Raw genomic sequence first — 72,089 nt, 5'->3', positions numbered from 1 at the left:
CTGTAATTCAGGTATGGGAAAAGCTCCTTCTGAACTCCTTCAAAACTAATGTATTACCCTTCTTCAAACCCACCTCAAAAATCTCCTTTGCAATGATGGGTACAGGAAATTCAGCTAATGCAACAGATGGAAGTACAAGAGCTACTTTCAGCAGTTGATCTCCTAGCTAAATAAGCTGAATTTTGTTCTCCAGCCATTGAGCCAAGTCTTCAGCTAGTATAAATTTGCATAACTTTGTGGAAGTCAACGGAAAGGCTCTGATTACTATCCCATGCATAAGAATTACCAAAATGCAAAGTATTCTGCAAGATTGTTCATAAATCAAAACATGACTGCATGCCCTGCATCTCAACTTCCCAGTCAATGCCCCTGCCATCTTCCCCTGGCCACACAAACATGCTTGGCCCTCAGAATCTCCTACCAAAGAGCTAATAATCCTGCAATTGTCAAAATGTTTTGGGGAGGGAAGTCTTTCAGCTGATTTCCTAATTATTTCTGCAAGCAAGACTGCGTTCTGAAGAATCCCTCATGAGTTAAAACAAAGCTTGGAGGAAGAGGAACTGAAAAGAAAAGCAGATTCTGAGAAATGCAAAAGCATCACAGGCTGAAACTTACGACAAACTGTCTGTGAAACAACAATGCCAACCGTCTTAGGGAATGAGAGCTAAAAACAGCCAAATGTTCCTCAGTACAAGAATGCTAGGACAAAACCAACATTTCTACCTTTAACCAGTCAAAAAGATTCCCAAGAAGCAGAATGTGGAGCCTGATAAAAAGAAATCCTATTTCTTTTCCTTATTAATCCATTTTTTTAAAATATATCTAGTCAGCTTTGTAATTTTGAGGCTTTTAGCTAATAGTTTGGAGACTTTTAATGCTTTTGCTGCTTCAGAAAAACAAAACAAAAGTGTAAACTAAGATTCTCATGTAAGTTTATGATTCCAAGAGCTAAGATTTCAAAAAAAATACCAGTTACCAGGAAATTCAAATTGAAGTCAGAGCCTGCATTGCCTCAACATCAAGGCAAAGAATTGAGGCCAGAAGCTATGTATCTTGTCTTTTTAAGTGGAAACCCAGAGGACCAGAATCTGTCTTTCTCTCTTATATCCTCAATTATTTGACAAAGAAACTCCTGTCTTCAGCTGGGCTAAATGAAAATGCATAGGCTGCTTTGCTAACCCTCCCATGTCACAGCTTGCTGGCCCTACAAATTACCTCCTACAGCTACAGGGGGAGAACTAAGCTCTGCAGAGCTCTTCTCTGAAAATAACTCTATCTGACACAGTCTCACATCACCCTGTCCTCATTCCTGCAGCAGCAGAAGCTCTTCTCCTCCATTCTGCCAGGCTGCTTGCTCTTTAGGAGGCTGCACCCTTGACAACTCCCCCAACCATCTTTTCAGCAGACACAGAAGAAAGACGTTCCCTCTGTACCCCTGCCCATTACTACTGTTCTGGTGTCGGAATGAACACGTAATGAGAAGTTAGCACTGATAAAAAGACCAGACAAGGCTCTTATAAAGAATTCTTGCCTGACCTCAAGTGGGTGAGGCTTACAAAGATTAATCCACTGCTGCTGACAGAGATTCCTACCTAGTAACGCCATCAGAATTTGGGCAGGAGAGTGTCAGTTAGGCAGGAGTTAACATGGAATCATGCTACCCTTTAAACTCTGTGGCCTTAATCTGAATCAGTCCAGACCCTATTAACTTGCCAATTTTCAGTAAGCATGCATGGGTGCTGGGGAGATTTGTTGAAGTTTTTCCACTTTAGTCCAGAAAAAACAGTAAACAAACACATTCTTAATACTAGAGTGGGAAAAAAATGCATGTCTGCTCCATATCCTTCTCTGGTCATTTTCACCAATAAAATTTATCTTTATTCTTGGCAGGCAAGCTATTTTTATGTTTTGAAGTCTGTCTGTATTTGAAAGGGAAGAATTTTTTTTGACAACATACAAGAGAAGTAAACAGACTGACAGAGAAAACACATGGGTCACTAGGACCTACACTGACATAAGCCTTCAAAGGAACCTTATCTTAGGGTTGTTTTATTCTTTATACAGGAAATTTAGTTCTATTTTTCAAAAAGTGTCTTCAGGCAACTACAGAAATCCCATTCTTTTAATGTAATTTTACTAATTTTAATCACAAGCAGCTTGTAATCACTGAAATACCTTCTGACTAAAACTATTAAAGCATTTGACAGTGATGCATGCAAAAAAGCATCCTGTGATTAGGTTGTATCATTAGTGGAAGATGTTACTCCTCATATGATGATTAAATCTTCTTGACAGTTGGTATTACACATTTACCATGGCTGTTCGATCATGCACTCACACACATGACAGCAAATCTGCACTCATTTGGATGAGGTTAGTGGTAGTCAGCACAGAAATGCTCTAAACAATACAGCAAGCAGCCTTGTATCTGTGCAAGTGGAGGAGGTACAGAGAAAAATAACCTGTCTTGAAACTCATTAAAAGAGCCAAAAGTCTTGCTGCCATGGCCATTTCTCTCAGTGTAAGCACCAGCTTAAAGAGTTTCTGCCCCTAACAGCTTATTCCCAGCTCATCCCTGGCCTACAGTTGTACCAATACAGCTTGTCTGGGAAGCCGTGGTAGGAACGCCACTTTGACATGGAGAAAAACTGACAGGAAAACTTCTTGGTCAATCTCCCAATCCATCTCACCCTTTTGTCTCACGAACAGTTGTACTGCCACAACTGAAGAGAAACAACTAGCCTGAAGCCACTTAAGCTGGCAGAGCCACTGAGAGGTCCAGAACTACATGCCTTTTGACACCAGTGTATACATCTAGACTAATTTAAGGCAGCCATGAAAGCACATTCTTACTTAAAGCAATGACATGGCTGTGGGCAGAATTTGTTCTGAGCATGTTCTCTTTGATATCCAATGTTGCCGCTTGTCTGCGGCAAGCTCCATTCGATTGCTGGCTGGCCTGAGGCTATCCGCACCCCAGGGCCATTGAGCACTGACACCAATGTGAGGATGCAACAAATGGCATTTATTTAACTGCGCAACAGCCTTATATAGTCGTCTTGTCCCGTACAAACTCGCACGATACTTGCACATCCTGCTCCTTTCGCCACGCCTACCTTCCGTTACAGCCCTAGATTTTCCGGTCGCCGTACCCTAATCTACCTCCAATCCAATAAGCTGCAAACTACCTTTTACATGTCCCTAATGTCTGGCCAGCATCCTGGTACAGCTGGCTATGCTACACATCTCTGCCAGTACAGCCAAATTACCAAGGCTGGGTGGTGGTGACATCCCCACTCAGCCAGAAAGAAACCTTTATTTAGGCACAGTTACACTGGCAGAAGAGGATTTAGCAGCACAGACTGCACTGATAGAGGATGGAGTGAATGGAATTGGTTCACAGCACAGATTTGCTTTCCTCTGGGAGTAACAGTCTTGTCAAAGCACTTTGGTTAAATTCTCACTGTGTACATGGCACTAACTCCATGAGGAGCAGGATCTTCCCCTCAAAACCATAAGCTGTGGCACAAGGAACTGATAAGATCATTCCCACTGGGTAGCAACTGTGTTTTGAGAAGACTTTCATATCATCCATTTATTTTGAGGAAGTAACACACAGCCAAAAAGTAAAAATCTCTACAGGCAACTCTACTGCACATGCTGCAATTCTGGAGGATGCAAAGCTGTTATCAACAGGGAGATCACAGATATATTCTGTTTATTTGCACTCAGGAGAAACCTTCAGGTGTGTGTATCACCTCAGAAAATTTTTGTTTTCATAAGTAATACCTTAGAAGAAACATGCAACTGACAATGAACTAAAGGCAAATTTTGGTTGTAGGGGGTCTGATATGAAGTGAAAAGTAACATGACCACAGCAAGCATCCCTTAATTAAAGGTATATCAAGATTCTGAGAAGACTGCTATATGCGGGTCAGTCTCATCAAACCCTTTGTCATCCTAAAGCCATTAATTCAATTTCATTTGGTTTCAGCCAAGAGATAGCATTGAGCTAAAAACATTTATTGAATTCAGACATTTATATTGAGAACATTAAAGTGCAGGGTGACAATATTTACTCACCCAGAAGGTCCTCCCTCCTTTTCACTCTGTATCTGGTACTCCTCTGTCCTTTTTTTTTTTCAAAAGGAAAAACAGGTAGCCCGAGCAGGATAAACCAGCTCATGAAAGGATCAGATCAGCACCAGAGCCAAAGCAATGGAATCAGGAAGGGAAGGAGCACAGTGGAGATGAGTGGTTAGATTGACTCAACTTTTATCACTGCTCAGAGAGAAGGAATACCGTGTTCAACACTTAAGATGCTCACTCACTTCTCAAGGGCCTTTTTGTCACTGAGCTGCAGCATTAAGCATCCAAGTGCCTCTAAAAATTCCATTAAAAAAAAAAAAATCTTTATTCCATTCTGATTCAACCTGACTTGCAGTTGTTGTTCTGCCTTTTCTCTGTGCACATAAATAAAACAAGCCAACATTTTATCCTCCAAGTCATTCAATATGCAAGCTTCAATCCAGCCAAGATACCCTTCTAACCCAAGAGTACAGTTTCTGTTTGCAATGAGGTCTCTTGGGTGTTTTGTGTATTCCTGGAGTGTTTTGATGGGTGGAGGTCAGAATGTCCAGCACCTAGCAGGACTGATCCTGACACAATCGTTCCTGGGCAATGGCTAATTTTGCCTGGTCAGATGCCTGCATCTCAGTAAAGACCACCAAGCTTCATCAAGATGACTCACAGAAAAGAAGACCTATCCCATTCATTTCAGTCCAGTGGTAGTATCCAACACTCAAAGCCAAATAGTATTGAACACGAAATATTCAAAATATAGAATCAAAGTGCATTTTAGGTTGCAGAAACTTTCCCCTACAGTCAGAAAACAGCATAGCACCAGAGAACAGAGGGAAGGAAAAAACCAGAAACTGCTTCATGTTCTTGTGGAACAAGATTTTGGTTTGCCCTTTGCTTCTCTTTGCTCAAGGGGTGATAGCAGATGGTACCATAATGATATCTCCCTACTATTTCCAAGCACAGAAATGCTGGTTAAATTGTCAAGTTAAATATCCAGGAGGTAGACAGGGAACTTAACCAAACAGGTGTTTTCTGTTACACACTGTGGTTCTGTTGTAACCCTGAAATTCAGTCCAGATTCAATGAAGTCACCTCAAAACCTGAGCCCAATTCCACATGAATTTTTACTGAGTTTCAGATGAACCTTAGATTAATCTTTTTGGCTAGAAACCATGGGAAATGTGTTAACTTCACATGATCAAACCACAAAAAGGAGGAAAATGAGCAGTCTAATCTGAGCTTTGTTTTGAAAGTTTTGGTTTCATTCAAACGCAAAGCAAAGCCCAGATACTGGGAGTTCACATGATGCAAAAACAGAAATCAAACTTACACAGTCCCTGAGAAATGAAACAGTAGTATTTTACACAGTGCTCCTACTTCCTTTTACATGTTCCTAAGTAGAAATTGTAGTCTTGTGTACTCTGTTTTCTATGCTGCTTTTTCCAACTCAGATCTACGTCAAAATCTACCCCTCTGCTAAGAGATGATGGTGAACAAGCATTGGTTTGGGTTTGTATATTTTTTGCTTGTGTGTTTTTTTTTGTTTTGTTTTGTTTTTTAATGTGAAAAAGAGAACACTACAAGAGTTTGTTTTGCAATTGAGTGCTTGTTTTTGATGAGTTTAAGTTAAAAATTGAACACAGGGACTCACCAAACCAATCTTAGCATAACCAAAGACAGAAAACAGTTGCCTGGTTCATACCGCTTGTATGCATTTAGTCTTATAGCTGATATAAATATTGATACAAACATGAAGATCAGTTCAATAGATATGGCACACTGTTTGTATATTCCTGAGAGTAGGTGTGTGGGGTAAAACAGTGGAGACAGAATTGGGTCAGAAAGTTCTTAATACGTACAGAAAGTGTATCACATTCCTGTGAAATATCTAGATTTCCCAGGAGGTGTCACAGTCACCAGCTGCCAGAAGTGAACAAGGTCTGCAGAAAAAGGACTGAATGTGAATGGAATCTCTGGAAAATTTCTGAAAGACAAAAGGACTACAAAGCAAATATGCTGCACCCGGAAACAGTCTTCTCTGAGAAATCCAACTAGACTACAGCTAGGCCATCATCTTCCAGGGATGTGGGACCAGAAAGCATCTGCAACACAACAGCCAAATATAGGAGGAACACTTTTTAGGTGTTCGCCTGATATAAGCAGATAAAACTTGCTTTTTATATTTCTTTGCTTTTTTTTTCAGTGGGCTTTGTACACTTTAATTAAATACTTTTAATTTGTATTTGATCTAGTTTGAATTAAGATCATTGCAAGGTCACTGGTAACATCAAAACATTACTCGAAGGTAAGGCCTTGAACGACATCTGTGAGCTAGGCTGGCTGAAAGCTCCTGAAATAATGCACTTCAGAACAGCCAAGGAATAACAGGACGTGGCATCATGCCAACTGAACAGCCCTGGTGGGTAGCTAGCATTGCTGGAGTTGGACTAAGAAAAAGTGCTTCCATAGAGGCCAGAGACATGTAACCAAGTCTTTGGGGATATGCTGAAATCCTGAGGCCCAAAGTAATTTTTGACAGTACACAATCTACTATATGGAGAGTGCCTCAGGAGCTAAACATCTCCTTGGCTGATATTCCACTACAAGCTGGGTTGTCCCTGCCTGTTTCCAGCATTTCAAATGTTTCCTCAACATCATGTGTTGTCCCTATCTATAGCAGAGATCATCTTAAAATTTAATGCCAAGCATGCCGCGGGACTCTTACAAGTTTCTACAGAGATGCAGGCTGAGACCCAGAGGTCTCCTGGGACCTGTTTCTATAATGGAACAAACCAGCACTCAAAATCTCATCTTCTCCTCAAACACAACCACTCTACTTCATGCATCTTCTCAGTAATTTGAACGTGATGAGTGCAGTGTGCTCTGAAATCCTTTTACAATGGGGTTTAGTGAAAAAGCACATTTCAAATGGACATCCATTAGGAGTTATGCCTGATGTCTCCTTTTGCAATATATTTACTTGGCTCTGTAAATATCCAGTGCCCAAAAGTAACCCTCGGCTAATAATAAAACTGACTGATATAGTCAGTACACTAAAGTTTACTGACAAGAGGCTGGAACATTCTAATGCTGTGGAAAAACAGAAACCACACACCAGCTATGCCAGTACTTCCTGCCTGAGAGCTGCTTGCTGCCACACAGTATCTTTCACTCAGCAGTTGCTGTGGGGTTATTATAAATACAGTTTGTCAGAAAGATCCCGTGCTCCTTTTATCCCTTAAGGAATTATTTAGAGACCCGTTACGCTTCAGATCTCCAAGTCAAAATCTGCAGAGACCTTTCAGACAGAATGACATGCTAGAAGTCAATTTAAATGGTGTTACCAAAATCTGAGCAGTTAAAAGCCTGTCCTGACACTGAATAATTTTTAAAGCACTCAGGAGACTTTGTAGCTCTTTCTGACTGTGTCATTAAATACCATAATTTCTGAACTAGCAAAGAATTCAAGAAGCTCTGTCTTTCAGAGTTTTAGTTTTGGTCAATTTGCTGTTTATTTACTGTGAATGAGCTCTCCTTACTAGGAAGTTCCCAGCCAGGTTAATAAACTCACAATAAGAACTGCCAGGTTATAAAGGGTGAAATCATCCCCCCAACAGCTCCTGGAGGATCTGGCCGCAAATTAGTGTAATAAAAGACTGCACTGTGCCATGGGAGGGCTGGAGACAAGCTAGGTTGTGTGGGACACTTCCAAGGCTAGAAGGACCCTGCCAGGCCACCTAGGCACATCCCCAGGGCGGTTCAGGAGGGGATGCATTCTCCAGGCCAGTGAAGCACCACTTCTGAGGCCAGCGCTACAGCCTACAGCAGAAAGGTTCGTTAATGTGAGGGGAGCACCTAGGGGTCATTATGGCCCAGGTGCTTGGCAGATATACAACAGAAAAATGAAGCAAAGGGATGAAAAAAAACCAGCAGCAGGTGAGTGGCATCAAACCAGGCATGGTTTTGCCTAAGCCAGTCATGTACGTGGTCTGCTGGTACATGGCCCTATTCACAAAAAAACTCTTCACACCAAACTGAGGCTTTGGAGTTGGCACTTGTTGTCAGTGGTAAGAGGTGCTGGTATCTATGAAAATCAGACTTTCTCAGTTCTGGGGGAACTATGGTTAAAGAACAGCTTGCTATTTGCCAGTAAGTCTACCATAGTGATAAGATCCTACTTTGCACCACAAGCAACTAATTTTAAAATGCTAAGCAAGAAAGTACAAGTGATAAAAAGAATTGTGTTTTCAAATGGGAGTTTCTAAAGAAACTAGAGGCTCTGTCTCAGCTCTCTAATAGAGCAGGCTGGAACTTTGCCACTCACTTCAATAGAAGCCAAACTGGGTTCTTTGGAAATTCCCTGAAAACCACAGTAATAAGCTTGTAAAAATTATGGGAGGGGGATTTCCACAGAGGAAATGAGAGTAGTACCCTTTCTCCAGAAAGGCCTACAAATAGAAAAAGAAAAAAAGAAAATCCCAGAAACTTCATTCTGCTCCAATAGACATGCTGTAAATATACTATAGCTCACAAGCTTAATCACCTGAGTAGCTGTGCCCCCCCAACCCAGAGAACAAAACCACCTAACCAAACCTAACCCTTCTGGGCTGGGAAGCTTCATATTCCTGGTGTCAGGGGAATTTTGACACGATCCTAACTTTACCTAACGACACACACACACAGAGGAACCAAGAATCTGTGTAGGCAATTCAAAAGCTTGTCTAACCAGCTGAGCTAGCAGCAGTCCAAATTAACTTTTTTCTTTTACTCCTACACTATGGCTGTGTTTTGATATTTTCCAGTGCTCCAAAGGACAAGGTTTGCTCATTATCAATGATCAGTAATGTTAAAGACACCTTTCCCAGTAGCACCAAACTGGTCAGAGTGCAAGGTCTGCCAACTGTGCCAGTTCTTCAGGTAATTGCCAAATCCCATCTATAGACAATCCTGGTGCAAGGAAGTCCAGGCTTTTATGCCCTTTCAAAGGAACTGACATGGCTTTTTGCAGGTGGCTGCTCAGGACCTCTTGTGTCTATTTCTCAAGCAGCTCCATTTCTGCTGGGTACCACCCACTTCATGGTATATATGATACCATTAACGCAAGCAGTATTGTTTGGGATATGTTTTGATTTGAGAGAGTGCAAAAGCATTTCTCTGTGTTTCTATATCAGTGGGAAGGGAAACAATGGCTTATTTTCACCTAGAACAAAAAGTTTCAGAAGCCAGGTAAAGAGAGCTGGAAGAGTGCTTCTGTTCCAGCTTACTGCTGTGAAGTCTCACAAGAGTAACATGAAGTCTTTCAGCCCATAAATATCCCACTCAATCTGAATTAGCTGGAAAAGACTATGAGAAGTGCACTCACTGGTTTTATACATCTTAGCAGAGAACAAGAAGATGAAGACAGAGAGATACTCAAGGACAGCACCACCAACAGCCACGTTTGCCATCAGGAAAACTGAAGTTTTTCTATTCTCTCTCACTGGGAATTTAAAGCAAGTTTATCGTAAGTGGAGTCAAATGCAATCTGTGTGCAAACCATGCAGTAGCTGCACCTCAGCTGTTAGCTTGCTTGCAGTAAATTCAAAATAAAGAAATTGGTGCTCAAAATTAAACTAGTGCTAACAGTCACATTTGGGATGCATCCTGAGAACTTTGTATCATATTTTCCACATTTTGTTTTTCAGTTTGGTTTTTTTTTTTTTGAGGCAGCTAATCTTATGATATCCTGTCATGTTCTTCCCCCATCCTAGAGTGACAGAGCTTCCTGCTGGTGGGGTGAAATGAAGCAACCTTTCTGAAGGATCTGATAGTTTTGGGGGATTTTTTTTTTTGCCTAAGGTGGATCTGAGAGGATCCTAGGAAGGATGGCCCTGCACTCACCAATCTGCATATGAAATGAGAGCACCTGCAGTCAATTCTCAGCAAATTTAACCCCACTAACATAGCTCCTGCTCAACAAAACAGGAAGAATAACACACAGATTTCCCATAGTTTGTCTCATCTTATCTACCAAAAATACTATTTTGCTGAAGCACATCTTCTCCTCTGTCCTTGAAGAGGTTTGACCACGGTGGGGGCACCTGGGACCAGGTGCTCCACAACAGAAATTCTAAACTATGCCACCTCCCCCTCCAAGTCTGAAGGATGCAAAAGTGAAGAAAGAGAAAAAGCATCTCTAGAAAAGTCTAAGGCTACTACTGAGGATAATGACAGATGCAGAGCCACACAAAACTGAGAAAAGGAAATGGAATCTCTGAAAATTACTAATAAATACGTTTCCTTTTGAGATGAATCAGCCATGGGAAGCAATGGATATCACAAGAAAATGGGGCTGGATAACCTACGGGTAAGAAGAGAACCACCCTGTATCTGTGGCAATGGGCAGACAGCGCTGTTCCTTTTCAGCCCTAGGGTGGCATAATTCCGCTTCACAATTCTTCCCCATTATGCCTCCATTTTCCTATGGATGGAGGCAAATTCCTTCTCACTCTGTTTAGTTGTCTAAGTGACCTTCTGCTGCATGCAGATGGAGAAACAAAGGAAAAATAGTTCTCCATGTGCTTTTTTTTTGTGCTGAATGGCCTTTCTGTTCACCAGTTCATCTCAACAATCATATGAGGCACACGGGAGTTTGTCTGATCATCTTCCTTCTTTAAGCATGCTTGGTCAAAGCTTGCCGCTTCAGTTCTAGCCTGTGAGAACTTCCCATAATACTCTTTAAATTAACAGTTCTTTCAGGCTGTAGCTCTCAAGCGAGTCAGTACATCTGCATCCGTGACAGCCAACTACTGCTCCTGGGCCACTTCAGTCACATTTCTTTTGCATCCCAGTTGATACTCAGGGTCGTATGATGTGGTAGCTTTGACACTGCAATGATATTTCACTTCATCTGTCTCTCAGGGCTAGGCTGTTCTTGGCTGAGCAGCACAGACAGAGGAGCCTGCTTGCCTCCCTCTGCTTGGTCCTGCTGTGACCATCCACAGCAGGGAGCAGTGAGCACTTCCCTACACCTTACTGCAAGTAGTGAAGTTGGGTGCCCCTCTAACTACTTGCTGCCCAGTGTATCTGACTGGAAGCTAGCCAAGGAGCCAATGATTGTGCAATGATGGGGAAGTTACTTCTACATGAGGACAAATGGTATGCAGAGGAGAAACGGTGGTTGGGACTCAAGTTCACTTTTGCCCTGCTGCTGTTGCAGTAGTGTAACAACACACTTTGTGCCTTTCTAGCTTAGGTAGGACCGAATACCCACCACTCTATCCAGTTTATCATTAGGCTATGCTAGTGCCCCCCTATATTACAGATTACTATGTCCTCCTTTAAGGATCTACACTATTAAACACTCAGGACCAAGACAGAGTTTTCTCATGCCCTTAAAATCAAAAGCTGTGTTATTTACTCTAATGGTCATATACAAACTAGCCAGTTACGTTCATTCATTTTGGCCATGGATAATTTCTCGTAAACTATTCTATTGTGACTAATTCTGCCTAAAAATCTATTTGCTTGCGTGACTTAAACCCCCCCTTCGCAGGTTTGATTCAAGACTTTTTGCTTTCTGAAAATGTCTAGCCTGCAGAGAACAGGTTGCTAAGTATCCCTGGCTTTTCAGGTCAGCTTTCTTATGCGGAAGAGCAGCAACAGCATCATTACAAATCTGATGGATAAAATACAGCCTGTCAAGCTGAATGAAATCCATCTTTCTTCTTCGTTTCCATTTAGACTCCTCTCGAAGCCCACCATTCAGTATCCCTGACATGAACAGCTGAAGTTCCTCATCTGTATTGCATAAATCGTGCCCTCTTTTACCACGTCCTTCTCTATCACAACAAGCTGTGACGAATCTGTTACCACGCGAGCTCCTTTACACTCTCTAACTCCACTTACAGAATCCCAGAGCTTGTTCCATTTTTCAGGCTCTGCAGAGCCATCAGATTGAGGGACTTGCCTCCCAGCAATACGCTTTTGTGGCAAGCAATCCACACCCACAGAAGGTTACTTTATGCTCTGTAGCAGAGAATAAATTCCCTCCTGCTTGTCACAATTTTTCAAGTTGTCACTAAAATAAAGTGGCCCCACGAGCATCAGTAAGAACTGTATTACCGATAACTGTAGGAAAAGTTTTTAAGAACAACAGCTGAAACAGCATGACATTTAGTCTCCCTTCCTCCCACTGCGGGCCTGCAACTTGAGTAAGGATTCCCTTCAAAGTCTTAATTCGCTCTCTTCCCACATCTGGAAGCACAACTCTCCCATAAAACCATCACCTCTACTAAAGCTGTCCACAACCCAGAGGGATGCTCGGGGTATGCTATTTTGTAGAACTAAGCTATTTCATATCCTAAATGACAGACAATATGCACCCTTTGTATAGATTTAACAGTACAAGCGTAACCATATACAAAAATAAAGCAGTACTGCCTGACAGCTCAAAACCAGTTAAACCACAGAGCTTTTTCACTTGGATTTCAGGAGAAGAAACTTGTGGCATTATAAGATACATTTATATCTTTGTGCCTAAAGCCATTCTCAAAAAGCTAATGGAAACAGCAGCAGGGATGGGGAAATCAGAAATAATTATAGCCCTGGAGAAGTTATGGGGAAAGTAAATCTGCTTACAGTTTCAAAAGTAGGCATCCCGCTGTCTAGAAAGATTGCTGCTTATCTGCTAAGGGGCATTAACACAGATTTCTTGGTTATATCTGATGGGAATAGCTAGATTAGTAAACAATAGCATTTTATCTTTTGGTTAAGGCATCACAAGCTTTAGGAAAGATCACATAGGATGAAGAATGAATGATTTCCTCTCCATTACATTCTTGATCTGATGAGTCTCCCACTCACTCCACCTGAGCATAAGATGCTATAACAGCATCTTTCAAATCCATTCCTCTGCTCTGCAGCCATTCCTGAACATCACAGACACAACCACAGACAAGCTGCACTGAGCTAACAGGACTGTGCCCTTTATAACTTGTGTTACACAAGCTCACCCTTACCAGCCCTCCAGGCAGTGAGACTAACCAGCAGGGAAAACAGGATTTCACCTTGACCATTTATTTTCGTTTACCACTGATGACTCAAATCTTTATGAATTATCTCTTTCCAACAGGACACACATTCCTGTTAAGAAGGTGTCCTGATTTCATTGGGATTTGGTTTCAGTTTGTGGCCAGCCATGATGATCCAAGGCCCTTAAGCAGTTAAATCCAGAGCAGCTGACCCGGGCTGGCCCACAGGTGTATTCTATATCATTAACATCGAGTTCACTATAAAAGAGAGGGCTTGCTGAGAAGAGGTGGGGTTCTTCCTGCTTTTGTTGCCTCTTCTCATTGTGATTCCTGGAGCAACTTGCCAGTGCTCTGTGGATAAGTATACTTTTGTCTGTTTTGTGTTGACATTTATACTGATTTCTTAATTTCATTAAATCTGTTCAACTTCAATCTACAGGTCTCCCTCCTTTTCCCAATTCCCTTCCTCATTTGGGGAAGGGACACTGGGTAATGGAAAAAATGCTTATTGTTTAGCCCTGGGTGTAGGCTAAACATGGACAGTTGGGAACTTAACTGATGTTCTGAAGGAGAGAGGAAGCAGCTCCTGTTAAATACCTTTCCTTTTTATTACCATGGGATTAACAGTCACATGCCCAGCTGTGTGCATGCCCAGTGCCTGCTTCCCATTTTCTCTCCAGTGTTTTCTTGCTGGCTTTTTCTATTTGCATTCCAAGAGCTTTCTTCAGTGTTGGGGGAGTGGGTTTTCCTGCCAAGAACTTTGACAGGGAGAAAGCAAAACAGGCAGCTGTAGCGACAAAAGCATGGGCCAGTGTCTTCTCCAAACCATGACATTGGGTTATTCAGTACAGAGAGAAACTTCACAAGGTTGGATGTTGCTTAATTTTTTTCATATGAAGCATGTGAAACTGCTACATAAACTGGTCCAAAATAATCTGTTATGTAAATAGATGCATTTTACTAAGTTAAAATAGCAGAGAGCTATGCTGTGTAGAGCTAAATACACACGCTACCTTTCAGTTAATATGTCTTTATGTAATTAAGAAAAGCAGTGTACGGAGAGTGAAAAACCCATTCAGAAGAATCAAATGTTCCCAAAAAAGCTTCTTCAGCTTCCTCCAAGAGAAAACAACAGCTTTCCAGGGAAAAGCTTTTTCAACCAAAACTGATACACAAAGCACAATCTTATGAAACACAATACCTTACAAGTACGTTAAATGGTTTCTCTGGAGAAGAGGGACTAAATAGGTGATGAATTCTGACCACCCTGTCCAGAACAGAAGTATGTTGAGGTACAAATTCAACAGTGGCAGATGCAGGTGCAGCTCCAGCAGTTCACAGCAATGGCTGACACAGCTTATGCCAGCAGTGAAGCTCATCTGCAATCAACTTGAGTCAGGCAGTTACATGCTTTCTGCTGCACTGGACAATGCAGGGTCTGCACATTCTGGTTGCCACATTTATTACCATGGTCTAGGAACAAAGCTTATCTCAATACAGACACCTGTGGACGAAGGAGGATGAAAATCTAGGTAGGGTTTTCAGAGGCAGCAATGCTATGTGGATTTCTGAAAAGCTATGGAACTACTTGGCTTGGAAAAGCTAAGTCCTTTCTCTTTCTTCCACCTGTCTGCACTGGAATTCTTTCTAATCCAGAGTCGCAGGAGGATGAGATTTTAGTGTTTTTAACGCATTTAGAAAGCAGAATTTTACCCCTCCCTCCTCTGAACTTGATTATCTGAAGGCAAAAAGCCAAAACTGCTCATCTTAAGACTCCAGCTCCTCTTCTCTGGAGATCAGTCTAGAAAGCTGCTCAACGCTTCTGTTCTCACTTGTCCTGGTTTGGACTAGGACAGACTTTTCAGTTAAGTTTCTTTTAAGTGACTGCTTTCTGAAGTTGACTACATGTGCTTGTTCCCATGGAAACTAGGGTCCCTGTTGGGTCTCTTTGTTCCACAAAGGAAAAGCTGTAAAAGTGTCTCACCTGCGGGGAGGAGCAGACAGAACGGGTGACCCAAACCTGACCAACGGGGTATTCCGTCCCACCCACATCATACTCAGTTTAAAGTTGAGAGACCACGAGGGTTGCGCTCTCTTCCCCCATGGCCGACATCTGGGGAGGACTCTGCCCGCGCTCCTGCCGTCGCTCCTGAACCCGGTTCCCGCCTGCTGCCGCATCTGGTTCCGGACTGCCCGGTGCCTGCCCTGCAGCGTCAGCGGTGATGTGATAGTCATTAGGGGGAGCTCAGTAGTGGTTTTGTATATAGTTTCATTGTTTATCATACTCTTTTTTTCATTGTTATTGTTTATTAAAACTGTTCTAACTTTCCAACCCATAAGTCTCTCTCCCTTTTCTCTTTTCCTTTTCCCCTCTGGGGAAGGAAAGGGTTAATAGAGCTCGTCTGTTGTCCGCTTAACGGCCCACCCAGCCTTAAACCTTAAACAGCAGACACCACCGAAGAACAAGGGGATTGGCCCCTGCACACTAGTCAGCCACAACCTATGGAGTACAGCTGGTCCTTTGCACAAACGTCTTTCTTCCAAGTACAAAACCTCAGTCACACTTACCCACCTTCATAATCTTTTCTATAATCAGCTAATAGGTGAGAACACAAAAAGGCTAAGGCACACATCATCAGTGCTGTATGAGCAATAACAGTCCACTTGTGTCCCACATCAGAGAAATCAAAAGCATTAATCATTTAACATAAAAGCTGAGTTTTAATTTGCTTGATAATGAAAAAGCAAACAATCTTTACAGCCCCTGACAAACAAGCAGATTCTGAAATGGGCTCCTCGTACCAAAGACTTCACGTGCCTCACAGTGTTCATCAGTGGGCAGCAGATACTGGCACAGACGCAGTCACGCACAGATCCTCACTGCCCACGGTCAGACCCAAGTCCTGAAGGGCTACACTGAGACACCAGAGACAAAGGGAAAGTAAAGGAGGGCCTGACAACTGAGGATGGCACTTTAGTCCTTGACGCTCAACAAAAAGCAGTACACTGAAATATCATGAGCAGTGTATGCACTCTGTTCTGAAAATAGCTCTCTGGAAACAATAGCACGCACCATGGAAAGAGTAGGTGAGATGATTTACACAAAGCTCTGCCAGTGCCTCTCAAGCCCAACCTACAGTACTTCGGGGATTGGCTTTAACAAGCACACAAACACACAAGTCAGTGCTGTGCTGAGCCCCACCTTGCTTTTAATTTCTTAGAAGATGTGAGAAGGCCTTGGAGCTCCAGGCAGGAGAAGCTAAAAATATGTTTGACCACTAACTTTACTACCACCACTGCTTGCACAGTAGCCTCATCTTTTACATCAATTTATGTAGCTTAAATGTATGTGGGTTGCTTCCACTTTCATTTTGACTCAATCACTATAGACTGCTAGAGCTGGTTCGACATAATTGTAAAATGCATTCTGAAAATCTCTTATCTGAATCTTTTTGTACTAAGATAGCATAATATCTCTTTTCTTCCACTCCAAATGGCAGAAGAGAATAGTAGTAAAGAACAAAATCTGATAACTAAAATCACATGAAAGTAGTACAGAATAACTTCTCAAATTCCACTACCACATGCAGTACTCCTCCTATCCTCTTTTCTTCTCAGAATGATCTGGTTCATTAGACACAGAGTATGGAATTCTATGTGTCCTGCACATTCACAGCAATCCTGGCAAAGGTTCTCTTGAGTTACTAATATTCTTGTGCTCTTTAGCTTTTGACAGTCATTATGCGGTACCTTCTAAGAGATGGCCAGAAAGCATTGCTTAATCTTAATCTCATCCTGTTTGCGGTGTTTCAAGGTGAGAGCTCAACACCAGAAATAGTGAAAAGAGCATGAGATTTTTATCTTGGCCATTTTGTTCCAGGTCTGTCCTTTTGGCGTTATGAAGGACCTTGAGGTTTAAAAGCAGAGTACTGAAGAAAGGATCTTCCAAGAGAGATTTTTCTCACCTTAGCCTCAAGTATAGCTGTTTACACCTGAGCAAGGAGACTGAAATGGTGTACAAATAGACATACTTTGCATGCCACCATCCCAGGCAAAGCAAGAAGAGAATCAGGTGTGAGAATCAGAAAGCACTCTGAAAAACTAATTGCCAGCACCACATCTATCAGACTTCAGTTTCTTTTGAACTGACCTGCAGACAGACCATGTTTGTTTCTGACAACACACACAGTTGTCTTAAGCCTCAGAAGAGCCACATTTTAAGCTTATGTTTGGCCCCAAAAATGGCATGTTGAATTCACAAAAAAGGCATTTTCCATCCAAGCACTATGTAACTTGACTGATAATATATTACCAGCATCCTAAAGTAATAACTCTTTGAGAAAACTGCTCCTTAACTAGTCACTACAAATATTTATTTCCTATGGGAAATAAAGGGTTTCCTGAGTTGTATGCCCTGTATATGTCAATTTTAGTCAAATTTACATGCCAAGACCATAAAATAGGCTTTTAAAAGTTAAAGAAAGGGTTCTGCTCAGAAATCTATGTTTCATATAATCTTCTGTTCTCAACAGTTGGGTTTGAGGTCTACAAAGCAATCTTGGAGGACTGAGTCACGAATGAAGTAGAGGGCTTTTAGATACACGACTTCCTCACTGACTGTCATGCTTTTGTGCCTTGCTGAGCATGGTACCTTGTTTCAGAGTTTCAAAACTGAAGAAAAAAAATCAAGAAGTAAGAGCTTCTGAAATGAGATAAGAACAACTCAGTTCACGAGACAGAACTGGTGATTCCTAAGGCTGCATGTCGCTGCTGAAACAAAGTAGGATTCCTCTCACCTAAATATAAGCATGTTCAATACTGGTGCTCGTCTTTGAGACTCCCCAATCGTGCATGGAGAGGCATGCACTTCTCAGGTGTGAGTCACTGCCTTTGAAGGCAGACTTGTAAAATAGATCAGACAAATGGCATCTTAAAAGTGACCCTCCACCAAACACAGGGGTGGTCTAGACACTAGCTAAAGTACAAATTGCTCCATTATAGCCACAAAATATAGGTAAAGGGAATGAAATCTGATTTCCTACCAAGTTGCACCAGCATACATCAAGAGAAATTGCTGTGAAGTGGCTCATTAATAGAAGAGTGCATTCAAATCTCTGGCACGGCTTTGAGAAGTTCATCTCTGATAATCATGCAATTTAGATCAAGAAGGAGAAAAATGGTTTCCTATCCAGTTCCACAAAGCTGTATTTCAGAAACCAATTCATTTTATAAAGGAAAATTTCAATTACTTTAGTTTTAAGTTAAAACTGAACTGGAGTTTTTCAAACATGCTTGCCTTTTCTTTTCAAAATTCTATCTTTAATTTATTCTGTGCCAGGCCCTTGCATTCTCTTTCTTCCTCCTTGTTTATTTGGCTATTTCTCCTCAAATACTTGCACCTTCCCTTGCATGAGTTGCAGCACTGGAACAGTAGTTTCCAAAAAGCTTATCCTAGTCTCTATCACCTTGCCTTTCTCCATCCTGTACTTCAGAGAGCAGACCTAAATCTCACCTGCTTGGGATTTCCTACTGTCTGAGTTAACCCACTGAGGAAGCATGTGGAGCAACACTCATGCAGAATACATACAGTGAGCTGACACAAAACCCTTTGATCATTGCATCCTAACAGAGACTTAAGTAAGCAGTGGGATCCCGTCTGCATGTTTTATATGCTCTGAGAGATGCTGGCACTAGTCCCCACTGAACACATGGGGAAATTATGTTTGTACCTGAGCCAGGGAAAAGGCACAAATCTGCACTATTATTGACCAAGCAACAGCACTGCTGTAGGAGAAGTGGTCATTATTTTTAATCAGCAATTACAAAGTAGATCTTAAATATATGTGGAGTAAGTGTTCACTATCTGCACAGCCTCTTTGCGTGCAAAGGTGTTGTTTGCACGCTGCCTTTTTCACCCAGTTCACATGCAAATGGAATTTGCAAATCAAACAGCTTCAACAGGTATGCTTGAGACCAACATCCACAAGTGCAACTTTTCCTGAAAATGCTGATCAAACTCAGAAGTACAATTCTGGTAGCAAATCAAGTGTCTGGAAAGTATTGCTTTACTTCTTCCTGGTGGGAAGAAATGTGTTTTTTGTTGACCTTGCCTCCAAATTCCAAAAAACCCATTTTAATGAAATCTAACAGAAAGGCATGGAAAGAGAATAATTTCTCACAGAGTCCTCTTGTCGTAATGCAGCTGAACCTGTGGCAGAGAAGAGTAAACACAGAGGTTTCAGGATAACTTTGATCCATAACAATTGTGTCTCACGTTCCCTCCTAGTAACCAGATGTATATCCTACCACAGAAGGGGACAACTATAGCAGGGAGCACTACATATACAACAGCTCTTCTTCATATGATTTCAGTGATAGCATCCATCATTATTAAATGAGTAACTAAAGTCAGGCAGTAATGCTGCATCCAGCATACTCTAAGAAAAACAAGTTTCAAGAGTCTGTTGACTTCTAACCCTATAATGTTGGAATAGGCTTATTCCTAATCATCATCAGGAGATGAGAGATATATTTAGAATCCTCTTGTAAACAAAACCACAGATGAGGAGAGTTATTGCCTTGCAGAAAAGGCTGCTAGCACATTTTGTGCCCTTGGAAGGGCTCAGTTTATGATTTATATCAACTCCAGATGATCTGCTTTTCAACACTTCTCTAAGCAGATACTGCAAAGTGCAGGCAGTCACTGCAGAGAGCACAAAAACAATGTCAAGGCAGCTTTGCCATTACAGATGCAAAATGTCAACAACACTGACAGGAAAGGGCCTGATATTTTTCTCTCCCATGGACATGTGCATGCACCTACACAGACACTCCTCCTATGAAATCCAGGCTCATGCAGTGCACCTGACAGTGAGTCAAAAAAGCAAGAAGGCTCTTCAACAGGAACTAAGAAGTGATCATTAGCTCCAGCCTTTACGAGGTGTACTGTAAACAACAATTCCTGCTGCTGCAACAAACATCGTCCCTGCAGAAGACAAATGCCCTATTTTTTTGGTTTTGATAACTTTAGTGAAAATATAAATAAAACCCCAGCCATGATTAACAAATAGCTCTTCACATGTTGATCATACAGGTCAACAGGTCTGGAGGAAAACATAGAAACCTTGAGAGGGATGCAGAAAAAGTGTAAGCTGTTTTGGATTTGAGCCTTTCCAGGGATTTCAGGATTTTCAGAATCAATATTTAAATCCTTGGTCAGAATATATACTCAAAATGAGTAATCATGACAGCTTAAAAAATACCTTTAAAACAGATGGATTCTCCATTTGGGTCAACTGTGGGCTGCCAAGTCCCCTTCCTCAAGCTTGATATGCAGCTGCTACATGTCCCCCATATGAGAGGGCACAGAGGGCTGCAGAGCCACGACAAGCAGCGTCTGCCACAACAGGGCTGCGTCAGGCTGAGAAAGTCCTCTGGCCATTTTGGAGTGTTTTACAGTTGATTGTAAAAGCAGTTGGTATTTTAGAATTAAGATACTGAAGATGAAATAAATGGGGACCTTTACATTGGCTTATTTTTGTTCAAATGAAGAAGATGGAAGAAGTGTTACCAGTTCTGGGCTTTTCACTGATACAGAAATTAATCCTTTAGAGCTCTGATCCAGCAAATCAATTAATCTACAAACAGCCCCAGCAAAGTATGCTGCTTCAGATCTAAATAGTAGATATAAAGCTGGTTAGAGAGCTATCGGTAAGATTAAAATGGGCTCACAGCTCCAAAACCTCTAGGACCTTGGAACATCACAGTACTGACCTGATGCTGAAAAGCTCCATCTTTCCCACAAATCTCCTGAGCCCATCCCTAAAAGACAATAACAACCCAAAACACCGTGCTTTGGTTTGAGGAACTGATTGTGCTAGCTTATTTCTTTCAATTTGTTTCCTAGAAGCAGACAAACCCTCCTTGCATGAGGGCCTAAAATAAACCTGGGAAGCAAGTGTTTAATTCACCTTTAAAAGAGAAAAGGTACCTCTTGTTTTGTCCATCCCATCACAGAAGAAACAGAATATCAGCTGTATTAGGTACTTTATTCCTTGGGGGCTTGCGTATATTCTCCACAGTTTGTTCCTTGCAACTAGGGTAAATATTGAAAAAGCAGAACCTTGGGCATGGGTTTGGGAGGAGAAGGATAAACAAACTCCTCCTGTGATATTCATTAAACAACATCTTTTTATAGGATGATGCATTGCAGCATGTTTGTTTTAAACTAAGTACACTTGAAGTCCTTGGGTAAATTAAGACTAAATAAAGCATCCATTTAAGAATGTTTGTTTATTTATTCCAAACTGTTTACATTCAGGAAAAATGAACTTTCTTCTATCAATTGGTTAACAAGAGTCTTAGAGGGTCACATTGGGCACACAAACAAAAATTCAAAGCTGCTCCTTAGAATAGGAAAGCTTCATTCTTGCCCAAAGCTTTCTGAGCATTTTAGTAAGCAGCAACAAGAAATCACTATAACTAATAGACATAACAAGCCTGCAAATAGTCTTGAAAGACAAGACTAAAGGTATTCATGTGAGGAAACAATACAACAGGAGCAATTGTACCACCTTATCAGAAATCTAAAGAAAACACATATGACTTGAGCTCTTTCTGGAAAGATGCCACAAAGCCACTCTGGTGTGGATTAAAAACCATGAAGCACTATCACGAAACTAATTGTTTCTGATTTGAATGTGTTAAATAGTAACTAAATGTAACTAAAAATGTTCTGCTTGTTTCCCCTCAATATGTTGAGCAGAGTTAGCTCTCATTAGACAATCTGGAAAACCATACAAGCTTAGGATCACTGTGAAGTCAATCCTTTTTTTTGGCACTGTACTCCAGCTTTTAGCACCTAAGTTTAACTATTTTAACTAATGCTTAGCTGAAATTTGTATGTGCTGTTATCAGCAGAGGAATGTAATATTTCCATACTGCAAGCATCTTGTTGCTTGAAACATGCTCTCAATACACTTCATGAAGTGAAATACAGAGTAGATGACAAGACACTAACTTTGGACCCATATCACTACTCGAGACCAGATTACATTTCCAACTGCATTTCGTGGGGGGATATAATTTTAACTCCATAGTGAGACTCCCACTGAATGAAGTAATTGTCCCTTCAAATTAGAGGGTAGAAGACGATCCTTAGAGAGAGCATTCTCTGCAGAAACTAAAAGCACCATGCTGAAGGTACAGGTAAGAATGGGGCTATTATCTTACAGAATAAACATAGTGCTTAAAGCAAAGGGCATCTAAACACAGGTAAACATACAGGGCATGTTCAAAGGGAGACCCAGAGAACTTGAGGGCAGGAGCGCGGGGAAGGCAGCATGCTCAGACCTGAGCAGGTGGTTTGCTAACATCCAAGGTGAGTGACCCTGCTACCACAAAGCAGCCTTGGGAGGGGCCATCTTCACTGCTTTGAGGAATGCTCTTAAGCCTCAAGGCAAAATATGACCCATTTTGAGATAAAAGAATTCAAGACATTATGAGACAGGATAGTTTGCTCAGGCTGATTTCACACATCCCTAGCCTATTTATCTCACAGCAGACATTCTTTGAAAAAACCCAGTCGTCCATCACTGACTTCTACCCATGAACTGTTCCATGAAGTTCCAGAGTGCTAAGAAGGTGCATTGGGCCAGATGCATCACTGTGTCATCTTCCCATGTCTCGCAGCCTCCCATAAGCATTGGTACTGACCACTGCCAGAACGCACAGAAGGGGACTGGCACACCTTGAGTCTCACTCAGTACGGCTACTCTTGTCCACACAGGGTGCACTGCACTTGTACTACAGGGACACTCACATGCACTTGTGATTTTGAAATCATTTTATTTATGAAAAATCAAAGTAAAGTCTATAGGCTATGATGGCTAATGAAAAGCCATGTGCCAGATGTTATAAGGAATATGGCAAGTTCTCTCAAGGGAAGAGAACATACTTGCCAGAAGCTGGTCACCAAGCAGAATATGCTTTTATATGGTTAAGACTATAACTTGGCCAGTCAAAGCAGAAATTCATGTTAGGCTTTGAAGTCAGTAGCAGTCAAAATATTCATGAGTCAAAAGGGCTCTGCCTTCAGAGCTAAACTTGTTTGCTGACATCCGAGCTAAGCAAAATAAGGACAACAAAAATCAACGACTAAACAAAACTCAACTAGGTTTGAATTCCCAACTCTGAACCGCAGTCAAGACCATAAGATTTCCTCAGACTTGCTACTTACACACTGAAACAGTAAGGTCCTGTGGTGAGGGATGTTGACTTCCCTTGGGATGATTCTACTGCCCCATAAATTATTGTGAAGCTCAAGGGCAGCCTTGGCTGCAGTGATCATGAAATGGTGGTGTTCAAGATCCTTAGGGCAGCACGGAGGGCGCACAGCAAGTTCACTACGCTGGTTTTCAGGAGAGCAGACTTTGGCCTCTTCAGTGACCTGCTTGGTAGAGTACCATGGGATAAAGCCCTGGAGGGAAGAGGGGCCCGAGAAAGCTGGTTAATATTCAAGGATCACCTTCTGCAAGCTCAGGAGTGACGCATCCCAACAAAGAGGAAGACAGGCAAAAAACGCTAGGAGGCCTGCATAGATGAACAAGGAGCTTCTGGACAAACTCAAACACAAAAAGGAAGCCTAGAGAGGGTGGAAGCAAGGACAGGTAGCCTGGGAGGAATACAGAGAAATTGTCCGAGCAGCCAGGGATCAGGTTAGGAAAGCTAAAGCCCTGATGATAGAATTAAATCTGGCCAGGAATGTCAAGGGCAACAAGAAAAGCTTCAATAGGTATGTTGGTGATAAAAGGAAGACTAGGGAAAATGTGGGCACTCTCTGGAAGGTAATGGGAGACCTAGTTACCCGGGATATGGAGAAGGCTGAGGTACTCAGTGACATTTTGACCTCAGTCTTCACCAGCAAGTGCTCAAGCCATATCACCAAGTTGCAGAAGGCAAAGGCAGAGACTGGGAGGATGAGGAACTGCCCACTGTAGGAGAAGATCAGGTTCAAGACCATGAAGGTTCGAGACCAAACCCGAAGGTGCAGAAGTCCATGGGACCTGATGAAGTGCATCCATGGGTCCTGAGGGAACTGGCAGATGAAGTTGCTAAGCCACTATCCATCTTTTTTGAGAAGTTGAGGCAGTCTGGTGAAGTTCCCACTGACTGGAAAAGAGGAAACATAACCCCCATTTTCAAGAAGGGAAAAAAGGAAGACCCAGGAAACTACAGGCCAGTCAGTCTCACCTCTGTGCCTGGCAAGATCATGGAGCAGAACCTCCTAGAAACTATGCTAAGGCACATGGAAAACAAGGAGGTGATTGGTGACAGCCAACATGGCTTCACTAATGGCAAATCATGCCTGACAAACCTGGTGGCCTTCTACGATGGGTTTACAGCATTGGTGAATAGGGGAAGAGCAACTGATGCCACCTACCTGGACTTTTGACACTGTCCCGCACAACATCTTTGTCTCTAAACCAGAGAGACATGGACTTGACAGATGGACCAGTTGGTGGATAAAGAATTGGCTGGATGGTCGCACTCAAAGAGTTATGGTCAACAGCTCGATGTCCAAGTAGAGATCAGTGACGAGTGGCATTCCTCAGGGGTCGGTATTGGGACCGGCACTGTTTAACATCTTTGTCGGCGACATGGACAGTGGGATTGAGTGCACCCTCAGCAAGTTTGTCGACGACACCAAGCTGTGCGGTGTGGTCAACACGCTGGAGGGAAGGGAGGCCATCCAGAGAGACCTTGACAGGCTTGAGAACTGGGCATGTGCAAACCGCATGAAGTTCAACAAGGCCAAGTGCAAGGTCCTGCATGTGGGTCGGGGCAATCCCAAGCACAAACAGAGGCTGGGTGGAGAATTGATTGAGAGCAGCCCTGAGGAGAAGGACTTGGGGGCGATGGTTGACGAGAAGCCCAACATGAGCCAGCAATGTGCACTTGCAGCCCAGAAGGCCAACTGTATCCTGGGCTGCATCAAAAGCAGCGTGGCCAGCAGGTAGAGGGAGGTGATTCTGCCTCTCTACTCCTCTCTCGTGAGATCCCACCTGGAGTACTGCATTCAGCTCTGGGGCCCCCAACATAAGAAGGAGAAGGACCTGTTGGAGCGAGTCCAGAGGAGGGCCACGAAGATGATGAGAGGGCTGGAGCACCTCTCCTATGAAGACAGGCTGAGAGAGTTGGACCTCTTCAGCCTGGAGAAGAGAAGGCTCTGGGGAGACCTCATAGCAGCCTTCCAGTACCTGAAAGGGGCCTACAGGAAAGCGGGAGAGGGGCTTTTTACAAGGACAAGTAGTGACAGGAGGAGGGGGAATGGTTTTAAACTGAGAGAGGGTAGATTTCAATTAGATCTTAGGAAAAAATTCTTTCCTGTGAGGGTGGCGAGACACCGGAACAGGTTGCCCAGAGAAGTTGTGGCTGCCCCCTCCCTGGCCGTGTTTAAGGTCAGGTTGGATGGGTCTTTAAGAAACCTGGTCTAGAGGAAAGGTGTCTCTGCCCATGGCAGTTGGATTGGATCTAGGTGATCTTTCAGGTCCTTTCCAACCCAAACCATTCAATGATTCTATGAAATAACAGCTTGAACCAGGATCAAGCATAAACCAGCTGATGCAGTGTCTCAAAGCTTTAACTGATTATGCTGGAGGTCTAGGTCCTACACTAATTTCAAAAGCCTCTTGAGGGAATCCAAACATAACTTCTGTGAATTACCCAAATATTTGCAAAGACATACTCTCTCGAATCTCAGGCTGTTTACATATTTTGAAAAACAGAAGATCAAGTGCAAACTGCGAACACTAGTCTGAGCCTGGATACAATTCTATCATTTTTATTTGGATTTATCTTTTTTTTTTTTAACTACAAGGCCTGAAATACTTGGTGAAAAACAGTTTCGTGTGAATCTATTGCGTCTCAAACTGATGGCTCATTTTCTTAGTGTAGCAACATGCTGCATTACTACCAAAACCTGTGAGACCAAGCCAGTCTACACTGCAAATCAGCTGTTCTGCAACCACAACTAAGCATGCCTCCATATTCTCTAGGTTAGCACCATCTTCTGTCATGTTTCACAGGGAAGAGCTGTCTAACCTACAGAAGCAGAATTTTTTTTCTCTGTGTCATAGAGTTGCTGAAAAATACACCAAGTCAGTCACGGAGAGCAGAGAATTCAGGCAGTTTCTCCTTGCTGCCACAGAGCAACCTTACTACAGGGACACTGAACCAGAGACCCCTGGTACTCTGTAAGCACAGTGGTGAGGTGCAGGGACTGATACTGCTTGGAACTAACAAACAGCAGGGGCTTAACAGCTATAAATCATGAAAGGGAGAACAGGGCCTCTGAGCTATGCCAACATATGCAAATGCTGGAAGAAGCTAACCACGGGTAAGAGAGGACCTTCATTTCTCTACCAGCCCTGGAGAGGAAAAGAGCCAAGCACCAACAGGGGCTGGAACAGAAAGGCAGGGTTGGCAGGGTGACTGGGGAGCTGTTGTAAAATCTTCTAGGGAGGGACAGACTCAGAAAGAAATAAGCCCGGCATGATAAGAACTCCTTATGCCTATGATGCCACTACAGGACAAGAAATACTACAAGGAAAGGCAAAAGGGGCAGAGAGGACCACAGACACTCCCTATAGCTGACTGTATGTGCCAGTGTTTGTGCTGACGGGCCATGAAGAAATGCTCCCATCTTGTCCTCTCTAGTTGAGTTAGAAACTCTACAGGCCAGGCAGAGAGAAGGGAGAGGAAAAGGGGGAAAAGATGGAGAGTAGCACTACACTGAATCACTCAGCTGTCAACAGACATGCTATTCGTTCTGCTCTGACATGGAGTGATCAGCTTTTTTGGATAGGGACACTTATACTATACGGTTGCTCATATGACCTCTCGAACCCTGTGCAAGCTGTAAGAATATACTCATGCATGATAATCCCAGTCTAGCTATTTCTCTGCAGAACACACTACCTTCTTGCTTAAAACCATCATCTTTAACACAATCTTTTTTTTTATTCTGGTCAGTTAAAACCCTTCAAGTGGCACAGTAGTCCCCTATAAATACACTTCTCTAACTCCCTGTATAGGTTTTTCTGTTGTTTCATAGCTGCTTGAATGTTTCTTGTGATGGATTTAGCAATTCCTTTGGTTTCCTGTAGCCCTTGCAGAAAAAACCCCAACAACTAAACTCCCTTAGAACAGTAGAGTTCAAAAGAAATTAGTAATATCCCTGTGATCAGTAGTGTTTGGGACTGTTAGAAGTAAATTACATCCAGCTCACCCAGAAAATTTCTTAAGAAAACCTACTGAGTTCTGAAGCTCTTAAGTACGCGTTATACTACAACACAAAAAACCCCTTTGGTCTCTCCACTTCCTTCTCTTGCTGTCATTGCTTCAGCTTCCTCTTTCTTTTTTATTTTCATGATCTTATTAAACCAGACTCAGTTTTTTTCATCACTGTAAAGGACTGATTTTACTTTAAGTCTGTTTTATGGTGCAGATGCTACTGTATTTGGGCAGGCAATGAGCTAACATGTTCGTTGCATTGCAGCTGGGGTTCTGCTTTCATGTCTCTGGGGCAGAACTGTCACCTGACTTCATTCTCGAGTCTGTCCTGCTAAGTAGTCTATGTAATTCAAGAGAGCAAACTAAATTTAGCTCATTCTTCAAAGTTAAAGCAAAAAGAGCAGAAAAAGTTCTTAATTTGCATTGTCACCATTTTGGATCTCTTGATGCATCTCATGAAATGGAATAAGGCAGGAGAGTCTGCTTGGCTTGATTCTGATTTTGAGAAACTCCTTTTATAGCAGCACCAGATGGAAGTCCCAAGGTTTCTAATGTACTATCAGGTATGAACTTGACAGTGTAAGAGCAGTATGTTGAGGAGCTTCAGCCTCTTTAGTAACCCTGTCTGGCACAGCAAGCAATTGCCGCTGCGCAGAAATCATAGAGCTACATCTTCCAACCAGCCTGTATTTTCCCTCATTTCCACAAGAAAACAGTACTTCTGTTTATAAAGGAAGACCAAACACAATTAAGATGATCTTTGAAAATAATTCCCTCCTAAAGCTCCACTATTATCATGTCTGTCTATCCAGGGCAAACAGGGCTCTGCCAGTCATACCCCATTGCTAGCATTACTCCTCTCAGAAAACGGACTATGGTTAAATGACCATAACCATCACACATGTAAGCTTTCTGTTAATCCTCTCTCCAAACCTCACCACATCCTAGCTATGCACTTTGATTTTTTTCTTGCTTTGCCCATTACTGCCCAAGTACTCTTATGTACACTCACTGTGTCTCCTTCTGTACTCAAGTCTCTGTCACATACACTATTTAACAAATTGATCCAAACAGGCAAATGATAGCCCAGAGCACTTCAAAGACACCTTGAATCTCAGAAATGGCTGACAGTCTGCATGTGGAAAACAAGCATATTAATTAATGACTGCTGTAGTCAAGATGTGTTAGTTATTGACCGGCTACATTACAACGCAGACGGTTTACTCCTGTGAGCCAATTTAAGAGGAAACTAAGTTCTAATGAGGCAAGAGATACAAAGAGCACAACTTTATCCCTAGCTTTGATGAGAAATAATGTCTCAAGTCCCGGAGGCATTCAGTGGCTGGCCCTACGTCCAGAATGAGCTTGGGGCATAATCAGAAGCTAAACCTGCACGTCCTAGGTGGCATTTTTACTACTGTAGAAAACACAAAATCAAAATGCAAACTCAGAACTGAATGGTCCTCTCAGCTATGGATTTGCAGAAACAAGCTCCCTTGAGAGAAGCTGTCCTGCCATGTGATAATGTTAAATAAAAAATAACTCCCTAAGCTGAGAACAAGTAATCTTCTGTGAATTCATTTTGAGAGGCTGTGTTCCCATGGGGATCCTTTGGTGTCTAATAAAAGGAGATCTCATACTACGACGTTTCTTTGTGCATTCTCTTCAGCTGCTTTACTTGTGCAGAAGGTGAATTTCCTTCAGCCCTCTGTTCTATAAATTTGTAAGTCAACAGTGACAACAGGGTGGGAAGAAGAATCGCAAACATATAGTAAGGATGAAAAAAAGCAAAAAAAAAATCTCATTTCCCTAGAAAAACAGACTATAAGGAGGCACCACCAGTACATAAAACATGTTCAAGTTTGCACAGCAGTTACACCCAAGTCCAGCAAGTTTTGGAAAGCCTTTTTCTTAATAAAAGAGACCAACCTGAAATCCTGAAAGAAATCACCCTTAACAATTGGAACATCAGAAAACATTAGGGAAACTTTAAGTTGAGTGATCAGGGCAAAATCCTTCAAAAATATTGAGTGCTGTAGATAGCATCCATCTCTTGAAAGATCACATCCGTAGTGAACATGTTTACCCCACCAACCATTTCACAGCTGTCTTATGAGTAAAACTGCTAGACATTATTCAGGTAAACAGAACTGGATATTGTGGTGGAAACAGGCACCAGAACTTCCCAACTACTGTCTCTTGTGTCTGTGTGACTGAAATTCAAATTTAATTTGAGCTTTTATAAGCTGCCACCACCACCCTCACCCTCACTGGGCAAAAACCAAACACATGTGAACTGGGTACAATCAGTAATGTCAGAGAACAGCAACTCTAAGATGCCTGCCCACTCATTCGACAAGCTGGAGGACAACCTGTGCCATTCAGGGCTATCATCAAGCTAACACACCTACTGTGAACAGAGGTGGTGCCTTTGGAAACAGACAGCTGTGACCTAACATCCAAGTCCAAGGGAGTTAATCAATGCCAGAGTTAGGCCAATGCTGAGACTGATTCTGTAAGAATAAACATTTCCAGACCATCTTTGTAAAACCCTTTTTCTCATTCTTGCCTGGAGAGTCTTGCCATCAAAACCTGTTATTCCCACAGTTAATCCTGTAACAGTTCACACACACAGTATTTTCTGTAACAACTTGTGGACTTTCCAAAGCCAATACAGCACAGAATGTGGATGTAACCACAGGAAGAGCAATCACAGGCAGAGGAAATAATAATACTGCATATACTCCCTGCAATTTTATGGCTACAGATAAGATTTGATAGAAAGAGATAACTTCATCTGCACTAACCTCGACAACATTCTTTCCGCCAAAGTAGCGAACTAATACTAGAACTGCAGAGTCAAAGCTATGAGTTAACAGTTGTAGATTAGTTAGACACTAATTTTAACTAGTATAGGGAATATAACAAGAAAACTGAAAAGCAGATGTAGATGTGTGTGCGTTGAGAAAGTCTATCTCCTCTCAGTATAGATTGTCCTTCTGATACAAACGCACGTTTTCAGTGTTGCAACTAGAATTCCTGAAATGGTCTTTGATTGTTCTCCCAGGAGCTGGGCTTGATGTCAGAGCAGTCCAAGCAAAAAAGATCATAACCAGTAAAAGAGGTCCTGAGGTCGTTGGCCAGGTCAGCCTGTAAACTCTTAAAGTTTCTCAGTACCAGGAGGTATTAGATTCCACTATAAATTCAGTTTTATTAGGCCAAATGCTCAGACAGTGCAACACACAACTACCACATTGACTTCAAAGGAACATGACAAGTTCTCATCATCTGTGAGCATCTGTCCTAAGAGATTGTGTTTTATTGTTTTGGAGCAAGGGAGCATACATGGACTAATGAACATACTGCTTTGTAGTCCTAGTATGGAATTGAAACTCACACGTAGGTATGAAGTTTGGGTAAAAGGATTGATTGAACGCGTACCACACAAGGGAGCTTACTCTTTAATTATGAAGAAAGCATCAATCAGTACTTTCCTGGGGTAGTGCCTGCGGGAAAGTTCCTTTTCACTACTGCCAAATCATTACCTTTCAACAACTACTCAGCTTCCTACACTGTTTACAGAAATGATCTCTGAATAGTACTTGAGTGACCAATGCCAGAGCTTTACAAACCCATCAAGTGGTGAACAAAGCCCTTTAAAGCACACTCAGCCCACCTTATGTCAGTCAGGACTGTCTCTTGCTGTTCAGTAAAGGCCAGACACTAAAACCTGCTGAGCACCTTCTGTTCAATTTAGCACAAGACTCAGATGCTTGTCAGCTTTCAGGATTTAGCTCTGAGCTAAACTCTGTTTTTGAATCCTCATTAGCACAGGAACTTTCTATCTTTCATGCCAGAAATGCTCTTCATAAGGATAAGCCTAGAGATACTAATGCTGGCTGATTTAGAATTAAAGGTTATTTTTTCTTTTTTGTAACTTCTATCAAAACATTCCTCCTGTTAGAAAATGGAGTTGTGTCAGGAGGGACCTTTTCTGAGGGAAATGATCTATCCAAGTGGACTTCATCATCTGACAAATCAAACAAGTTTTTCAGCTGGCAAAGGTCAGCATTGGCCTCGCTACCAGAGTCAACCACTGCAGTTTTGCCCCCATCAAGCTCCCGTTATCTTTCGCAGGGCCTGCTCCCTGCACGGAATATATATAACTCAACAGTGTCTCTCAGCTGAACTGCTATGGAGTATCACTGAAGAGTATAACAGGTGCTACATGATAGATTGACTGTACTAAGTGCTTTATAATCAATGACTTGATTTCAGGATGAGATTCAAGGAGGGAATTAATATGTTCTGTGCAGCTGCTGCTTTTTCTAGGCTGAAGAGTAAAGTGTGTAGATAAAATAACACATTATGTCATCTTTCTATGCATTTTGCCCTATGAGAGCAATTCCATAGAACAAGATAACACAAATAGCTTTATGTTTCATTTTTATTAGTTTCACAAATAGTCAGGCTCCTGTCCATATCCTTAGGAGTGTTTATGAATGCTATAGCTTAATTACCATGTTAAAACTGTACCAAAAAAGCTTCAACTATGACCTGGGCTAACAAAGTGAGAGTTCACCTTCAGATTGCTGGTCCACAGCAGTCAACAGGAGGCTTTCCACTCTATGCAATGTGATTTGGATGACCAGAGAGAGAGATCCCATATGAATCTGCAAAATGGCAGAAACCAGCTAAAATCAAGTAACACAGACTTTTTTCTCCTCTTACATAATCACAAATATTACACTGTCTGGCTAAGATTGCACGTGTCACCTACTGAAGACAAACTACATGTTTTGCCCTTTTGCTACTTTGGCACTTTAAATGACTTTCCACCCTGATTACAACCTCAGTCCTATCAGAGGCAGAATGTTCTCTTAGATCCTGTTGTTACACAAATCTGCTCCAGAGCCATCCCTCATTTTGGCTTTAGACATACATGGGACTTGACCTCTCTCCTGAGGGCCCGTGTGAACAGGAAAATATCGCCAGGAAGCATGCTTGAGAAAACAGACCAACTCCCCTTGCCTTTTACCTTATTAAAAGGGAGGTTTCAACACACCAACTCAACCACCACCCTTTACTACTCAGCCCTGACTCTGCAACATAGTGTGACCTGTGTCCCGCAGCACAGAAATCTGGGAATTATCGTTTAGTTTATGTAAGAACCTCAGGGGAAAAAAAAAAAGCAGCAGCAGCAGCCAACTGTGACAGAGGGAACATGAGCCTCCTTCCAGGTTTTTCTCATTAAAGGTTAAAAAGGATCCATGAAGGGATGTTCTGCACACCAAACGAAATCCAAATATGAAGGTCGTGAGATTGCTTAACTGGTTTCATTAAGGCATCTCAATGCTGGAATGAATGCTTGCATTGCCTCAGCTTGGCCTATATCTTAGTTGTCATATCTATGACGTGTCAGCATGGTTTAAATGAAACCATTTCCAAGTGACCTTCTGAGGATAACCATCTTTAATACTATGCAAAATTCTGATGGATGAGAGCATATATGAAGAAATAAGACAAACAAAATCCCCCAATGAAAAGATGTCTTTCCCAAGTCTTACACTTCAAGTTGCAGTTTAAAGCAGCAGCACAGATCAGCAACAGGTTGTTACCTGGTAAAAACTACTGTAGGCTTGAAAATAATGCTTGAGTTAGGCCTCAGAAATACATGCTTGACAGGCAATGCTCTATTAAATGCTGTCTGTCTTGGAAGATTTCAGAATTGCACCTTGGTTTGAAGTGTGGAAATTTGTCTGAAAGGCTCTATTCAGATCAAACTGAACACATTGGATGAATGACCATTCAAAATACAAAGGTAAAGAAAACCTTTGGCAGTATGGAAAACAGTAATCTAAATTCAGATTAGAAACATCTGTTTGTAAATTCAATTGCCGAAATTTCTGGGAAGCCCAGAAATTAAAGCCTAATGTGGAGAGGATTGGTCATATACATAGAGCTCCAAAAACTTGGCAGATATTCATCTCCAGAGGAAGATGGGGCTAGAATTGGGAATTAAAAGACAGACTCTCAACAAAGGAAATGAAAAATCAGCAGACCTTCCATCATTCACACTTCCCTGCTTAATGCCTGCCTGTGGTTTCTTAATGTGTTTAGAAAAAAAAATCATGTAGAGACATTATAAGTAGTTTCACCAACTGAAGAGCCAGCAGGAAACTTTCTAGTAAGCCAATAAATCAAGCTTATATGGAGGACTTTGAGAAAAGCGTTCAGCTCGGAGCATCTAAGAGCTCTAAATATATTCACATGGCTTCATGGTACTCCCTGCACAATTTTACTTTTATTCCATGACACTGTTCTGCAATGTGACATTAACACTGCATGTGTCACAAACTGCATGTTCATATGCTTTGTCCCCACCCCCAATAAAAAAAATCATGCACAGTTATTCCTGTGCCTACAATCTACTTGAGCAAGACTGCTAGCATACTGTATTCAGGAGTCAGGAATGTAGAAGAGAGGAGAAAGACAGACCAACAGAGGAAGAGAAGATGAGATTTTTGTTCATTTCCTTTCTAACCACTGCAGAATGAGGCTAAAAACAGAAAGGAAGGTAGAGCAAAGAAACAAGGCTGTTTGCACTAAGAGAGTGGGGTATCTTTCTTAGTGCATATTCCTATGCAGATAGGAAAAACTGGGCTTCTGACTAATAAAGCAGAGCAAATGTGAAGTGCCATTTGAGAAACACACAGGGCCCAATTCTGACAACCTGTGGAGGAGCCATGACTTCTTTTCCTCCATGAAACTGATGATGTGTCCAAGAAGAGCTTTTTTGAAGAAAAGAGCTTTACCTTTTTTGTCTCAACAGGAGCCATTTCAAACTGCAGACATGAATGCGAAGTGTGAAATTCCTTATCTACATTCTCCACGTTTAAAAGGTTTGGGGGAATCTGAACCTTGACTGCTGCTGCTTCAGGCCTACACGTCTGTGGGAAAATTCAGAACAGAGGAAACCACACCATCTCCAAACAGATGCCTTTCACCCTGCTGACTGAGTATCCCAAAGCAAATTTACTTGACAACAATTCCTATGCATTTTCAACTGTCCTAGGTCTATCCATCCCTCCTTGTTCCTGGACTGATAAACCATTTCCTCCCCTTCCCACACAACCCCAGCAACATCCTGATAATTCTTAGTTGAACCCAACAAACATAAGCCTATGACTCAAAAAATCATACATGCATATTTCTGTGTTTGGATAACAACTTATTAGTCTGTATTTCAGCATCTTCAGTTTCCAGGAAAGTTCCCGAGCTAAATATCCCCATCATTCTTCAACTCAATAAAGGACAGAATCCCACTGAAGTCCATTCAAAAACATCATTCATTCACTGACCCTGTAGGAAAAACCAAAAAACACCCAGCTTTGTCTGCATTAATATCTTACTTTAGAGGCCTAGAGATGTTCAAATTAAATTCAAGGCATATGCAGTTGTTAAAAACTAGCGACAATTGCACAGAAATTAAGCAAGCAAATACAGTCTCTTGACAGCTGCAACTGTCTCTGGGAACTGAGAGATATTAGGCATTTGAAACAATATTAAGAAGTTACTCTCCTGAGAGGGGTGATATTTACACAACCTATTAGAGAGATCTGAGCACTGGGAAGCTTCCTTTCATGTCAATGGCAGCTGCCAGATGCACTGCACTTCTGTAAACAAATCACTGATGCTTTGACCTCTGGTTATCTTCTCAAGTGGCCTGTTGGTTAAAAATTGTCATTTCAGAAAGGGAGTTCCACAGCTGAGTGACTATTCAGATTTTTAGTAGGAACTCTCACATTACAAGACTATCTCCCATGAACGAAAAACCCAAATTGATTCGTGAGGTATTACTAAGACTAAAATAAGAGATGCAATACTACTGTAGTACTGTAGCAGATTACTTGATATTTGAGCAGAGGTACTTCTACTTTCACCACATAATTATGCATTTCATGACGTTGAACATAATGAGGGGTTACAAGAACTGAATCTTTCAAGAGGTTATTTCTTCAAGTAGTTCATACAAACTTGGTGCTGTCCCACCTCTCTCCTCCCTCCTCTTTGTTAAGTGGGAGGTTTCTGTGACTAAGGTCACACTAAGATTCATGAGATTGGAAATTATCTCTTGGGTACAGTAAAGAGGTTATGCACAAAGTCAGGAACCATGGATTGGATCCAAAGGCAACACGTTTATTTCAATGGGTTTGAAACAGAATTTTAGTTAACAAACATCAGAAAGTAGAAAGGCCAGGTCATGCTCTCCAAGTTCTGCCAAGACAACACCAAGTACCACACCTGCATATACAAAAGAAGTTATCAGAGGAGTAAAAAGCTCAAATTTTACAGAGATATTTTCAGAAGAGAGCTGCCACACTTACATCATTATCACATTTCGAGAGCAGGAAAAGTTGACATATTCAAATTAGATTTTTAGAAAAAAAAATCAGAAATGCTGATATTATGGAGTAAAAAGAGCAGTTTGAAATGAGCCAAAGAGCCAGAAGTGTATTTAAAGGCTAGGCTTACAAATCTACCCAGCTGACTGGACCCTTCCAACACTGCATGCTCCCTCCAAGTCACTAGGTTTGTCCTCAGTCTTAAGAGACTGCCTGTACAGGTTTTCTGTGCAGGAACCTGAAAGACTACTGCTATGTGAGACAGCAGATCTACAAAATCATAGCTGGTTAGAGTGCAACTGTTCACAAACAAGAACTAGCAGACTGTCAATCAAACTACCAGGAGCCAGGTCAAAAATCAACAGAAGAACATGACATGTGTGGAATTCACTGCAGAAGATGACAGTGACTCCTAAAAGCTGACCTAATTTAAAAGCAGACCAAACAATTTTATGGAAAAGAAACTCACTTCTTGCTGAGAAAAAACCACATACTGAAAATACTTCAAAGAGCAGAAAGTAGTTGGAGCAAGTTTCACCTAAGCATGCCCCATTTTAACCACTCTCTAGGTGTTTATACGTTGGTTAGTGGACAGCTTGCGGACTACACCCATCTTAGATCTTACCCTGTATGAATAAAGACCATCTTGATCAGATATTTTTTTTGCACTGACTCATACCGGGTATAGACTCATAATATGTGCTCTGTTCATCACAGCTGTTCTTGTCCGCGTATACAATTCTTTCCTATGCTTCCTTACAACCAATGAAGATTTATGTAAAACAAAAGACTGTTTTGGACATATGCAAACACCTCAAATTACTCATAGAAGAAAACGGCTGTGGCAAGGCTTCCCATGTCACTACACAAATATATAGTGACATAAAAAATAAGAAAGGCCACATTTACATGTTGCTTAACAATGGGTTATGCAAACATAATAAAGCCAAACTTCAATGCACATTTTCCTCACGTTCCTGAAAACACAGAGAGATATAATCTTGAAAGGCAATTTTCATGGTTCATGCATTCCCTGATGTGCTGGCTTTAGCAGCCCCATGATCAGGACAGCTGTTACTTTGCTCACATGGGAAGTGTGTAGGTGTGCAATAGCTTTGCTACCAAAAAAACATTCAGAAATAACTAGTGAAAGGAATGATTCAATTTCTTTTCAGAGCACACATAGAGCAAGAAGGAGAAATCAACAGACCTCACTGCCATAGAATCAGCATACAAAAAACTTGGAAGTAGTTTGCCTTTAATAGCAGGTATGCTTCATACCCCATTTAATACAATCACCCAAAACTCTATGTGCAATAATATAGCCTCAGGATATCTAGAGCAGAAAAAGTGGGGGCGTGGGGGCAGTCAGACCAATTGGGGAATGAAAATTCCACACATGAATGCATGAAGGAAATTGAATATTAGGAGCCACAACACTCAAACCCTACCTTCATAAATCAGCTGTGTTTACTTGGATCTACAATGTCAATCAGATATTACAAAATAAGAATTGTAGACTGAGTACTGCCACAACAGGTTATGAGCTGAATGTTTAATCTTTAAGCTATATTCACTCCCACTGCCTAGGCACTCAAACTGCTATAAAGATAACATCTAAGGTGGCAATCAGACCATAGCTCCTGAGGCTCTGGCTGATGCAGCCACATGCTGGGAGAAGTTTACTCAGAATGCAAAGGGTGGAAGTAGAAACCTGTACTGTACCAGTATAAATCCGAACATAAAACCTGAATATTTTGCTTTGAAACGTAACAGTTTGGCCTAAAACAGACCCGTTTTCCTTTCAGTGATTTTTACTTTCAGCTAAGTTTCTTCTAAGTAACTGCACTTTCTGAAACTAACTGCATGTTTTGCAGACAATGTCTTCTCCTAGGGCTGGTAATGCTCAAAGTTTATAGTCATCACTGAGGCACCAGTAGGGATGTTATGCAGAAAGGCTCTTGCTGTACTTATTCTTAGAGAAACCAAGGTCACTGCTAAATTCCTCACTGATTACGAGTGAGGAGCTGCAGGAGGGTCACACCTGCAGCGAGGAATGGACAGGGCAGGTGACCCAAAATTGACCAATGAAGGTATTCCATCCCATACACATCATTCTCAGTATAAACCGGGGGGAATCACGAGGGTCTGGGGCCTTCTTCTCCCTTCTTGCCCCTCTTCTGGTATGGCCGGTGTCCAAAGAGGACTCTGGCTGTTTTCCTGCTGCCCCTGATCCCGATCTGTGCATCCCTGAATCCAGTTCCTGTTGGGCGCTAGGCCCAGCCTGGGCCTTCCCAGAGCCTGCCCTGCAGTGCCGGTGGGGACGTGACAGACATCGGGGGAGCTCAGGCTTGGTTTTGTATATATTTGTATATATATAATTATTTCTGTTATTATCATTATAGCTCATTAAAACGATTTTAACTTTCCAACCATAAGTCTCTCTCCCTTTTCCCTTTCCCTTTGGGGCGGGGCGGGGGAGGGTTAATAGAGAGTGTCTGCCACTGGTTTAATAGTTGACCCAGCTTTAAACCATGACACTAATCCTAGCATTAATTTATATATCAGCTGAAATGAACATAGCAGGAATAAATATCAATTACAGTAAAAGCTCTAGGCATAAAACTATGGAATGTGATTAAGAGCAGCTGAAGTGAAAGTGGGCAGCATTTTATGTTAAATTGTTAGTTAAATTGTTAGGGACCTGGACCCTGGGCTTCTGTACTAATGGTTTGCCAATTTCTATTACTAGGTATATCTCTTTTCAATTGAAACACCGGATTTTTTTTAAAAAAAACCCAAACACCTCAATCCTGAGTTCAGACCTTTATGCTACATGCACAGAACTGCTAACTCCTCAGAAGCAGACAATCATTTCCACATCAGAGCTCCACTGTTAACCTGCCAGAAAGTGTGGCACCTTCAATTGGACTTGGTCTTAAAAGTCCATGTCTGAAAAGGGTTTGGGGGAGGGGCCAGAATCAAATTGCCTCTCAACAGCCCCTTACCTCTTCATCCTCACAGAAGCTGCCCAAGCTCCAGCATAGTTGCAGGTTGAGCAGACCCACATCAATCTGCAGCTGTTCAAGAGAAGCACGGCGGACACCATCAAACAAACATGGCACCAGTAATGCAGCAGCAAAGATGATTTCCAAGCAAGCTGGGACTGTTCTTTAAACAACCTGCCCTCCGGGTGGCAAAGATGTATCAGAACAATCAGTGAACACCTGCCACTTAAGTGTGGGAGATCTGACAGCCTGCTTCAGTCTGTCTCTTTGGGAATCTGCCAGTTAATAAAACCAGGAGATGAATGGCAGCCCAGGACACTCCTGAACTTTAACTGAAAACGTGCTGCTCAGTAATGGCAACCTGAGAGCTGTATTGAAGGGAATTCCTCTTTTTCATGTAATGCATCTCCTGTCTCACTCAGCCATCATTAATGTGCCTTGTCTTGGATTTTACTGGTTACCAGCTTCTACATGTCCTGGATACAGACTGATTTTTCAGAAGCTACCTTCAAAGACTTCAGGAGGTAGAGTCAATAAAGTGGAAATAGACTTAGAAAGGAAAGGATAAGTGAAAAAACAGTTGGAGGAAGACTGGGAAGAGGGCATTCATGCTCAAGTCAAGGCTGAAGCCAATGGGCCACAGGTTGACTGGGAGATGTGTGGTGTGGTCAGACTAAGGAGCCGGAGAACACCAGCAGAGAAGGGACTGGATAGGGACGTATGCTGGTGTCACAGAGCAGCAGGCCAGATCAGATGGGTGTACACATGGCTAGGTAAGGCAGATGTGCTGGGAGGGAACAGAGAGAGGGCCTGGAGCTGGGCTACTGTGAGAGCAGGACAGGGGAAGGCAGTAGTGGAAGCAAGAGGGCCCAGGGTAAAGAACCTGACTGGACAGGGAGCTGTGACAGGTCCTACTTCCCACCAGCCCTCACTGCAGGTGGGAATGCCCCAAGCACTCACCTTTGTCTCTCTCTGTGAAGAGGGTCACAGCAATACTCTCTAGATAAGAACATAAACTCATGTCAAGTATTTGCCACATTCCTAACTATTTTACATTTCACATTCCTTATATCTTGCTCCTGTGTGTTTTCCCTTTCTGTTCTAATTCAGCTGCCTCTTTTCCTGTTTCCCCTCCTTCTCCCCTGCTCCAGTCTAACAAATTTTTAACACAAACAACCTCTCAGAACTCCATCAATCCTCTCCACCATCCCCCTTGTTAATAGGTTGGATGGAAGAACTAGGATTTTATGCCTTTAAACACATGCTGCTGAGCCACACACGTGGAAGAGGATGGTTAGTTACTCTTTGGGAGCAAGGAGCAATTTCACTGTTTACGAAAACAGTAGCTCATGCTACAAAACACTCTACAAACTCATTTCTTTTAATCTCACTCCTACATTCCAAGGCTGCCTCCTCTCAGCAAGTTCAACAACAATTTCACCTAACAGAAAATTTCCAAGACAAGATGCAGAAGCTTTAGAAGAGTTATTATTATGAATCCAAAGCAGCAGGAGGGTGAGAACTGATCTACTTAAGAATTAGCTGGAAATCACCAATCAGTGAAGCGAGACACCAAGTCTAACAGGCATTTATTGCCTATATAATGCTTTTCTATTGGTTTGCCAACAGAAGGATAACAATGTCATCCACCACAGAAATTATACATGCTGATCCTTCAGAAATAGGCCCTAGCCACAATCCCATCCTATAAACACAGTACTGTATACCAAAAGAGAAAGCAAGTATTGCAAAATTTAGTCTAAGTGAGCCAAGTGCCTAATACATAGATGGCATTATACTGTCACTATTAAGAGGAAGAGTTTAAAACAAACCAACCAGGCCAACTGCAAAGTTTAGGATTCTCTCCTCTCTTCCCTCTATCTCAGACACATCCAGACCTCAACTTGTTTGCTAAGTGCACAACTCTATTACGTATTTCTATAGTACCTAATGCATTGGAACTGCGGACCTTCTTGTTAACTGTATAAATATGTGATTCTCTAACTCCTGCTATGCAATGAACATCTGTTTTCATTGAATTGTTAACATTAAAACCTTGCCCTTCTTCCTGGCTGCTCACAATAAAGTCAACCACATCAGTGATATAATTCTTACTTCCGACATGCGCTATCTGGCACTGGTTTGAATTTAATTTCATCTGCTATGATTCTTCAAGCCTTTGGAGCTCTGTGAGGTCCTGCCAATGCAATGCAAACTCTTTTCTAGTTTTTGCTAATGTATAACTGTATGCCACTTGCAAATTCTGACCCTTTTCTGTTGACCTGTTTATCAATACGCTAGCAGATGAAGAACACTTTATTGTTTTAACTTCTATTCCTAATTTTGATAGCTCATGTCAAAGAAAAAAAAATACTTAGAATTTGGATTTCCTTCCCACTGCAACAGCAGAACACAAGACAAACAGGAAATCTGTGACACATGGAAAGACAAACCAGGCATGCAAAAGGCACTGCTTATAGGCAGGAAACCAATATCTACACTCAGAACTGTCTTCTCTGGTTCAAAAAAAGAGCAGGCAACAGACCTTTACCCAAGAACATGCCAGATTAATCAAGAAAAATAAATTTTTAGTGTTTTATTTTCAAGTAGCTTTATTACTGTTGTAGCTTTAGTACTGTTCTTTGCTTATCTTACATTTTAGATAAGCTCAAATCCTGTCTTTTGTGTGTATGACACTGACCTTGTCAAACCTAAGCTAGTGATCTCAAGTAATTCCTGTCGGTAACACTCAATACTTCATGAGTGTAACCTAGAAGCAAAATTGCATTGGTGTTTTCAGAGCAGGACTCTCCCATTGCTTTCTCAAGGTGAGCAGTAAGAATCCTGCAGTCTGTTTTTTCCTTATTACTCACTGAATAACCATTCTCTAAAATACATGATTTAAAAATGCTAGTTACCAAGCCTCCAGCATAAACCAGTAAGAAAAAAGGTCATTTGAGTTCTTCAGTTTTGTGATATCAGTGCAATATACACAGACCATGTGGAAAGCGTGGCATAAGCTCCCTCTAGACTGTAGCAGCTTTTTGCCTTTCTTGTTGGCTAGGAAGACAGCAATTTAGAAAGGAATGGGCTTTGGAGGATATCCTAGTGGTTAAACCTAGGGAAAAGCTCAGCCCAAGCAGGATCTTTATGAAAGTCCGGTGTGGTGGTATTTTCAGAAATAACACTCACAGGAAGGTACCATTTCAAAGAATAAAAACTGCCTGCCCCTCCCCACCCCCAGCATGACAGCAGTATCTTAGTTTGACAGGGTTACCCTCATTTCTCACATACATTTACTAAATCCTGGGATGAGCAGTGGTAGCTGTTAAGGCTCGTTAAAGCCCAAGAAACAAGTATAAAGAAAATTTACTTTAAAGCATCAGAGACAGTAATCTTATAAAATCTTACATGACACCTCTGAAGTCTAAGTGCATTCTCTGACAGCCATTTAAAGCTAGTGCTTTCAGCAGAGATGCAGTTATCTACCACTAGGTAATTATATTGGAGCCTTCTCTATTTTGTGTCAAAAACAGAGTGTTCAGTCGCTGTGAGAAGCAAAGGCACTGCCCTCCTTGGCCCACACTCAATGCCAGTCAGTGTGGGCCAAGGACTCACATTGGCTCATGAGGCTTTTGCCTGTGAATATGCCACAGTTGTACTACTCAAGTTTCTATTGCACTGCAGTTAAGAGCAGCCATTGCTCTTGAGGAATGAAGAAAGCAATCACATCAAAACATGCTACAATAGCTTTTAGAAATAACCAGAAATACCAAGGACAGCAAGCTAAAGTCGGCAGCATCGGATTCTCTGTATCACAAGGAAGAGATTGACTGCTTAGTATCCCTTCAGCTCTAGTACATCTGTGGAGAGGATGCCCACTCCAGCCCTAACTGGCTGAAGGCTCCCACTGAAAGCTTTACAGATGGGATATCTCATTAGCAATTAGCATCCATTTAACCTGAAGACAATGACATCATGTACATTATGGAGTCTGCCTAGGAAACAAACAATGTTTAAGACAGCAAAGACATCAAATATTTTCACCATCATATTATCTTGGTTTGGCCTTTCATACTACATGCTCTCTCAAGTACTAATTGAAAAGCCACCCCAAAATACAATACTGTTTCATCCTGTGCCAAGACTAAGTTCTGTAGGAGCCTTAACTATAATCTTGCAACAGCTCAGCTAGAACAAATAGCATTTTCTATTTTCACACATTCAATCTTGCTTCTTTTCATGTTTCCAGTTCTGTACAGTGCTATCATGGAAAGAGCAGTTCTGCTACTTGGAGCTATGTGACAGGTGGGTGCACTTCCATTACTGGCTCTTTACCTCCCTGGAGTCCTTCAGTTTCAGGCTCCAGTGGCCCCTCCTGTACCTGGTGGTCACCATGAAACAAAAACTCAGCTGAAATTTGCAGCCGCCTTTGTCAGTACCACACAAAGCCAAAATAAAATAAAATATCATACTTAGGACTCCAAGCCTTGAGCCAAACAGGATATCTACCAGGTAATGAGCACTTTCAAGAGAGCAGTCTAGCAGTGACCATGACTAGGCATTTGCAAAAGATATATGGAAAATGAATCTGAAAACTTTAGGTATTATTATACCCACTTTGCGATTCCCTAACCCAGGTGTACATCCTGCTCATTAGCCATAAAGGCAAGACTAACAGCTGTACTCAGGCAAAAAAAAAAAATCTTCCTATTCCATACAGACCATATCTAGAGTCCTTACAAAGTATAATCTAACCTTTTCTTCTTCCTTCTATAGAGACTTGCACCTACATTTTCTTTGTGGTGGTTTTGGTCATCTCTGATAAAAGTTACCCAGAACTGAAAATATGTACCCTGCCGTATAGAGCTATATATATAATTCAGGCCATCTGCCAGTACTTCCTCTAAATGTGATCCAAACAGGATGCATGTATAAACTGTAAGTGCATGGTAAGCAGTCAGGTAATGAGTTTGCAATGGGCAAATTACTGTGCTGGATATGAATTCACAAGTCCAGACCTATCAACGCATCTGTGCTTTTGCTACTCTGACTGAGGTATGCTGGAATCACCCAGAACTAGCTCCCAAGTTTGAAAAACAAAATAAAACCCAGTCTCAGCTTTTGACAGCAGTCTTTTACATAACTTCAGCCAATTCAAAACCAAGTAGCATTTCCATATCTGCTGCAACGTATATTTGCTGTTCAGTTCACAAGATTAAGGCCTTCATTTTAAGGGTCTCTACTCTCAAAGGTTTACAATCCTTCCAACCCACAGATCTCTGGTATACCATCTGTCCCTTAGAATGGATTTCCTTCTGTTACACAAGACAAATGTGATGTGACAAATCCTACAAGCAATAAGGTTTATAATATATTCCACACAAGCACAGGTAACAATAGTTTTAGTGGTGCGCTCTCTTTCTTTTTTCAAACCATACTCCATACAAAATTTTGTTATAAAAGCCTTTCTTTGTGAAAAGAGATCCTCACACACACTCAGACTTTCAAAAGCTTTCAAATAATATGCTTTATTAATACTGGAAAAAAAGCAATAATGTATTTTTAAATCATCTAAATGCTTATCCTATGGACAGACCACTTCAGAAGTCCATTTAATGTATCACACCACCATTAGCATACTACAGATGGTAACAGACTATGGAAAGCAAATGTTTTTCTGTTATGATCCTTACAGGCACATCACAGCCAAAAGATTTTCCAGTGAGTCACATTTTCACAAATGTCACAGTCCTTGTGTAGTGCTTGGAAATGAAGGCAAAACACTGATGACCTCTGGCAGACTTTTGCCTCTCCCACCCATACCCCTTGAGCAGTCCAGGGAGATCAAGCTAATCCAGGAGCTATATGCAGAATGGAAAAGCTCCTCTTCAGAGGCAAACTGCCATTGATTTGCATGACATGGCCATATTTCAGGCCTTGACTTCTGCTTATGACACAAGCTTTCATTTTCCTCAAGACATGAAGATTCTCTTTTCCACCTCAACTTCCCACCTGTGAAGCGGCAAAATCACTCAAATTTGCAGGTCTGAAGGCAGAGGGATCCAGGATGCACTTTTTATAGGCTGCTATGTAATTATTGTTGCTACTGTGATCTGGTGACAATTAGCTTCATCGTAAATGGACAGGGTTTGGTTTGTTCTGAGCCCAGTGAGCCTCAGGACTCTCAGAAGTGCCCCTGTATTAGACCATTCTAGTTTTAATAGCTTGCTTCCAGTGACATCCAGCAAGGCTATTACAGAGGAAAGCCAGAATAAAATACCACCAAGCACTTAGAGGATAATTTGTCCCCAGAGAAGCTTTGAAGCCTTGAAAGTCACAGGAATCACTTCCTGCCTCAAGTTAACTGCTTATGCTTTTTAATATGCATTACACTAATACCAGGAATCCTTCTCACCCATTACTGTCACATCAGTTTATGAATTTTGCAAGTGACAGGTAAGTTGGATATTAACTGGGAAACAAATTTTGAACATTTTTCTACTTAGCATGAGAAGACAATCTTAAACTATCCTTGCCTGGACATTTAACTAAGAAATAGTGAAACCATAATAGGGTTAGTCAAATAATTTCATTAATTCAAAATGTAGTATAGTACAATTTTGAAGTATAAATTTACCATTATTTAACTAAGATCGCATAAGATAGGCAACATTTTTCTTAAACATTTAAAAAAAGGTAAGGTTTGGAGAGTCACTATTATTTCCCCTGTCCACGCATAGTTATGCTGCAGATTTAAGAAGATAATTAACTCAGTTCACAAAATCAGTTTCAAGAGGAGGTATCTGAGCTTTCAAAGTGTGGATGCAGGGCGCTTATTTGCTTTTAACCAGCTCCAATAAGCCTCAATTTCAAAGATACTGGCAGCAAAATTCCTGTTAGCTTCAAGAAAACATGAAAAAAACTTAGTAGAAACCTCAGGATCTGATAATGTAATTCCTCCTGAAGGGGGTGGGGGGAAAAGTTTCCTATATAATTTTTTCAAATGTTGTGTTAGTATGTATTCTGATGCTTTTATTACTGGAGCTGAATTGGAGATAATTTTAATATAGCTGATTCTCAGCTGCTAATATATATCAAAAAAACAGCACACACACACACACACCTCCCCCCGCCATTGAAACCTCCCTTCTCCCCAGCCAAATCCAATTCAGTTCTCTTTCCATTTCAGAAAACTTAAGAGTCAGTGCTTCCTAGTAAAGCTCCTGCCAGAAAAATGACTGAAATGAAATGCAGGAACATCCATTCCTCTGATGTACTGGATTGTTATTTACAGCATGTTTTGGAGTTTTGTCCAATGTGGATTTAAATTACTCAAAACACTGGGGCTTCCACGATTTCCCTCGAGAAATTTCACACTTTCAGTTTTCACCATTACAGGTTTTTTTCCTCTGCCACATTAATATCTTTCTCTGCTTGCTCAATTTCATCTTAATTTTAACTCTCCATTGTTCAAGAGATGATCTCTTTGCTGTTCCTGCTCTTTTTGAAGAGCATGCTACATGGTTTCCCATCCTTCTACATAATTTGTCATCGTTTTCCCCTCCTCATCAAACTAAGCTTTTTCTTTCCAGTCATCTTATTCATTTCATATGCCCCAGAAGATAATCAAAAAGGGCTACAATGATCTCCTATTACCCTGTGTTACAGCTCTTCTGCCTACATCCTTATTCATGTTTAAGAATTTGTTTCTTCAGCCTCTCTTCATTGTTTCCAGTTTTTGTTTTGGTATTCTGTTGTTGAAAGAATACCGTTGGCTTTGACATGATTATAACTCACTAGAAGCACTACTGCCTTTTCTTTACTAGTTTGGCTGTAGTATTTTTAGCCCTACATAAATTTTCCAATAAGCTGAAATAAAAAGGTTATTTCCCCTTGAATGTAAGGGCGGAAAGCTGTCCTACCACAGGTGCTCAGCACTCTCAGAATACTACCCTTCAGCCACTGAAGAGGAAAAACAACAGACAGGTTGTACTGGTCACAACAAAGACTTTACTTGGTCTCCAAGAGTGTTAATATGCAGATACCCAGAAGATCACTGAGGCAAATCTATTTGAAAAGCTCCCCAGTAAGACATTTGAGAGCTTAGAGTGCAAGTGCAGAATTTTACTAGGTTGGATGGGGATTCTGTGTGTTCAATAACACTCAATGGATTCCTTTGTGATGAACTTTTATTGAAGAAGAGGTAGGACTGGAAGTGCAATCCTTCACTACCCAAAGGGAGAAGGAAAGTAGGCCTGAATACTTCTATTAGAGAAGTATTAACACTAGGCTGAGTGGTTTCTGCCCTTCTTCCATCTAATGCCTATGGACTGTCATCAATAAAAAAGGGCTGAGGATTTCTGCTGCATTTTCTATATCTACAGGGTCCTTCCCACGTACTTCCCAAACATGAAAGCATTGATATAGCCCACATTGCTGTCTCATTGTAGCTAGTCTGCTCCTCCATGCTGAATAGTCTGAACTCACAGCTATCTCCAAGACTTAAACCCTTATATATTACAAATATCACTGGGAGGATATGTCTGAGTAAACATTTACTTTCTCTTACTACTATTTTACACAGAATATTTTGTAGTTTTTGCTGTATTGACTATTTTCTTTAGCATCCAGTATCTAAAATAGATACTTTGTATTACTCTATAGCTCTACATCAGTCAATAAAGTCTTCCTAGCTTCCATATAGCTGCAAGTCCAGCTATGCTTTTAGAGCAGGTTCTTTTCAGGCCCTCCACAGGCAGAAGGCAGTACACAAGCCAAGTCACCAGGAAAGCTACAGTACCTTACTCAAAACAAGGACAGGGTTATCTTGTTTTTGGGCCTTCACTTGGGATATACAAATATCTTGTCAAGAGGCACACCTTTTCAATCCATTTATAAAATGCACAGAAGTTATGCTGACTTACAAAAACAAAGCTAAGTGCTGTAAATGGCACTGTATATATATACAAGGAATAGCATTAATGGGTAGAGGGGAAGAGGAAACTGTTTCAACTTGTTATGCTCTTCTGGTGTACCATGCTTTCACCATTTAAAAGCCCACTTGGTTTGATTTACCTTGCCTTTGGCACTCAGAAAGCATAGTGCATTCCCATCAAGAAAAATTGAATACACATATCCTGGAGTTCCTTATTAATCTCTTCAGTTTCCACATCAGCTTGACACATTTTCTCAGTCAAATGGTAGACTTGCAGTCCAGTACTCAAGGAATGCAAATTCAGTCTGAGCTTGGAAGGTGACAACAACCTACTTCTTTTCTATTCCCAGATCAGGATTAGTGACACTTGACACCGCACTTCTGTCACTCAAAAAGCCAGAAGTGGGCAGACTTCCTCTCTCCCTTTCTTCCTTGCATAGGAGAACATGTGAACTAGTTCAGGCTTCGGAATGTGTCAGTAACCCCAGTACATAAGGAGGATCCAGACAGAACCTGTAAATTGTTACTATGCTCTAGGCCTCAATGTTACCGTGAGGTCGGTACAGGTCTGATGACATGTGCTAAAATCAAGAGATGCATTTTTCAAACCTAACTTTAGAGCTATGCCACACAGCCAAAAACCTAAAAAGCAGTTCAGGTAGGTGAATGTTTAATCCCATGGGGGTTTCCAAGCAGAGGCAACAACACTCTGCAAAATCAGGACCTCCAATTCACAATTTATTTATAAAATCAGATTACATCTACAATGTGCATATGTCAGAGCAAGCCATAAATTAGGACCTCAGAAGGAGAGCAGGGATGCCAAGATGCGACGGCGTTAAAATGGGTCATTTCCCAATTCAAATGCACTAAAATACCCTTGCCGTGGCCATTAAAGAAACACAGCAGTCTTAACTCACCGCTGCTGTACCTCACTTCTACAGTGGTATAATGTCCTCTGGCAGCAAACTAGGCTTCTGTAAAGTTACGAGTCCAAGCCAAACATCAGCAGAATGCCAACAAAACAAATAACTGTTGTAGTATCATATGCTGCTACTTTCCTCTCCAGAATGGTTATTCCCTTTTTAAGAAGTCACTTCCATACCACCCATTTACTTTTTGGTATAAATCAATGAAGTAATTTTTGCCCTATCCTTGAATACACAATAAATAAGAATAATTGGTCACTCAGATTATTTGACTAGCTTTGGTCGAAAACACTTCTTTGGGCAAGTCAGGTCTAACATTTGCTTTACTCTTCTGCATAGTGAAGTGTTTTCAGACACCTTGAAATATGGATTTGCATTTGGAGACATATTTGAGAAATAGAGCAGTAACTGTTACTCATCAGCTATAAAGACAAGAAAAAGGATGCTGGAATACACAAGAATATAGAGCTGCAACTCATTTCCTGTCCTTAGTTTCCTGATATCTGGAAAGGGCAGAACAGCACGTCTTTTCCCATTCTGAATCTGAATTCAGAACTAAAAGCCCTACCACTTAAATAAACAGCTTAAGTAGGGCCGGACCTTCAAATGGAGGAATCCAAGGCACAGGATTTTAAGTGAAAGGGCTGAAGGCAGGCAGTATTTCTGCCCTCAGACACATGCTGCTATCCATGAGGACAGACACAGGCCATGTGGAACCTTTGTCAGAAAATGCTGTCCCAGAGCACCCCAGAAAGCAAGCTGGAAAGCAACAGCAGTTGGAAGTTTCCATGTGACAGGCTGGAAAGCTCAACCAAGATACTTATGTTGTCAAGCTGCAAGCTGATAATTAAGTAACTGCTTTGAAGAACTATACTGTTTCTGTAGGCAAAAGTACTCATTTAATGAGCTGCTAAGATGCTCTTCATTTGCTGCTCTGATATCAACAGTACCACAAATTAGGAAAAAAAGTATGGGTTTTGTGATTTGCCATTTTAAATAGGTCTTTTTACAATTTTCCCAGAGAGCCCATCAGCAGAAATACATGTAAAAGATGACAAGCAAATACCAAATTGAATTCAGTTACCCATTTCCTCAAGGAGACAATGGGGGCTGCTTTTGCTGCCCTTAGCACACAGCACAGCAGTTTATTCACCCTGAGCTTGGTGGGGCTCCTGAGTAACACACCAGCCTCAATGAAGACTGTCCAGGACAACCAGGAGATGCACATTTAGTTCCTCAGTATTGAAATAGTGCTGTCTACAGACATACGACCACCCAATACAGCCAAACAGTTAGGCCCTGAGAGTGCATTCGGTTGTCTAATATTGGGCAACTCCTGGTACCAAAGTTGGCAATACCATTTCCAGAGTTGTAGCAACCCATATGGTATCTCCAGTCAAGAACTTGATCTTCATCCACACAGTATCACTTCATATGTTTATAAACAGGTTCAATGCTAGAGCACTGACTTTTCACCACCTTGGAGGAGTTGTCTATGCTGTGTTCCCTCTATAGAGAACATTAAGAACTCAAGAAATATACTTGTCAGAAGTTTCTAAAGCTAGCCTAGGGTGACACACAAGAAAGATCAAACCATCTCCTCTCTCCAGGCTTTGAGTGCTGCTTAGACTTCAATTTCTGTACCCCTATTACATCAACAACCATTTTAGGATTGAGCCTCTGGTCCAGGAAGGTCAATAAACTCTGGCTTAGTCTAATTCGCATGAAGAGTTCCATTGAGACTAATAAGAAAAGGTAGCATATAGACTTTGCATATAGTGCTTTGCTGAATTGGGGCCAAAGCCTCCTTTTAACCACAAGAGAGACAGAAATTAGAGCCTCAAGCTTTTACTCTTGAGCATTATATCATATTACAAAGTTCCGAGTTCCCAGATACCTTCCTTCTGAATTGGAGCCAAAAAGCAGGTGTAGGCTTGCCCAGAAAATAGCAAAAGTTTATTACTTGTCCAGGGTTTTCCCACATCTTGTGCCATTTGACATCTTCTCTCCTTTTGTTCATATGATATTCTGACATCCAAAGACCAGCCCCACTTCCTTGAAGAAAAAAAGTAGGAAACCAACACCCTAGTGCCAGCATCAGCAACTTGCCCACAACCAGACATCTATATAAAGACGACTATAAGTGCTTTCTAATGTTTTTTTCAGAGAAGCATTAGCCCACGAACTTTAGAACAGTATTTCCAAATCTGAGCTCACTCATCCTAACAAGTTATTTCCTCCACAAAATTTGTACAGTGATCTTTAGAACTGAATGGATTTTGAATATGTTTACAAGTACAGGATCCCTGTCCCATTCTCTTTTCACTTTTGAACCTGCAGGATTTCCAAGCAAGATTATTATTTCAGTATTATACCAAGCAATAATCACATGAGAAGCTGGAGTTTTCAGAACCATACTTAACAGCCTGATTTTGTCAACACCATTCAGGAGGCTGCTATTGTGTGTAGGACCTCTCAGCTTTAAGTTCTTTTTTTAAAAAAGCTGCTCAGGTTAACCTCTTCAGTGAGAAACACTGCTCAAGATAGCAACTCCTGCCCTATTTTCAATGAGCAAAAATAGAAGCAGGGCTTTAGCCAAGAATGGGGTGAAGAGGACTCCTGCCATAAGTGGTCTTTCAAACGAATATCAAATGATAGTAAAAATACTTAGGCTTTTCCATCATCTACTGCTGGCATTAAAAAGCTGTCCTAAAGACGGTTGGTAAGAATCAATGTCAACCACTGCATCATATACGAATCCAGAGACGCACATATGTAGGGAAACAGCCTGTCCCATGAGTCAAAGTGCTCTTCAGCAATAGAACTAGCATGCAGCACTCCAACAGAAAGCTCAGAAGACCAGAGAGAACTCACTTTCTAACATTCACAGGTGTTGTTTCATAAACTCAGTTATATGTTGAACTGTAACAAGATTGTACACTTGAAGGTCAGAGAGAGGCTGTAGCTCTGAGCTGAATCACAATCTCCTTTTTAGCAAGGAGGCTGATCAGACTCCTCCTTTAGATGCCTCATCAACTGTAATAAGACTCTAACTCTGTGTTTTTGCACCTGTTTACAGAAGTGGAGAAATATGAGGTGTCTCTGGAACAAAAGAAGGTAAGTTGTCCTCCACCCATCTCTTCAGGCACTAAAATAAGTCACTTTAAATATACAGATCTTGCCTGAACCTGGGAACAGACCTTGATGATTAACCTGAATAAAGTATTCAGGTACGAGTTCTGCTACCTGAAATACTGCCTAGCTGATCCAGTCAGTGACATGTCTATCTGCCATTTTGGGGGAAGGTGGGGGGTTAAGGGGGTATCAGAGAGGTAAATTATAACTGGGAAAAAAACCCAAACACATAGAACAACCAGCGGCAGAGGACAAAACAATACAAGCTGCTTACAAAAAAACATACCCAGCCCCATCCCTGCTTATCTGTGGTTCAAAAGCACTGTTCAGGAGAAGAGAGAGATGGCACAAAGGGGTTAACCAAAGGAAGCAATATAGCTGCACATCACTACTTGACTCCCCCAGCCCTTCTCAATCAGGCTGCTATACCTCCCCCTACACAGGGCAGCAACTCACTCCACAGGTGCTCCCAAAACCCTGCAAACATCAGTATATGCAATCAGGTTCTTCAGAGACATCAGACCCTTCTATCAGATGCCTGTATTTTCACTGAACACTTGAAAACAAGTACTTTTAAGACAACAACCACCACACAATGAAATCAAGTGTATGCTTCATACTCATCTTGGAAGACGACTACACACCTCTAGTTCAAGGAAGAAGCCAGTCACAATTCAGGACATGTAAGAAGTAAAAATAAGCAATATTCAAATCTAATTCACTGTACCCTGGGGATAACTACTTTGGCAGGAAGGATACAGAAGTCTGAGGAGAGCAGTGTTTGTCAAGAGCACAGAAATCATGCCAAATTTCCCTTTAGTCTTGCAGCAACAGATGACTTGCGGAAACACTCTGCAACACCCTACTGTAAATTAATAAGTAATCAAGCAGATTCTGTTTTGTGATTTGAGACAAAGGTTCAATAAGTTTTCTATTAAAAATGTAAACCCTTCTATATTTCAGGTAGTAAGTGAGGTTTATATAATAGACCCTCTTACCCAGGGAGTAAGTGCCTCTCTAATGTCTTCGTGGTGAGACAATTTAATAAGTAGCACATATTTTATAAAACTCATTTGTGTAAGGAGGAATGGGAGCAATTTCAAGCACCTCTTCAATTAGTTCACCTTTGAACAGCAGTTACAAAATGGAAGGCTCTGAGAGGCTGCATAGGAAATCATCCCTGGGCATTTAGAATGAATCTATAGATTCTTAAAAATTAGACAAACAATGTTGTGTTAATTAATGTACCGATCTTTAAACTACTGCAAAAGAGTTGAACATTTGTGAGCTGTTTAGATCACCCAGCTTAGTGAACAATTTGATCTCCCTTATTTGGTGGTAACAAGGGTCCAGTTTTACTTGCCTTCCCTTATATACAAATGGTAGATGCTATAATGGAATTATGAGATTGTAAGACTCAGAAATGAGTTCAGGTCCTGAATTTGGACAGTCATAAATTTGGTGGTAACAGGAATCCAGTTTTTTTATTTGCCTTCCCTTAGGTGATACAGTAGTACATGCATCCTTAAAACCACCATAGTATTGCACTATGGAAAATATTTTGTATATAATGTTTTAGCATATACCATCCCTTATTTCTTTGATTAATCAAATAACATTCTTCAAAATAAATGGATGCTCCCCGGCATAACTATTTTTTGCATAATAGTAAACTACTGACCTCACACAAGGCAAGTTTTGCATTAACTGGCAATTTACTCCCCCTACTGTAAGAAAATGCTCTGCATCTGAACTTCATCATCTCTCTTCAAAACCCAGAGAGCTGTCAGAGCATAAGGACAGATTTCTCATTTGTAATGCCACAAACTTCCAAGCAGGGACAAAAGATCCAAGTAAAAACATACCATATAGGGGCTTGGGGGAGAGGAAGCAGCCTGAGTGACTGTAGAACTGAACTCCAAGTCCCCATGCTTTGAACTTCCAAGTAGGAAACAAAATAGGCTTCCAGTTTTTTCAAACTGAGCAAAAATTTACTGCTCAAATACTCACATATACAATAAACTTAATTTTCAAGTTGATTTTTCCAAGCACCAATTCTAATACTGCCTATTCAACAAGCCACAATTCATTGTGCAAACAGATCTAAAAGATCCAGTACTTGTGATTGCCAAGTTCCTGGTCACAACAGGAGTGAAATAATGTAAGCGATGCATTGAAACCAGATTGCTGAAAGAACAAAAAAAGAGCAGAGAACCAAAAGGAACCCTCTTCTGCTCCCAACAATCTGCCTCACTTTACCTGCTGTGAGCAAGCCACAGGTTTATCAAGTTTGTGGGTTGTTTTTTAACAATATCTTTCAAATACCCCTTCCCCCAAGTAGAAATACAATCACAAAGAACTAGTGGAAAGCAGGGCATTGGCTGGCTGAGCCAACAGAATTGTTTTGGTTTTTTGTTTGTTTGTTTGTTTTTTTACCACTAGCCCCTAGCATTGCTCTTGACTCTTGATCAAAGCAATGACTCCAAAGCTACCGACTGTCTTGCAACAGTTAAATAGCAAGCAGAAATAGTGCATAAAAGATCTGTTATTTTCTTAATTTTGCCACCTTTATAATGTTCCCCTAGTATGCCAGGAGCTCATTTTGTTGCCATGATACTTATGTTACTGTCAGAGTAATACGTAAATGCTATTTGACCACTGTGTCCCCATGAGCAACAAATTTTCCAGACGCAAGAAAAAAAATGAAGATCACAAGGATTTCAGGTTTACTTCCTATATGCATTTTCACAGTCTAACAGATCTTTATAGTTCTTAAAGTAGTTCAAGAAAAAAAAATATATATCGCCTAGAGGCAAACTGCATACAGACACTGCACGTATTTCCCTATGCAGCCCTGCAACATCAATTGCCCACTGCAGAAATAAGATCACCATTACCCTTTTGGTAAAACAAGCCACTGGTTTATTATAAGGCATAAGAATAACAGCAAATTGGTCCGTAAGAACAGAACCATATTAGCTTCTGTTCATAGGTCCAAGTGCTCAAACTCTCATACCTTTGGCCAGAAGAAAAAAGATGCATCCAATTTTTCCCAATCTACCTGTGTCCAAGTCTTGTCACCACGAATTTCCTTTACGGACTTTGGAACTCAGACATACAGATGCCCAGTCTACACTTCACTGGGTTTACAACAGCACAACTTAAGTCAAGAAAATTAGCTTGAACAAGTATCAGCTGATGGCCTAGCCCATCATTACTTTAATGATTTCTAACAGTGAGGGATTGAATTTTTATGTTTCCTGTAGTGCTCTGCACACATACCTATAACCATAGAATACCACTGTGACTAGACATGCCGTAACAGGATCTCACTGACTGCACATTTCATGTTTCCTGTAATTGTGCAGTTCAACCTCAGCCTTCTGCATAGAAGAACAAGTCTCATCCTTCATCAAGAATGTTTGCTCTCAAGCAATAGAAAGGACATCATTGCCAACACTCTGGAAACATACCAAGGTGACACAATAACGGCTGATTTCTGAGAGCTTGGAGAACACATTGAGTATGAAGTACAAAGAAAATATTCTCATTCACATACAAGTATCTTGATGATCTTGTGACGTAAATTATTGAAGCTCTTGACATATGCATGGTTATGGTATGATCTGGTCTATCCTGAACTGATGACCATCTAGGGAAAGGATGGCTTTATCTCCTAAAACTTTAGGTTGATCCCCTGCAAGGGAGGAATATGGTCTTGTGTTTCATGCTAAGGTCCTTGTGACTGCAGTTTCATCATGTCTTTCTGCCAGGCTTTCCATCTCTTGTCCAAGTGACTAGATAACACACATCCTGCCCTCCAGGGATTAAGATGTTTTAGAATCACGCAAGTGCCTCTCCTCCAAGCTCCAGTTTTTCCACTTCATTTCTTAAGCTTGCACATGTCGTGCGCTTGTGCAATAATTCACCACCTCCAGACAAATAGCCTTTTTGCTTTGAAACTGTCAGAACTAGTTTGGGAACCGAAATTGCAGGTAGTCCTGTAATTAGCTTTAAATAAAGGTCCCTTCAACAGGAAATTAAGTACCAGGACTGCTTAACAATGACTAGGACAGAAGACATGGCTTTCACTCCTTTGCCTCAACACAAAAACAGCTTTCCTGCCAAGCACAACCCAAACGGGATACTGAAGCACTGCAGGAATTACCATTTACAAAAGGGTCCTCCTTGGTCTCTGAAAGAGGACATTTAAGAGTGGCATGATGCATTTTCTCCTCACAAATCAATTGTTCCCAAGTGGAGAACTGCATTAATTCCCTGAAATCACAACCACAGACCAGAGAAAGCCATTAGCAACCTAACCACATGACAAAGCCTGAGGCACCCACAGACTCTATATCAAAAAGATTGCCTTTGGATTGGACCAAAGGGCCAGATGCTGCTGCTGGCTGAGGGCTGCTCAGCCTGGTTCCCCAGAGCAAAATGCTGAGGCAATGGGAATTGGGTTGAGTGTATTTTTCCAAGGAAGTCCTCCAGTCAGAAGAGGCAGCTGGAGGAACTACTCCACCCAGTGACACCTGTAAGGACAGAGGGTAGCTGTGTCCCTTACCTGACGGACACATCCACTAACTGTCATGGCTGCACCATGGTCAAGCACAAACTCAGCCTCTACCAGGGCTTATGACAGGAATCTGAAGCCTACTCGAGCTTCTCCTGACCTTCAAAAGAAGCTGAACCAAAGCATCCTATGATTTTTTTCCTCATGTTTTTCCATTTCTGAGAATTGCTAAAATAGATTGGAAGATTTCGTTTGTCTAGAAGAGAATCAACAGTGCTCACTGAATACAAGGAAAAGAGCTTTTAAAACTTATTTTCTTTGAAGATTATATGACCTAAGGATAGTTAAAAAAAAATTAATAGGCAGGCTGTCACTTCAATGTTCACAATATTTAGCTGAAGGTAACACAACTTCTTCCTGCATTCTTCTCTGGTTTGCTCCCCCCCATCCAATAGTTAGTGCTGCAATCAAGTAATCAAACACTGAATCCTCCTGTCTTTATTTCTATGTATTAAGATTCACAGAAGCAGCTGTGCCATTTCATTCCTAGAAAAATATTTCTGGATTTCATTCCAGTTACCCATACAGCCTGAGAATTTTTTTTGAGCTACAACTGACTCACTGCCTATAACTGACATTGTTCTGGCATAAAGCTGAAAACAGAGAGAGTGTATCTTGCTGTCTACTAGAAATACAATAGAAAGGTAAAACCATCTAATTTTATAGAATCATAGAATGGTTTGGGTTGGAAGAGACCTTAAAGATCATCTAGTTCCAACCTCCCTGACACGGGCAGGGACACCTTTCCTCTAGACCAGGTTGCTCAAAGCCTCATCCAACCTGGCCTTAAACACTGCCAGGGAGGGGGCAGACACAACTTCTCTGGGCAACCTGTTCCAGTGTCTCACCACCCTCACAGGAAAGAATTTCTTCCTAATACCTAATCTAAATCTACCCCCTCTCAGTTTAAAACCATTCCCCCTCGTCCTGTCACTACTTGCCTTGTAAAAAACCCCTCTCCCACTTTCCTGTAGGCCCCCTTCAGATACTGGAAGGCTGCTATGAGGTCTCCCTGGAGCCTTCTCTTCTCTAGGCTGAACAACCCCAACTCTCTCAGCCTGTCTTCACAGGAGAGGTGCTCCAGCCCTCTCATCATCTTTGTGGCCCTCCTTTGGACTCATTCCAACAGCTCCATGTCTTTCTTATGTTGGGGCACCCAGAGCTGGACACAGTACTCCAGGTGGGGTCACACGAGAGCGGAGTAAAGGGGCAGAATCACCTCCCTTAACCTGCTGGCCACGCTGCTTTTGATGCAGCCCAGGATACAGTTGGCCTTCTGGGCTGTAAGCACACACTGCCAGCTCATGTTCAGCTTCTCATCAACCACCACCCCCAAGTCCTTCTCCTCAGGGCTGCTCTCAATCAATTCTCCACCCAGCCTCTGTTTGTGCTTGGGATTGCCCCAACCCACATGCAGGACCTTGCACTTGGCCTTGTTGAATTTCATGCAGTTTGCACATGCCCAGCTTTCAAGCCTGTCAAGGTCTCTCTGGATGGCCTCCCTTCCCTCCAGCGTGTTGACCACACCGCACAGCTTGGTGTCGTCGACAAACTTGCTGAGGGTGCACTCAATCCCACTGTCCATGTCGCCAACAAAGATGTTAAACAGGACCGGTCCCAATACCGACCCCTGAGGAATGCCACTCGTCACTGGTGTCCACTTGGACATTGAGCCGTTGACCATAACTCTTTGAGTGCGACCATCCAGCCAATTCTTTATCCATGGAGTGGTCCATCCGTCAAATCCATGTCTCTCCAATTTAGAGACAAGGATGTCATGCAGAATAGTGTCAAATGCTTTGTACCAGTCCAGGTAGATGACATCAGTTGCTCTTCCCCTATCCACCATTGCTGTAACCCCATCATAGAAGGCTACCAAATTTGTCAGACATGATTTGCCCTTGGTGAAGACATGTTGGCTGTCACAAATCACCTCCTTGATTTCTGTGTGCCTCACTATAGTTTCCAAGAGGATCTCACTATAAAAACACTTGGAAAAATTTTACCTAAGCACTTCTTGAACCTGATGTTCTCAGCTCAAGAGACAGACAGATGCTTGACATGAAATTGCTACAATGAAAATGTCCGCTCAACACCCCTTGCAAGCCATACAATTAGAAGAAGTAAAATTCAGAATAGACTAAAAAGTTATGAGCAAAATTAAAAGAATTTTGCTTTTATGAGCAAATTTAAAAGAACTGAAATTTGCACAAAGGACCCTTTGCTGTTACTGTCTATAAATAGTCTAGACAGTGCCCTGGCCCCTTGTCTGAGAAAAAGCAATCTGTGACTAGGATTTCAGTGCCCACTGCTTGGAGACTGATGGAGGAGGAGGGAAAGCAACAGATGGAGCTGAAGATTTGGTGAGATTTAACCCTCTTATTTCCAAGCAGGGTTACAGATTGAAAGGGACCACACTTCTCTCTTTCCCTCCTAGATAGTCTAGCATACAAATGGTATTTCAAAACATTAACAGCATTGCAGTTGTCTGAAGGGTACATATGCAGTGATTATTATAGAGGAATATTACACAGCTGAGAAGTAGTTGCATTCTACCCTTTATACGAAAATGCTATTGAAAAACATCTATCTGTATAAGTGTGTAAAGAAACTACATCTGCAAGCAATGCCCCAAAGGAAACAATTTTCTAATTAATATAAACAGAGATATGACCAGGTTGACTCCTAATGCTCTTTCTCTGACCTGACATTTTGAATTTTAGGTACCCACCTGGGATCAAGCAATCAGGGACACTTCTGGATAGCAGCTGCTTATGAGTTAAATGCTATGTAAGTATCCCTTATGGACTCCCTCTGGCCAAGAGGAAGCCCTGCTCTTTTCAGAAGAGGGCAAACTGTGAAATAAGCAAGACCCCCAAGTGTCCCTGATACTTGACCTCAACACTGAACCAAAACTTCCTCTCCTCTTTTTAACTAAGTGGTTTTCTTCAATCTCTTAAAATTCTAGGCTCCTTTCAAAATCTTTTGGAGAGTAAAGAAACCTATAAACAGTAAGTTTAAGGTGGGATGGGCAGCATTCGCTTGATTGTTTTCACAGACCACTGAGAAGCCAACAGACCACCGGGTGTTCATTAGTAGGAGACTAAAACCTGTTTTCCCAGACTGGGATAGAAGGTGATGCATTATAATAAAGTGCTAATAACATGTTTAGGCCTTAACTTGAATCTTCAAGTTTGCTGTGTAAGAATGCTGCCCAAACAAACAATGCAAACCCTGCAGGTCATGAAGTGATGGAAGGATACTTTTTTTACAGCTACGAAGGTGGGAAAAGGCTGTGCTCAATTTGACTGACCTAATAGCATTGTGTATCTGAAAGTGTTGACTTCAAGAAAGTGTATATCCATGAGACATTGCCATCCTTCTCAGACTGTCTTCCTTCAGACAGCAATCTAGCATTTCCAAGGCCACGCTCTCAAGTCGCCTCAATTGAATTAACAGTTTCAAAGCCAGTTTCAGTTCAGCCAGTGCCAGAATTCTGCGTGAAAGCTTCCAAATTCGTTTAACACAGCCACCTCTGGTCAGTCCAGAAACGAGTTAAACCAATGAGGCTGTGAGGGTCCATCAAGGCTTGGCTTTGACACTAAAAATCAATTCAGGAGTTCTCGGCAACTTAACATCTTCTCTGTCACTACTTGAAAATGATAGGTAACAACTAGAAACAGCAGTCCAAGAAACCTGGCCTAAGTCATTGCAACCTTGCAAAACAAGTAAATAATATCCCATCAGCTTTCTTTTATCCATGGGAGAGAGCAGCAGCAGCACAGTGTTGAGAGCTAAGTCATCGCATAAATGTAAAGCAGTGATGGAAATTGAATCCAGGTATCTTGCAACTGTCACTTCCACGTTCCCACCACAAAACCACCCTCATCACAACCACAGTGTGTGGCGGCAGATGACCTGCTGCAGTTCATTCCCCCTCTTCCAGACCTTCCTCATTACTACTCAAAAACCCTAAAATAGCTCTAGACCCATAATTAACAGTTTCTTGTCTTGCTCTGTTCTCCCATGCTTCTACCCAAAATGTAATTGATGACAATTACTTGCAAGACAGCTATCAAGAGCTGTTCTAGTACTTACCTTCCCCCCAAAGCTACCCTCACCTTCCACTCTGAGGCTGTTATGTTCCCTTTCTCCTGTGTGTATCCCTCATTTCCCTTTTCTTAACTGTGACTTCTCTTCGATCCATCTCAGCACATTCCCCTCAATTTCAGACTTAAGTAGAGGACTGTTCCTTCTGCCTTCTGACAAACCTTTTCCCATTTTAAAGTTTCCACATTTTTACTGTTCCCTCCTTTCTTCAATAGCCCTTCCTACTCCAGGAAGGCACGTGATTTGGTATCACAAGATGTTTGATTAAATTAGAACTTAAAATGTGTTCTATGATGCAGTAAGAGTAGGATTCAGCTTCCAGGCTACCTTGTCTCCACTTAAATACTTAGGAATAAGCTCCATGGTCTGTTATAGATCTCCACTGACTATAAACAGAGCAAAGATGCTTGGCTGTAGCTTACATGCCTACAAGTGGACACTTAAGTTCAGGTGCCTTAAGCTACAACCCAAATCCCATGCAGAGTGTCTTAAACACTAGCTAAAAGTGAGTTCTCAGAACACAATTACAAGCAGTAAATAATCACCAAATGCATTTAATTCTGTAGCAAGGGTTCCATAGAGATCAGGTCTTGGCCTACAGTTTTCAAACAAAGAAGCATAGGAGTAAGTTATAATAAACTTGCAAACAAGTCAACATGGATTCCCATCACTGGCAAAAGATTTGGTAAATATTAGATGGCTTTGCAAACTAAAAATGTTACTGTAAAAACAAATTAATTTCCAGATATCCTATGGCCCACACACTGCACAGTAGATTACAGTCTTCTCAGCTTTATAGTGCGTGATGAACTTGTTTCACTCCTGAAAGACTTTTCCTTAGATTTGCCTCTTCAAAACCCTTCAGTACAGCAGCTATTACCTTCACCTGCTTCTGTAATGACCTTCTAAGTAGAGTCTCTTTCTACCCCTATTCCATCCCTGTCTTTGCACACATTCTGCCTACTCTAGGGAGGGCTTTGCTAAACTGAGTTCTCTATTAGCTCTTCCTGCAGCACCATCGTCTGCAAATTTATTTTCTTCCCATCCCTCCATCCGGAAGCTCCACAAGTCCTCTCACCTGCTCTTCATGGTCACACAACAGGCTGAGCATAAGAACACTTTGCGTGTTGGCAAATTATCTATAAATACCTAGCTCTTTGGCATGCTTGCTTGCAACATGACTCAAACCACAGAACTCTTACACAGCAAGAAAACAGCCTTAAGAACAGGATTTATATCTGACAGACATCAGCATTTTCTTAGGCTTTAATTTCTTCAGAACTTCATTTTGAACACAGCAAGTAAAACAAGCCTCATCATCAAAAAGAGTTTAACACACAGGACTAATTAAATTTCTGAATTTTCTTCAGCAATACAAGCGATAATGACAAGTAACAGCAACACCTCTTTCCCAAGTCTCTTTGATAAACTAATCTCTTACCTCTTCACCTCCTTTATTTTCTTCATGCATCTTGTGTTTTTTAAACTTCTTAGGAAAAGATGTACTTAAATCATTTGTTAGAAGAGTGCTGAGTGTTTGATGACAGCAGGCATCCTAAAGAATGTTTATACTTTTCCATGTCAAACAGGGTAGCCAAATGATTATTTCACCATATACATTGAATATGGACCTTCAAGAAATTCTTTAATTCTAGGGATACTTCTGTGCTTTGTGTAGAACATATGAACTTAAGCGTTAACACTTCCCCAAAGTCAAACAGAAAAAAACCCAGTGCAGAAAAGCCTTCTCTCTGTACCTGGTAGATACAAACCCCAGTCAATTCCACTTGCAGGTGATTCGTGTGGTAAGAGATCAGTCAGTACAATTACCATGACTTGTGGGACACTGTTTCACTGGAAAGGTGACCATTCATCCAGAAATTCACCCTTCTGGCAGCAACAAGAGAGATCACCGATTACAAGACACCTTGAGGCTACTGCCAACCTGTTAGGAAGGCATTGCAGTAGGCATGTTTTCTCTGCAGGGTGAGTTATGCTGCAGCATAATTGAACCATTGCCTTTTTAAGGGTACTGTTTTTCCACTTAGGCACAACACAAATGTTAGCTCTTTGGCCATGGCCCTAGAGCAGAAGAAGAAAACACAAAAAAGACAAACTTGTGGAAAATCAAGGCAGCCTGATGTTTCTGTCATGCAAGGTGCTCAGTAAAATCAGCAAACAGCATTCAGGAAAAAACATCTAAGGAAGTTCCAGCAGTAAATCTAATACAGTATGTCCTGTTCAGCCCCAAAAGACCTCCAGGTAAGAATTTCTGGGGGTTTTATGCTCTTAAGTGTCAAAAACCAGGTTAAAATCAAAGTGAAATGAGATACTGACATATATGCACTTACATCCTTCTACAAAGGAATACTGATATATATCTATATAAGGCAAGCACTCCTTGCCCTAAGACAAACTCCCTCCAGCTATGCATAGGTAAACTACTATACTAAGGCCTTATTCCAAAACCAAAATGGTTTACTGAAAAACAGAGGATGATGTTTCGAGTAGTCTATTCAGACTTCTCTTTTCCCAAATTTGAATTTGCTTTAGATATCTCAACATAGAAAAACAACATTATTGTATTCAGTTTCCCAGTGTTTCCACTTGAAGCACAGATAAGCTTTTATTTGGCTGAGGTCCTACAACAAGGCTGGAAGCACTCCAAGCCACTATCCTGCAGTAGTTCCAACAGGCTGTTTCTATAAATGTTTTTTCAGGCCTCAGCAGCGATAATGCACTGCTCAGCCCTCTGGTACTATGACTATCTCAACTACCTGCTCCACCTGAGTCAGAAGCTCATTCAAAACAACCAGACCCATAAAACTTTTAGCTAAAGAACATGAATGGAAGTCTGGCTGTTTCCTACTTACTTATCTTTCCACAGTCCTCCATCTCCCCCTCTTTTCTTCAGTGTCTGGCTTTAACAACTTATTGATGTGATGAGACTAAAAGCACAGGATAAAGCTTTAAGTAGGTACAAACAACAGCAAAATCCAGGGCTCCAGTATCTTTTATATCCAGAAACGAGCAGACAACTTGCTTTTGATTCAGCCCTGTTAAAGCAGCAATGCTTGATCTTGGAGAACAAAGTCTGTCAGGAAGGCATCCGTCCCTTCAAGCCTGGGATACTGCCCTAACAGAGGTAAATGAAATCTAATAGCTGGTGTAGCCATTGTTGCTCTTGTATCCCAGCTTTCCTGTAACTATGCAGTCAAATGTGTCAGCCCTATGTCTTGTATGCCACCAGAGAATCCCTGTGAAGCACAGCTCTGCAGTGCTCAGCTCCTTCCTGGTTCTCATCCTATTGGGCCACAAAGAAAGGACCCAAAAAACCACAGACTGCACACAACATGAAAAAAAGTCTAAGTCATCTTGGTGACAATCAACTCACAGCAACTCTGTTATTAGTTCAGTTACCTGAAACATTTAACATACACTGTGATTGCCAAAAACTGGCATTAACCAGGGGGCCAGCAAAAGCTACAGGGGACTAAAATTAACTAAATTAACTAAATTGACTGTGTCAAACTAAAAGCGTTTGACAGAGTCTCCCACAGCATCCTCGCAGCTAAACTGAGGAAGTGTGGTCCGGATGATCGGGTAGTAAGGTGGATTGTGAACTAGCTGAAGGAAAGAAGCCAGAGAGTGGTGGTCAATGGGACAGAGTCCAGTTGGAGGCCTGTATCTAGTGGAATCCCTCAAGGGTCGGTACTGGGACCAGTTCTATTCAATATATTCGTTAATGACTTAGATAAGGGAATAGAGTGCACTGTCAGCAAGTTTGCTGATGACAAAACTGGGAGGAGCGGCTGACACACCAGAAGACTGTGCTGCCATTCAGAGAGACCTAGACAGGCTGGAGAGTTGGGTGGGGAGAAATTTAATGAAATATAACAAGGGCAAGTGTAGAGTCCTGCATCTGGGCAAGAACAACCCCATGTACCAGTACAAGTTGGGGGCAGACCTGTTGGAGAGCAGCGTAGGGGAAAGGGACCTGGGGGTCCTAGTGGACAACAGGATGACCATGAGCCAGCAGTGTGCCCTTGTGGCCAAGAAGGCCAATGGCATCCTGGGGTGTATTAGAAGGGGTGTGGTTAGCGGGTCGAGAGAGGTTCTCCTCCCTCTCTACTCTGCCCTGGTGAGGCCGCATCTGGAATATTGTGTCCAGTTCTGGGCCCCTCAGTTCAAGAAGGACAGGGAACTGCTAGAGAGAGTCCAGCGCAGAGCCACGAAGATGATTAAGGGAGTGGAACATCTCCCTTATGAGGAGAGGCTGAGGGAGCTGGGTCTCCTTAGCTTAGAGAAGAGGAGACTGAGGGGTGACCTCATTAATGTTTATAAATATGTAAAGGGTAAGTGTCATGAGGATGGAGCCAGGCTCTTCTCAGTGACATCCCTTGACAGGACAAGGGGCAATGGGTGCAAGCTGGAACACAGGAGGTTCCACATAAATATGAGGAAAAACTTCTTTACAGTGAGGGTAACTGAACACTGGAACAGGCTGCCCAGAGAGGCTGTGGAGTCTCCTTCTCTGGAGACATTCAAAACCCGCCTGGATGCGTTCCTGTGTGATATGATCTAGGTAATCCTGCTCCGGCAGGGGGATTGGACTAGATGATCTTTCGAGGTCCTTTCCAATCCCTAACATTCTGTGATTCTGTGAAGTATTCAGTGCAGGATAACTGGTGCTAGGCCTCAGATGAGTTGGAGAAGCCGTGTGCAGTACCACAGCCAGCTGTGAAAGGTCTATGGGGCCACAGCCCAAATCACTGCTGTGGAGGCTGACTGATACAAACATGGTACTATGATCTCTCCATAGCTGTTCCTTGTACGGGAACAGGTGAGAGAAGAGGGAGAAGAAATCAATCATAGCTCCTTCAAAGAAACCTTTAAAATATTTTCCAGCACACAACCTTCCCCCCAGTCTGAGTATCAAAAATAACCAGGGATCCCTACAAAACCCAACATTCCCCATGTTCAACAACTAGGAACATAATGCAGTCTGCTGATAAAGCTACTCTTCCACAATACGCTGTTCGGTGCTGTCACTAATGGAGGCTCAGCCTCCTTGGGTTTGCTCAGGAAGTTGCAATCACCTTTGGAAAGAGAGCAAAGGAATCTCCTGAGCCTACATACTACTTTGTGTTGAAAAGTTCCCATCCCAGTTTGCTCCCCATGCAACCCTCAATACCTTCATATGTCAAGAGGCTAGCCAGACCAGTGCCCAGGTGGGGGTTCCTTGAAAACTGAATCCATGTGTACTATTAAAAAAATGAACTTCAAGTGCAATTCACCAAGAGTGCAAACTTCAAATGAAATTTTACTCATCTGTCCTTACTATTTAAGGCAATCCTTGAAAGTAGGAAGGGTAAAAAGCAAAATCCATTCTTATTTATTATTCTGCCATCTATTAACTATAACTTTTAGGTTCCCAGAAAAATCAAAGTTGCAATTTTTTCAAAAATATTGCTCTTGATTACCTGGCCTTACTTCAACTTCAGGCCAGATCTAGCGTACAGATTAATCTTAAGAATAGTATTACCTCAGGTGTGCTTTCCTATGAAGAACCACCTGGAAATCTATAAAAACTGAACATTACTTCTCCAGGAAGAATCTCACCATGCTTATATGATAATATACAAACCTATCAAAGCACCAGGAAAGGTACAAGTAATTCAAACGTCATGCTTTGACACCTGCACAGCTCCAGTCCTGCTTTAAGAAAAGCTACTGACAAAATTCCCATTTGCTTCAATAACAAGATTCGACACTATGGGACCTACAAGGGGGGTGGATTATGTTCTTTGAGTGCATCACCATGATTTTATAAGAATAGTAAATGAATCCAAGCATGAAGGGGAAGTTTTTTGTTTTGAATGTCATTCATCATTACATACTTTACTCAGCATTTGTAGTAACACACAACCTTTGCCCAGATACCAACAACTTAAATGTAAGGTCATGACAAAGCTTCCACTGATTTTAAGGGGTCAGAATTTCTTTCTGAATGCAAGCTCCCAGATAGAAAACTGCATGCAACATTTGACCTAGGCAGAGGTGTCTACCTTTCACTTCTTGCAAAAGGAAAAAAAGAAGTAGTATTTGTGGACTCTGAGGAAAATCAACCTAAACTCCCAGTAGACACCACCAGCTTTGGGATTAGGAGCCAGGAGAACGGCATCTATGGAAGCAGTTCTTCCACACAAGCTAATGTGTAAAATCAAAACTGCTGAAGTTGGAAAAGTAGTCTCTGCACAAGATGCTTGACCTGCTTTCCCAACCTGTACCACTCTCTGAATTTCCCTGCTCAACATATCTATTTTTAAGAAAATTTATGTCGCCTATAATGAGCATAGAAAAGGACTGCAGAGAGTGTTCCACAATCCATTCCTCTACTGTCAAGCAACCCAGCATCTGGCATTTATCTCAGCCATCAGCACAGAAGAGAGTGGCAGCCACAGCAGCACTGGGACATCTTTCTCTGACTGACAGCTGGTGATGTCAAAATAAATTACTGCCAAGGTTGTGCAGACCTTCTGGCAAGCTCCTATAAACTAAGGGACTACACTGTCACTGTCCACCTGCCAGCCTTCATCCAGGGACAGAACAACCTAACTTCCTCTTGATCCTTCCTGCTCTTTCGATCTAAGTCTGTTCTCAGAAGGAGCCAAGGCAGCTCTCACATCTTGCAGCAGTTACCTGGGAGTCTGCATAGACCCTCCGAAATTCTTTCTACCTTGATTTGCCATAACAGTCATTTTTCAGGATTTCTTGGTACTTACATTATTTTTGATATCACATCTGGAAAATGTTGACTTCCAACATCCACCAGAAACAGGATGCTGCTTTTGATGGCCGTTTTCAAGACCTGTATATCCTTTTACTTTGTTAAAGTGAGTATTACAAAAGCTTACCACTACATCTATTTTTGTAAGCTTCCTGTTCATAGATCTAAAATGTTTCCTTATACAAAATATCCCTAGCTGTTTCTCTGCTGTCTTACCATCTCCAGTTTTGCACATGCAGGGCCATGTCATGTTGCAGGTTCAATGCTGTGAGTCCTCTCTTCTGCTACACGCTAAATGCCCTGCTGCATTTACAAAGCTCATTTCATCCTTCGTCTATCTGGGCAATACAAAAGTAAAAATGCAACAGCTAAAAAGCTGGTGATTTCTGACACTTGGATATCCCTTAATTGCCTGTCTAATTTGATAACAAACTTTTCTGCAACAGCTATCACTGAATACAACTCTAGACTGTAATCAGCAATGCGTAGTGCAAAAATCTGCACTACTGCCTCCCTACAGGCATTATTATTCATCTTCCTTGAAGATTTCCATCTAACAGTATCTGCTGCCCAGAAAGACTATTTTTGGCCTCTATCTTCCCCTTCCCTTGCTTGAAAAGGAGCTAAAGTCCTGTCTTGACATATATTAGATATATTTCTAACTCTTCAAAATTTTGCTGGGGCACTTCATGTTAAATTTCATTAGATTTGTTCAAAAAAGAGTGAAAATAACTGAATTGTCTGGTCTGACATGCAAACTATGGGTCCTAAATACCGAGCCAGATCTTCCTCCTTTTTCTCAATTACACTCTGGTAGTTTGCTCTTAGATAGCCGTTTTACATCTATACTACAGAAGGTCACTTGGATAGGCTTACCCAGCTACCCTTCCTAAAAATTACTCAGATGCTTGAGTGCTGGAGTCTTGGTTTTTCTCTCCTTCTGTCCTCTCCCAGCTTCCCAGGGCATATTTTCTCCCGTTGAAGCTCCACTAGCACATGTAGTTATATTCAGTCAATTTGTCCCTGCAGCCACAAGGCTGGCAAACTGTTTACTTGTACCTATCACAATCTTGTAACCTCAAGGCAGTTACAGCTATAAATTTGTACATTCTAACGTACCGTTTCAAAACTAGAAATACATAAGCTACCTTCTGAAATAGAAGAAATCAAGCTATGTCAAAGAGGGAACCTTATAACTTTTCTTTACATAACTGTTCCTCACTTCAGTAGACGTTTGTACAGAGGATCGTGGTTTTCATTATCACTATCTTGCCTAAAGAGAAATCTAGATGCTTAAAAAAATTATAGCCTGAAACAAAACCATCAGGCATCAACCTGTTATATCTCTAATATAATGCATTTTTCTCTAAAGTGCATCCAGGAAGCTGCTTGTAACTGCAAACATTAGAGGAACCACACAGAAGCAAACACAGCCCGAGTATCAGACAATCTTTTTCATGCAAAATGTACTAAAAGCTTACAATGAAGAGCTGAATACTTACAGGCTTAGCCACTTACCAAAAAAATGCAAGTATATCTGTACCTTTCATCCATCTCTCTGCAATACGTAAATGAACGGTTCTCATCAAAACATCTAAGCCATCTTTCAGCAGATTAACTAGCATTTTAAGAAAATGGCCTTTCTCAAAAAAACAAATCCACTTTTCACCCAAACCTGACAGCAGACTATCACATAAGCCAGCATGTGTCAGGCTCAGTGTTAACTAGTAAGTTCACAAAGAGAAGCAAGAAAAAGGAGGATCTTGTCTAACAATACATGCAAATATTTTGAAGTAGAAATGTTTCTCTTTGTTGATCATAGGAAAGCTCAGCTATATCCCATGCATGTTTCCAGAAGGTTTAAAGAAAACAAAGATTTCATCATAATTAAAGCCAGTTATATATCACAAAGACATGTTTCAAAAAAATTATACAAACTGTTAAGAATATACTTTATCACAAAATTTACAACAGCCAAGCCCTTATAGAAGACAGAAACAAATAGCTGATATAAAATTTTATATTGCCAATATCATAGCAACATACAGGAACCTGAACTGCATTTCTGATGGTAATTAGTACCCTGTGCATCAGTCAGCCCATAACTACTCCTTGGTTTGAAAAACTGTTTGGGTGCATGTCAGTTTACACAAGTAAACACCTTGTATTTTCCCTTAGGTTAAAACTGAGGTTGACATTTTATGTAAAGGAATCTTGCATGAAAAGACACTGAAGCATTGCCAGAGGATGTCTGCTACTTCAGAGTTCTAGTTTGAAACAACTGCCTCTGATCTGTGGCAAGTCCAGTTTTAATTGCTCTGTCCCATACGAGGTCACTCACAGCTGCATCAGGCAAGCAACTAAGTTTCCCATCGGTTTCAGAGACTGCTCACTTGCCTTGACACTCACGGGGTAGCTTGGCTTCACCATAGCCTTGGCTTCACCATAGCCTTGGCTTCACACAGGCTGCTTTTCACTTGCTGTTTAGATGCCTACAAAGTCAGTTTGTTCAGCTCACTAATCCAATCTAAAATTAAGCCTTATTTTTAATCATTGCTTTCTGTTAGAGCAAGAAATTGTTCCAATTCCCCTCCAGCTATGCAAGTGCTAGCTCAGGTCAAAGGCAGATGATGGAAATACAGTATGGGATAGAAAAAGCCCAGTTACCCCTTTCAGCAGCACTCCGTACTTGAACAAGATTGGATCGAAGTCATACTACACACCCTCAAGATCACCTTGAAACTTTATCAGCCAAATCTGGAAAATGGCTTATTGGTTTCTTTCAAAAGGAAAATTTTGATAGGGAATAATGGAAGAGGGGTGGCAGTAGCACTTGGCTTTTCTTTTTTCCTTTTGAAAGATATATATGGTGGGTTCAGGGAATGAGCATAAGAGCTGCACAGTTCCACACTGTACACAGGGCTGCCTCTGGGCCCATTCCCCCTCTCTCCCAGCTCTGTTGGCAGCACTTTCATCTGCCTTTCTCTGAAGCAATATGGCCCTTCTTTTTTCAATGAATAACCTCTCTACACTTCTCATATGCAATACTGAGATGAAGTAAACAGGCCCAAGTAATCATTAATTAATCAGTTCCAATCAACTTCACTGCACTTTAAGAGCTTTCATGAGAAACTAACACTCATCACACTGGGAACTGAAAGCCTATAAAAAAAACCCAACAAACTTTCACAGCATGCAGTCAGTATACGCCGTTTCTCAGTTCTCTTCTTGATCTGGGTGTGCAAGTAAAGAAATCAATCAATATGAATGTTTTTGACATTCAATGCTGAATCATTGACTAATATCAAAGTGAAAGGTAACTTGGATCCAGGATGGTTCCAGCTGCTGCTGTTCCTGACACTGGGATAACATGCTCCTTCAGAAAGTACACCTTTCATGCTTATGAGGTCCTCTTTCTTTAAAAGATTTAAAGGGAAAGAAATCATGGGAGCAAAATGCAGTGCTGAGGCGTCCTAAACAGAAAAATGACTGTTGAGAAAATACCAAGTACCACTGCTCTCATTTGGTGGAATCAGAAAGAGCAAACTATTTGTTTTTCAGATGTAATAAACATGTTGAAACAAAAACTCATTACTGCCTTCCAATGAAGTTGCTACGGACCCAGCCAGCTCTTGATCATCATACAAAGCCTCTAATTTGTATTAATTACCTGCCTATTAAGCTCTTTCAACCAGCAGCTCCTGTTGGATGAGACACTTCTTAGAGTGATAATCCCATGAAGAAACATAGTGATTGCTAATTAAATTGGAACAAATACTACATTAGCACAAAAGGTTGCCAGGTGACTTACGCATAGAGGCTAGCTCTCACTTGAATAATCTTGCTGCTTGGTGACCTACTCCCCACCATCTCTGGATACACTGGAAAGTGCCAGACCTCACTGCAGTGTTAGTGCTCTAAGGGGAACAAAATGCTACAGTTTAAATTCATAGCTCTTTCCACATCTTCATATCACAGAAGACTCCTCTGAGGCAAGAAGCTTAGATTCATTATTGGTGGCACTGACAGCTGCAAGATCAACAAGTCACAGTACTCTGTAACATGAGTATGGCTATTCATATAGTAAGCAAGTAATTACACCCTTCCCAAAGGGTGCCGATTTTATGATTAACCTCTATTGACAATTTGTTATGCCTGATGACCAGACACCCTTCATCAAAGAAACTGCAGCAACATCATCAACACTACCATTGCAGAAGTTCTCTTATGCTTACACTCAGGACACATCAACAGTACTTAGTTGGGGAAAACATTTCACAAATGCTTCTCAAAAGACTATAAGCACACGAAGTGAAGATATCCCACCATTTGTCAGGAATATTAGTATTGAAATACAGATTTTCCATCTTCCAAAACACAGGCCTAAGAGATTAAGTGGGATAAAATCCCAGGACTCACTTGCTGATCACAATAGTGAGTTTACCTTCTGATTTTACATTCTTGCAAGTTTCTGTCTCAAGGCAGTCGTTAGCCCAGACTGTCCATTTGTTAATAGCTCTGATCAAACAGAAGACAACTGCTAAACAAGTAAGTGAATTTCCAAGTATTAGTTAGCACAGAAAATTAGCAGAGATAATGGCTCCACAGTGATTCCTGTCCTTTGAACAGCTAGCTATTTCCACGCAGAAAGGTTGAAAGCTGTTTTTCAGGAGACTGGTAGTCACTGAAGCCCTTAACAGCTCATCACAGCTGATTCACTGGTTTACAGAGCAATAATGCTAAAGGGATAGAGGACTTTCCTGACCAGCCATGCAAGTACAATGCTTATTGGTGTTCCATTCTTACCCA

The sequence above is a fragment of the Nyctibius grandis genome, chromosome 6 (assembly GCF_013368605.1).
Source record: "Nyctibius grandis isolate bNycGra1 chromosome 6, bNycGra1.pri, whole genome shotgun sequence".
In the NCBI taxonomy this organism is placed as follows: Eukaryota; Metazoa; Chordata; class Aves; order Nyctibiiformes; family Nyctibiidae; genus Nyctibius; species Nyctibius grandis.
The sequence above is the reverse complement of the archived record's forward strand: the minus strand, read 5'-3'. Positions refer to the sequence as shown.